At 44.1% G+C, this 70,555-nt stretch overlaps 4 protein-coding genes and 1 long non-coding RNA gene across 5 annotated transcripts; 2 read left to right on the forward strand and 3 right to left on the reverse strand.

Moving 5' to 3' along the window:
• Positions 1 to 240: 240 nt before the first annotated feature.
• Positions 241 to 24,978, reverse strand: sptbn4a (spectrin, beta, non-erythrocytic 4a). Its single transcript, XM_034550556.1, has 20 exons — positions 24,856 to 24,978; positions 17,461 to 17,724; positions 16,561 to 16,794; positions 16,243 to 16,332; positions 15,880 to 16,158; positions 15,658 to 15,788; positions 15,298 to 15,502; positions 11,345 to 11,590; positions 11,076 to 11,210; positions 10,538 to 10,779; positions 7,144 to 7,282; positions 6,925 to 7,009; positions 6,492 to 6,703; positions 5,857 to 5,979; positions 4,679 to 5,112; positions 4,466 to 4,526; positions 4,105 to 4,373; positions 3,105 to 3,275; positions 2,855 to 2,897; positions 241 to 540 (listed from the first exon to the last, which is right to left on the reverse strand). Exons 1-20 carry the CDS (start codon positions 24,976 to 24,978, stop codon positions 241 to 243), a joined length of 3,786 nt encoding a protein of 1,261 aa, XP_034406447.1.
• Positions 24,979 to 33,369: 8,391 nt separating this feature from the next.
• tiprl (TIP41, TOR signaling pathway regulator-like (S. cerevisiae)) lies at positions 33,370 to 37,815 on the forward strand. The gene is made up of 8 exons (XM_034550994.1): positions 33,370 to 33,501; positions 34,480 to 34,607; positions 34,919 to 35,098; positions 35,631 to 35,730; positions 35,819 to 35,950; positions 36,125 to 36,220; positions 36,344 to 36,406; positions 37,114 to 37,815. The coding sequence occupies exons 2-8, from the start codon at positions 34,483 to 34,485 to the stop codon at positions 37,243 to 37,245; spliced, it is 828 nt and encodes a 275-aa protein (XP_034406885.1). The 5' UTR covers positions 33,370 to 33,501; positions 34,480 to 34,482; the 3' UTR covers positions 37,246 to 37,815.
• Positions 37,816 to 38,486: 671 nt separating this feature from the next.
• Positions 38,487 to 43,245, forward strand: ska2 (spindle and kinetochore associated complex subunit 2). Its single transcript, XM_034550575.1, has 7 exons — positions 38,487 to 38,594; positions 40,085 to 40,177; positions 41,016 to 41,192; positions 41,371 to 41,445; positions 42,172 to 42,214; positions 42,696 to 42,819; positions 42,949 to 43,245. The coding sequence occupies exons 1-7, from the start codon at positions 38,562 to 38,564 to the stop codon at positions 43,073 to 43,075; spliced, it is 672 nt and encodes a 223-aa protein (XP_034406466.1). The 5' UTR covers positions 38,487 to 38,561; the 3' UTR covers positions 43,076 to 43,245.
• Positions 43,246 to 46,381: 3,136 nt separating this feature from the next.
• LOC117742920 lies at positions 46,382 to 47,833 on the reverse strand. Its single transcript, XR_004611057.1, has 3 exons — positions 47,629 to 47,833; positions 47,405 to 47,501; positions 46,382 to 46,507 (listed from the first exon to the last, which is right to left on the reverse strand). It is a non-coding gene; the product is annotated as an uncharacterized LOC117742920 (long non-coding RNA).
• An 85-nt stretch (positions 47,834 to 47,918) lies between these two features.
• LOC117742907 (inactive serine/threonine-protein kinase TEX14-like) lies at positions 47,919 to 57,797 on the reverse strand. The gene is made up of 14 exons (XM_034550557.1): positions 57,671 to 57,797; positions 57,412 to 57,526; positions 52,760 to 52,925; positions 52,268 to 52,407; positions 52,013 to 52,079; positions 51,537 to 51,670; positions 50,972 to 51,067; positions 50,365 to 50,488; positions 49,552 to 49,730; positions 49,179 to 49,330; positions 48,797 to 48,987; positions 48,525 to 48,660; positions 47,962 to 48,350; positions 47,919 to 47,924 (listed from the first exon to the last, which is right to left on the reverse strand). The coding sequence occupies exons 1-14, from the start codon at positions 57,795 to 57,797 to the stop codon at positions 47,919 to 47,921; spliced, it is 2,022 nt and encodes a 673-aa protein (XP_034406448.1).
• Positions 57,798 to 70,555: the final 12,758 nt, after the last annotated feature.

Here is a 70,555-nt window from a genome sequence, read left to right on the forward strand (position 1 = left end):
TATCTACCAGCAGATGGCCCAATGCAAGCACTGATGTATTTGCCTGGATGAAGGAGAGGGGCTGAGAGATTAGTCTGTCACAGTAACAATAGTCAGTCCGAGGACCATGGCCTCAGTGTGTTCCGGCTCTGTGACTGAGGATCTGCAAACCTAGCTGCACATGCTCTTCATCCGTCCCTCCCCCCCACCGTCTCCTACGCCTTTAGTCAGTGAGTAATGTTAAAAACACAAAGGGGTTCCTCATTTGCTCTTCCCAGATGTGCTGGAGCCCCCCGCCCCGCCCTCCATTTTGTCAGCAATTTCTGACGTGTCTAACTTCTCGGAGCCGTCCCCTTTCTCTGACCTCTCCTTCTCAGACCGCTCCTCCCCTTCAGCCAGCTCAGACCTCTCTGACCTGGCGTCCGCGTCCCCCTCTGACTTCTCCTTTCTCTCCGAGTTGTCGGGATCCATGGACGAGGTGCCCGGCTTGTCCCACTTGCCCATGGACTCATGCTCAGCTATACAGGTGGTGATGTTTGAAGTCCAGGCCTTCAGGTCCTCCTATGAAGCAAATGACACGCCTTATGTAAGGAGTCCCTCTCTTATGTAATCTTACTCGGTTTGCATGTTTTTCTTATTGTGTTTGGGGGATGAATCATTTTATCATTTTAGATCAGAATTTTAACCTTCAACGGAGAGGAGAAAACATGTCAAATTGTGGCTCTACTCATAGACGAGAGGCTCATGCTTGTGACAGCACGAGATGTCAACATTAATGGCGTCCTCATGGCTGAGTGTTAAGTGCTTCCATTAAATTGGAAAGGAATTTGCAGGAGTCCATTTGCCTGATATCTCCAAAATGTTGATAGAAAATACACCAACCATAGAGAAGGAGAGACAAGTAAACTGACTTGTGCTGTAGCTTACATGTCATGAGCAAAATGTTGTTAGTGACATTGAAGAAACCAGACCACACCAGCATCTAATCGGCCCCAAGTGACATTTGCCGGTAAGTGTACATGCTGTTTAATGTGCTGCAACTGAGAAGCTAATTAGATACCTAACCTGCAAACTGACGTTAGCAGTGCACCTTTCCAGGTGAAGTTGATTAGCTTTCTAACCTGGGAACTGACATTAGCAGTGCACCTTTTCCAGGTGAAGTTAATTAGATTTCTAACCTAGGAACTGACATTAGCAGTGCACTTTTCCAGGTGAAGTTGATTAGCTTTCTAACCTAGGAACTGACATTAGCAGTGCACTTTTCCAGGTGAAGTTAAATAGCTTTCTAACCTGGGAACTGACATTAGCAGTGCACTTTTCCAGGTGAAGTTAAATAGCTTTCTAACCTGGGAACTGACATTAGCAGTGCACTTTTCCAGGTGAAGTTAATTAGCTTTCTAACCTGGTAGCTGACATTAGCAGTGCACCTTTCCAGGTGAAGTTAAATAGCTTTCTAACCTGGGAACTGACATTAGCAGTGCACCTTTCCAGGTGAAGTTAATTATCTTTCTAACCTGGGAACTGACATTAGCAGTGCACTTTTCCAGGTGAAGTTGATTAGCTTTCTAACCTAGGAACTGACATTAGCAGTGCACTTTTCCAGGTGAAGTTAAATAGCTTTCTAACCTGGGAACTGACATTAGCAGTGCACTTTTCCAGGTGAAATTAAATAGCTTTCTAACCTGGGAACTGACATTAGCAGTGCACTTTTCCAGGTGAAGTTAATTAGCTTTCTAACCTGGTAGCTGACATTAGCAGTGCACCTTTCCAGATGAAGTTAAATAGCTTTCTAACCTGGGAACTGACATTAGCAGTGCACTTTTCCAGGTGAAGTTAATTATCTTTCTAACCTGCAAACTGACATTAGCTGTGCACCTTTTCCAGGTGATGTTTATTAGCTACATACTCTGTGGTGTGTGGTGGCTCATTCAACAAGCTATGGTGCAGGACACTAGAACGTCTCCATCTTTGTAGTTGGAATACGGAGTAATGCAAAACTAAAACTTAATATAATATATAAATGTCTCCCATTTTCAGATTTTTTTTTCTCAAAGATCAGGACTAGTTATTGACAGACAGCTATGTAAGCTGCAGCAAAAAAGAAAAACGATTTAATGTCAGCTGGACAAGATGAATAAAAGTGTTTCATAAGTACAGTTTTTCATTCTTTTTACTTTAGTCCATTTTGCTGCACTTGGTTAGTTCTAAATCTATTAATATTTTTCTTATTTGTTTTTTTACTCTTCAAAAGATAAGGCTGATGATATTATATATATATATATATATATATATATATATATAGTGTATTTTCCACAAGTTACATGGAAAGACCAAAACCACAGAAAGAGTGCATACAGTTTTCTAACATGGAGGGCACCCTAGAGAGCACTGCATCACATTTTCTCCATTTTAGTGCTTAAAAAGTGCAACAATGAAGCTGGCTGGTCGCTGACTTGGTCAAGAGACTTGTCATTGGTATCTGCTGCTTTCAATCACCACACTGGCCAGCGAGCTAACCTCCAGGCTACAGCTACTATGCTAACCACCCAAGTAAGTTAGTTTGGCCTAATCTTCCAAACTATGTCAAGCTATGTGAAACCCATTTTTCGAAGAAAGATTATGATGTCCAACATTGACAGACTTTATTACAAATATGAATAACATTTAATGCTGATGCTGTTTGGACCTGCTATGGGTCTGTTTATCCTGGCCTAATGGAGTATTGTAGCTAGCTAGGATGACTACATATTCTATTCAGTGACATCTCTTATTTGGACATTTCATGGACCTCGTATATAAGGTATAAAGTAAGTAAAGTGGATTATGTCCTAATGTCTGCTTTTCTTAGACATGACTCAAATGTAAATGTTCTTACCTCATCCTTTGCATGGAATGCCAAGTTGATTCCATCATTCATCCTGTTGCAGAAGAAAACAGGGATTGTCAGTTTATAATGCACAGCAATGCCTTTTACGTCTCTAATGAATACCAATATTGCACTTTAATATTCTGTGATTTTGTGTTTTCCCCTTAAATTTGCTATCATTTCTTATTTTATTGTAAAGCAACATCTGTAAAATCACAATTTAAAATAACAATTTCTGCCACAATAGAAAAGCTCTTACTGAAGAATGAAGACATTTTTCTTCTTTTTGTATCCCATTGAAGGATCAAACGAGCAGTTACAAAGGTCAACAGGGGACTCCTCGTTGTATGTTGTGGTAAGGTGCCTAGCATCCTTGTAGAAGGTCAGCTGTCCCTCTTTCAGCACACAATATACGTTCATCCAGGACTTGCTGTAAAATTAAAATGACACATTAAGCCGCTTTAAACAGATTATGATTGATGATATACATGTCACATATCTTAAGTCACTTTATAAGTCAATGGGACGTAGGTTTCTTTTATACAAATGTCTATTAAAGTAAAAATGGCAACAACACACAATAATCATGATATTCTGTCCTGAAATAAACATGCAACACAGTCACGATAAAGATACGGCAACAAACTAAAGATACAAAATATTTTTAAAACAAATTTGATTTAATAGATTTTTTCCTAAACCCCACCCCCCTTAGTTATTGTTGCTATGACTGTCAAGGACTTACACTAAATCTGTAATTGGCAGATTAGCATAAACTAACTGTATGAGTTGGAAACATTGTCTGCCTTTGCTTGTATACTTTTGCACATTTTACAGTTTGTTTTACATTTATCTTTAGGAAAAAAGGCATTTAGTATTAGGAAACTTTCAAAAATTCAATAAAATTCGGGACAAAGTTGCTAGTGTTACACAAAACTCTGACAGCTTCCTAAATTAACTTCCACACATTGGAGAAATACAACACAGTGATTGTGACCAGGGTTGTGACACCAAACCCCACAAATGACTTGGTACGGTAGTCCATAATGCGCCCCTTGGCCTTGGAAGTAAAGGTTGTAAACTAGTGAGCTGCATCTCATGTTAGAGCAGATAAACAGTGTTTTATTCATTCCTTACATTTGACAACAACAGGCCTTCTGTTGCAGTTGCTAAGCTATGATTGGACAATTGCTTGTAGACTATAAGTAAATGATAAATTGTACGCTATTTTGTATGCTTTTTATCAGTAGTGGTTGTACCTGTTTGGGCTTCTCTGCTGAGCTTCAAGGTCAGAAGTGGTGGCCTTTTTGCGGTAGAGGAAGCCTTCGTTTTGGGCAGTGTGTGAAGGCGGTTGAGGTGTCGTTGGTGCACCAGTAGCTGGAGCTGAGCGAGAACGTCTTGTGTCCTCAGGTTCTTTTGGACGGGGCCTCCTTCTCGGTTTGGGGCGGTCTCGTGCACGAGGGCGTCCGTCAAAACGAGTCACGGGTGCTGAGAGGCTGCTTGTTGGTCGATAAGGCTCTCCTCGTGCCTAAGAAAGTAGAAACACAAGAATGTGACACCAAGACACAACAAAAATTTAACATACACAGCACCGTTGTGATATACTGTAAGCTAACTCACCTGTGCTGCCTCTCTCTCCTGGACCTGTTCTACAATCTCTGCCATGGTAGATCTGATGTCCCTACAGTGATGACAGACAGTGAACACAATCAATATGAACTCATTGAATATCATTAGGATCACAAACGACAGTGTTGACGAGGAAAACAATAATACCAAAGTTTGTAAAGATCATTAAAATGTCACTGTCACTAGCACGACTCATTCACATACCCTGAGCGTTTGTCAGAGCCTTCCTTAACCGAGCCCTCAAGGTCACTCGAGTCCTGTCTCTGTAGCCTCTGCTTGCTGCTCCCCTCCTGTTCGCTGGACGACTGCCTCTCCAGGCGCCTCCGGTAGCGCTCCTGACGCACAATCAGTGGCAACTCGTTCAGCCTGGCCTGGATCTCCTGTTCGCTGGAGGTCTGTCTACCCAGCTTGCACTCCCTCTCTCGCCTCAGATGGTCCATCTGAGGATCAGAGCGGCTGCCACGGGGATCCCTCTGGAGACGGCCGTGGAGGAGCTCCAGCCCTGACTCTGGCCCCACCATGTCTGCCATTGGGATGTCCCCAAACTGTTCCCGCTGCACTCTGCTGGCCTCAAGGAGTGGGTTTACAGCCTTGTGGATGTGGTTGATTCTGGGCTGCATGAAGTCAGCTTTCAGGTGCTGCCATGCATAAGCCATTTTAGGGTCCATTATGCCACCACTCTGCGCTAGGTAACCAGAACTGCCCAGACTTCCACTGCTGTAATGATTTTGTGCCAGAAAGCCTGAGCTACCCAATCCCCCACTGCTCTGATAATTCTGTGCTAGGTATCCAGAACTCACCATATTAGGCTGTTGTGCCAAATATCCAGAACTTCCTGTATTAGGCTGTTGTGCCAAATATCCAGAACTCCCCGTATTAGGCTGCTGTGCCAAATATCCCGAACTCCCCGTTTTAGGCTGTTGTGCCAAATACCCAGAACTCCCTGTATTAGGCTGCTGAGCCAAATACCCAGAGCTCCCCATATTAGGCTGTTGTGCCAAATATCCTGTACTCCCTAAATTAGGCTGATGTCCCAAGTATCCAGAACTGCCCATATTTTGATGTTGAGCCAAATACCCAGAACTGCCCATATTCTGTTGAGGCAGGAAGCCAGGGCTTCCCATACCTCCACTGCTTGGCTGCTGAGCTAGGTTACCTGAACTTCCTAACCTGCCACTGCCTTGATGGTTTTGCATACTACCCACGCTCCCAGTTGTCAGTCCAAAGTACCCAGAGCTCTCTGCACTGCCAGCAGTTTGATGGTTTTTCCCAAGGTAAGTAGAAGTGTCTGCTCCACCACTCTGGGAGGTCAGCGCAGAGAAACCAGATTCACTTCCACCCCCAACCGTCTGTTGGTTCATTCCAAGGTACGGGGAGCTCACCAACTTCCCACTGCTCTGCTGTTCCATTCCGTGGTAGCCTGATCCATTTATAACTGGCTTGTAGCTGGCTAGGGTTGAGGACAATCTCTGGCTTGCAGGGGTGGCACCAAGATCCAGACTGGCCTGTAAGGGTTTGTGTTCTATATGCGCATGTACAGTCTGCCTCAAGAAAGATGAGGTAGCACTGGTTGAGGGAACGCTGGGAGTCAGACATGATAATGGGAACATCCTTCGGCTGGAGAGTGGGGTTGTCTTTTTCTCCTCCTCTTTTTTCTTCTCAGCCTAAAGAGAGAGTTAACTAAATAACTAATAGCTCTACATACTCAATTAAAACCAGAAAATAAAGAATGTGGGTACAACAAGTTATCAGGAGTGGTATGCTTATTTCAAAACAGTCTGTTTTATTGGCTACTAAGCAGTGTCGCATGAAAGGCAGATGGGGGCAGTGAATGAGGGTACACCACATGCAGTAAACGTCATGAAACAGATTCAGGCCCATTAACGATGCAAACTCATGGCGCCATGCCTGCTAAGCAAGTACACATCCCAAGGTCACTTTATTTTTCTTCCTGTAGCAGCATTAAATTGTGACTCCACCAAAAACTGATTAAACATTTATCTACAGTCAAGCTTACTGCGGAAAGCTGGCGGAGAGAGCTGAAGCGTTCTTTCCAGGTTACAGCAGCCTTGCGGAAGGCCTCGTGGCGAAGGATGAGTTGCTCAACCTCGTCTGTTTGGGCCCGAGCCCCTCCTCCCTCTGGCTCTCTGGAGGTGATCAGCGGCTCCTTGGCCTTCAGCCAGGCTTCCGCCCTTACCGTCTCCTGGGCAAACTGGAACTTTTCCTGCTCTGGTGTGACAGCAGACCAACAGCATGGTTACCATCACACCAACGCACACCCCAATAGAAATAGTGAGTGTGTAACGTTAGCGCACAAAAGAACTATAAGATTCATACATGATTCATGATAAAAGGATAAAAGTGTAAAAAAAAAAACGTGTAGTTTGAGCCCCTTTGATGTTTAACATAGCGGTGTGTTAAAAGCTGTGGTCGTCTGGGGAGTTACTCACTGCGCTGTAACTTCTCCTGGTGTTTGTCCCATTTCTCAACAAGGTCCCTCTGCTTAGCCAGAAGACTGTCCAGCTTCTCTTGTATCTGTGGTGAAAGACACATTACAGTCATGACCACAACAACAAATTGCTACATCATAATCAAGTAATTGTATGGGTATTCTTTTGTGGCATGTGTGACAGTCATTTAAATGTGTTGCACTGTTTAGTGAGCCCGACCTCCTCTGATGCAGGGTTGCCGGCAGCTATAAGGATCTTGCCCAGATCTGCACACTGCTGTATGGTCTTGCTGCGGCCGTCTACTTTGACTTTCAGATCCTGATGTTGTTTCATCATCACCCCGAGAGCCGTCAAATCCCTGAGGAGGGATAGTTCAGATTGTTCAGATTAAATGAAGCAACAAATACTATTAGGGAATACTTATTCCTGCAGAGTGTAAGATGTCAGCGGTATACGTGGTGTTTTCTTCCAGTGAAGTGCAGGATCAGTAAATTAATAATTGTAATTTTGTACAATAACATTTTGCCTGATTAGGCACAATGGCCTTTGTTTCTATTGTGGCCGCTCCGTTCATTTTTACTCCCCATGCCCTTATAAATGCAGAATCTTTAAGCTTGTTTTGTATACGAATTACAAAACTAATATGTAATGTCATTCAGGATGTCTTATTATAATTAATAATACAATTCTAATGACAGGTATGACAACATTTGAATTATAATTGACAGGGACTTATGGTCCAAATGACAAACAACCAGATACAGTGCATCCGGAAAGTATTCACAGCGCTTCACTTTTTCCACATTTTGTTATGTTACAGCCTTATTCCAAAATGGATTAAATTCATTATTTTCCTCAACATTCTACACACAACAACCCATAATGACAAAGTGAAAACTGTTTTTTGCAAATCTATTAAAAATAAAGAATGAAAACATGTACATAAGTATTCACAGCCTTTGCTCAATACTTTGTTGACGCACCTTTGGCAGCAATTACAACCTCAAGTCTTCTTGGGTATGATTCCACAAGCTTGGCACACCTATTTCTGGGCAGTTTCTCCCATTCTTCTTTGCAGAACCTCTCAAGTTCCATCAGGTTGGATGGGGAGCGTCGGTGGACAGCCATTTTCAGATCTCTCCAGAGATGTTCAATCGGGTTCAAGTCAGGGCTCTGGCTGGGCCACTCAAGGACATTCACAGATTTGTCCCGAAGCCACTCCTTTGTTATCTTGGCTGTGTGCTTCAGGTCGTTGTCCTGTTGGAAGATGAACCGTCGCCCCAGTCTGAGGTCCAGAGCGCTCTGGAGCATGTTTTCATCGAGGATGTCTCTGTACATTAGTGCATTCATCTTTCCCTCAATCCTGACTAGTCTCCCAGTTCCTCCTGCTGAAAAACATCTCCACAGCATGATGCTGCCACCACCATGCTTCACTGTAGGGATGGTATTGGCCAGGTGATGAGCAGTGCCTGGTTTCCTCCAGACATGACGCTTGGCATTCAGGCCAAAGAGTTCAATCTTTGTTTCATCAGACCAGAGAATTTTTTTTCTCATGGTCTGAGAGTCCTTCAGGTGCCTTTTGCAAACTCCAGGCGAGCTGTCATGTGCTTTTTACTGAGGAGTGGCTTCCGTCTGGCCACTCTACCAAACAGGCCTGATTTGTGGAGTGCTGCAGAGATGGTTGTCCTTCTGGAAGGTTCTCCTCTCTTCATAGAACAACACTGGAGCTCTGTCAGAGTGACCATCGGGTTCCTGGTCACCTCCCTGACTAAGGCCCTTCTCCCCCGATCGCTCAGTCTGGCTGGGCGTCCAACTCTAGGAAGAGTCCTGGTGGTTTCAAACTTCTTCCATTTCCAGATGATGGAGGCCACTGTGCTCATTGGGACTTTCAATGCTGCAGAAATTTTTCTGTACCCTTCGCCAGATCTGTGCCTCAATACAATTCTGTCTCGGAGGTCTACAGATAATTCCTTGGACTTCATGGCTTGGTTTATGCTCTGATATGCACTGTCAACTGTGGTACCTTATATATACAGGTGTGTGCCTTTCTAAATCATGTCCAATCAACTGAATTTAGCACAAGTGGACTCCAATCAAGTTGTAGAAACATCTCAAGAAAGATCAGTGGAAACAGGATGCACCTGAGCTAAATTTTGAGTGTCATGGCAAAGGCTGTGAATAGTTATGTACATGTTATGTTTTCGTTCTTTGTTTTTAATAGATTTGCAAAAAACAGTTTTCACTTTGTCATTATGGGTTGTTGTGTGTAGAATGTTGAGGAAAATAATGAATTTAATCCATTTTGGAATAAGGCTGTAACATAACAAAATGTGGAAAAAGTGAAGCGCTGTGAATACTTTCCAGATGCACTGTAGGTTGCCAAAGGTGTTGCTGACCCCATGGCACATTATTATATTTAGGATCAACAAACATTTCTTAACAATGAGCTTTCCAGCCTCACAGAGTGGCTCGTGTGACTACATACTTTTTGTCCTGCTTTTTTAAAGATGTCATGCTATAAAAAATGGATTTGAACCACATTATGCTTATATGGTATGCACCATAGATGCGGCAGTGTGCTGGCGTACAATCATTTGGATATTCAATTAATCATAGACCCATTTATTAAGCAAAAATGCTAAACATTTACAATAAGTAATAAGTCATGTCAGTTTAATTTATATAGCCTAGAATCAGAAATTTGCCTCAAGGGTTGTACAATCGCCACAGTATACAACACCTTATATCCTCAGACCATTTGCTATTCTCTGTTTTGTATTATAAATTTAACATCTTTGTGGTTTGGACTGTTAATTGGACAAAACAAGTAATTGGAAAGCGCCACCTTGCTTGGACTGTTAATTTTTCACTTTTTCTTAAATTGTATTAAAAAAAATATTTATGGAATTAAAACTAAACCAAAGACCAACCAGTAACGGAATTAGATTATGTTATTTCAGTTATTTATTAATCTGTTTAATATTGTATCAATGACTCTATGGCACAACTAATGTAAATGTGTATCACATTTGCCTGAAGCCCAAACAAATCAGGATAAAAAAACAAAGATATTCAATTTATAATCACATGAGAATAAAGCAGAACAAATCCACAACTGAGAAAAACTGGAGAGAGAATGGCATTTTTGCTTTAAATTGAATTTATCAAAATATTAGCTATTACTGTTCACCAACTAATCAATGAAGCGACTTATTATACAGAACATGGAAATATGTTTCCCCATCTTCATCAGTCCCACGGTGCACATGTCCATGCATATGTTGATACATCGTCAGCTGCTAAACGATTTTAAAGCCAAGTGGACGTGCTCTGAGCTTATTCCACTGTGGCATTGATTAGGTAGAATGACAAATACTGGCAGTGATCACGGTGTAGCCTGCAGTTCATGGTATGGAAAATTGAATAACAGATGTCATGTGGAATTAGGTCAAGGTTGAACAGCAGCCTAATGCGACACTACACACTGTAATGAAATTGTGTCTACAGGGACTGCACAAGACCACAGAGACTTTTAAACACTGAAACACAAAATGCAGGTACTAAACCTGGACCATAGACTGGTGTACAATCGTTTTAACTGCAGAAGTCTTACCTGGGCTCATCCCATCCAATCTGGCCCATGATGCCTTCCATCCACATCAGGTTTTCACGCACCACTGAGAAGAACTGCACCTTGTCCGTCACCGAAGTGACCTGGACGCGACTGGCCTCGCAAGAGCCCAGCAGCTCCTTCCAGGCTTCCATCACCTCCATCTCTTTGAGCATGATGGCCTCGGCCTTCTCACCAGCATAGATGGTCCTCAACTGGGCCGCGTTCTCCTGCAGCTGCCTCACCTGCACCAAGATGTGATAAAGGCAGTTAGCGGCTTCATCCCAGTAGAATATAGTCAGCTCGACGAATGGTTGCGTTTGTAGAAAATACATTGACCTGGTATATATCGGGTTTCTGACTGTCAAGCACATATTTGAATGTGCTTCTCCAGTCTAAGGGCTGGGTTAGTCCTTGGATGTGGAGTTGTGTCTCAAAGATATGTTTTGGGAAATCTATATGCCCGCACCTTGTGCCCATGAGCAGGAAGTCGGCCTACACTGAGTGCCTGATGGGTTCAGAAAGAAATTACATCACTTGCCTGTGCGACGAGCAATTGAAGGGCATGCTCGAAGGAGTGCATGAGTCTCTGCAGGGTGGCCGGATTGGTGATGTTGGCTTGGCACGCCCTCACCTCTGGCAGCTGCTTCATCTTCCCCGCGATCTGAGCCAAGACCTACAACACAGGACAGCGTCGTTGTCACAAGCAGCTTTAAAAATAGAAGCCGCGTGTCACGGCCAGACTGTCTACCTTTTCAAATAGATCCGCGGTACACCTGGATCACAGGCGGATGTTTGTTTCGGCTGTACCTCTTTGCAGTCAGTGAAGAACTTGTGCAGCTGGTGCGACGCCACCAGCATCTGCCTGCGGGTCTCCATCAGCTCCAGGAGGTCGGCCCATGACTCGTTCAGACCATCCTTCCACTCGGCAATGGTGGCCGCGTCCGAATGGCCGCAGTCAATCATCTCGTTCACCATTTTGTTCACCTGCTCCATGCGCTGCTGGCCAACGCTGTTGGTTTCCGAGGCAAACTTGGTGAACCTCTCCTGAAGCACCTGGAACACAGGTGAAGCACACAAAACTGCAGAGACTGCACACAGTAACATGAGCTAAGTGAGACTGATGCAGTACATACTAACTTTGTGAGGCTCATAATATTATTCAGTGTGGCTATGTGAAGCAGCCAGGCTGCTGCAAGCCACACTGAATGTTCTCCTGCGGGCTTCTTTTTATTGTTCTTCCGCCAAAACTTTGGACCACTAAGGATCCCAAAGCGTACTTCGCAAAAGCGTCAAAATAGATCAAAATGTACGGCTTGATCGGGAATCGTGTGGAATGACTTTTCTAAAAGATCGGACCGGCGCTTAGCCCCCAAAACCTGCAAAGAGAAAACACTAATCAACGCTAATCTTTGTGCCCACAGTGACTCGCCATACATTAAGGTAGAGAAATGATTTAAAGTTTAAAATGTTCACAAAAGGATGGTGCTTATTTGCACAATTTGACATTTCTTCATAGCTAGCACAGTTTAGATGGAATCTTTGTTCGAGTTTCGGGAGATTTCTGGGCTGTTTCAGAGTTTATAATGGGAGTGGATGGCACGCAATGTTCAGATCTAGAGTGAGAGAGCCAACTGCAAGAGTGAGAGGGTGCAACCGAAAATCCTACAAAAATAAAACCTATTTTGCCACAAGTCTAACAATTTTCACTCTTTTTACACCATTTATGGATCAAAACGTAGGGAATCTTGTGCTCGTCCTCACATGTGTCCATGGAATCCACAATGTTTCCCACATTTGTCAAGAGAAGCCTTAAAGAGGGAGCAAGTCCACCTCTCTGCCCCATCAGACTCCATTCTAAAACCGAGCCACATTTTCTTTTTTGAAAGAAGTGAGAGCACTTTGTAAACTGTGATTAAGCCGTCATATCTAAACCCAAAAACACATTTAAGGACACGTAAATGTTCACAAAAGCCTTGAGCCTCTCCTAATGCCGACACTTTTGCGATCAAATCTATCGTTTTCTGTGACATTCCACATTTTGACAGGTTCTTTTTCATGAAATACCCAGCTTAGTCAGGGACACACAGCTGCTTCAAATTAGCTAATCAGGGCAGCTTTACCAACAGATGCCCTCTCACCATGGCAACCAGTGATACACATAGAGGGAGTGTGTGGCTGTCGCCTGCCCCCCTGCACAGAAAACTTAACGAAGGAAGCCAGGCAAGGAAGGAAAGGAAACAAGGAAAGGAATGAAGAAAACCAGTAAAGGAGGCAATGAAGGAAGGAAGGAAAGAAGGAAAGAAAGAAAGGAATGAAGGAAAGAAAGGCAGGAAGCCAATCAAGGAGGCAAGGAAGGAAGGAAGGCAAGGAGGCAAGGGAGGAAGGAGAGGAAACAAGGAAAGGAAGGAAGCCAATCAAGGTGGCAATGAAGGAAGGAAGGAAGAAAGGAAAGGAAGCCAGTCAAGGAGGCAAGGAAGGAAGGAAAGGAAACAAGGAAAGGAAGGAAGGAAGTCAGCCAAGGAGGCTATGAAGGAAGGAAATGAAAGAAGGAAATGAAGGAAGCCAGGAAAGGAAGCAATGAACGAAGGAAGGAACTGAAATAAGGAAGCCAGGAAAGTAGGCAATGAAGGAAGGAAGGAAGGAAGGCAGGACCCCTGCATTCTGCTGGACCCTTCAGCCTAATACAGTATGTCTGCTGTTCACTTATGACTGTATGCTCATGGACCTCTCGGGGTTTGCAGTGATTCACACCGTTTGAAAACGTGTTGTTTTCGACTGCAGACGCCTCACTACTTAGAACTCTCCGTTAGGGGGCGCACGTGATCAACAACTGTTTCAATTTGGAATTATGTTTCTGCTACGAAGTACAAATTGTTCCTCTTGATTTGCGTGTATGTGTTGAGAGAGTAATAATTTGTTGCAGCCATAATGTATACATAACATAAAAATGACGGGATGTGTGTGAGATAGAAGTCATGAATGAAACGTAACCAAAACCCTTTTCTTTTCTTCCTTGTGTCTTAGTTTTCTCCTGTTTTTCTCCTGGTTCAACGATATACAGCTATACAGACACACAGTCGGAGTCATCATTCAGTTCTAGAATATCAACCTACGCCTTCAGCCTCTAACAAAGAAATGCTATATTATATTTTTAGTATTCATAGCTGCTCTCTAATGTCTGTTCTGTTCTTTTAGTTTACAAAAAGGTTTTGTTTATTGGTTTTTATTTAGATCAGTCACATTCTGTGAAGCACACAATAGATCTATGGTTGGTTTAATTGGAGTAGCAAATCCGGTGTTTTAAACTGTTATAATATACTATCATTATGTAATTTCCCCACATTTATGAAACACAAGCCATGTGATCCTTTTAAAACATGGAGGTTATTCATCACATATTTGTTTGTTTTAAACAGTTGCAGTTCTTGCCAATGTTCTTTCTTCTTTAGCTTTGGTAGCTGAAGGAGTGAGAGCCTCCGATAAGCTGCTGCTCCACACACAGGCAGCCGCCATGGCAGAGAGATGGGGTTAAACAGGGTGGAGAGCCGGCATATTGTCACATCTTACTCTGTGAATTCAGGATTAAGTTTCGACCAAACCAGAGTTGCTGATTGTTGGAACTGTGGAAAGACTGTTTGGTTAGTTTTATTTTTTGTATGTCCAGTTTGAATGAAGCATGTTTTACAATGAGTTAACGAGGCAATTAAAATTCTTAGTTCAGTCTAAAAGAGAAACATGAATTCAGAAGGTGTACGTTGTATTTTTTTGTTTCGCTGTAAGAATATTTACCTTATTGACATTTTGTTAGTTAATGTTGTTGCATGCTTGTATATGTCGGCCCAGCTGGCACGAGTCCGCAACGGAAGAGATACGCTTTCTCATTCAATATAGCACACACTGGGGAATCTATTTCCATATATATATATATATATATATATATATATATATATATATATATATATATATACCATCAGCACTGATTAGACATCTACATAAAAGGTGGTTCATTTTCCCTTCAACATAGTATCCTATTTTCTTTACACTATAAAGTCTTAATGTCATGCTCAACTCAAGCCAAGTATAAAATAAAGCATACAAAAGTCAAATTCGTTGTGTACAGGGGCCAATGGCAGTCAATGTTGCTGATTAATTAAAGGGCCCATACAATACATGCTGTGATCATGAAATTATTCACGACCTAAAGATAACAAATGGTGGTCATAATGGAAATATCAAGTACTTACTTTATCCCATTGCATTTCTGCTTGGCTCATGGAAACATAATGTTTGGTTTCATTAAAATCAAATTATAATCTCAAAATGAAATCAGATCAGAAGATAACAGGGCTTTAAACTTAATGTAATATTTAATGTTGCTTTCTTTTCTTTTCAACTTTTTAAATCCTTTAAATAGAGGAAACTCACAATATAGTCAGCGCTATATTTAAAACAGATTTCTTAGGAGATTTAAGCTAAATTGTAGATTGTATTAGTCTTTTACCTTATCACAATAAATACATAAGCTAAATCACGGTCTTTCAATAAGACTCCTGACGTGATAAGACTATTTTCACTGTGTTTTCTTTCACACTTGGGCTTGAATTGAGTGTGAAAGTAATACACTGTTTTGTGAAAATTAATATTAAACTTTATTTAAAATTGGTTAACTTGTTAAATATTAAAAAACAATGGCATTTAACTGTTCTGATGTGAAATATGTCATGTAGTTTAAGCAACCCAAACCGCGCTGATGAACTGACCGTGACGTCCTCGAGGTCGTGGCCCAGCTCAGTGGAACTGGCCACCGTCTCCCGGTCAGTGATCCACTTCTCTAACTCCTCCACGTCCTTGTTGAGCTGATAGAGCCAGTATTGCTGCTCCAGCTTGGTCTTCCTGTGCTCCACCATGTCCTTCAGAGACACATACAGCCGGTCTATGTGCGACTGCTGCTTGGTGAGCTGCACGCTGTTGAAAAAAACAACAACTAAACATTACAGCTGCCAGCAAGCCGAGCATTAGCAATGTCGCCCCTGTGTTATTGTACGCGGCACATGGAACATGCAACGGTTATTTACTCTGTCCTTGGAGCTATATGCTTTGTGAGTGCACGTGAGCCACACCTTTCTGGGTGTCCGAGTTCCATTAGACGCTGGCACTGCTGGGATAGCATGCCTACTGTCTCTGCGTATGTTTCCACTGTTTGCTCCAGAGCCAGGTGGGCCTTCAGCAGCTGCAGGGTGCTTGCCTCGTCCTGAAAACAATGATCAGAACGACGTCAGGATTCACTTTCACAATCGCGGCAAGAAAGAAAAGACCCATGTGAGCAACAGCACTGCCCGTACCGTGCCTCTCTCTTCGTTGACCAGATGGAGCTTCTGACCAGACAGCCAGGACTCCACTTTAGCCGCCTCGCTGTAGTACTGCTGAGCCTGCAGTGTGGCGTCCAGCATCACGCAGCGCCGCTCCGTCTCCAGCTGCAAAACCTCCCACAGCTGGCGCACGTGCCCGGCCCCTTCGCGCACAAACTCCACCTCGGGAGTCCTCAGTGAAGCGATGATCCCCGCACGGTCCAGAACCTCCTCGACACGAGCCCGCCGTCCTGTCAGCTCCCTCTGAAGTGTCTGAAGGACCAATCAGAGGTGAGTTCCCAATCTGACGTGCTTGGGTCACATTTCAGCCCACCAAACGTTGTCTCTGACACTTACCTGGTTCTTTTTTACATGCTGCTGTACACTCTGGAGGTTAGTCCCATAATCCTTACAGGAGGCCAAGGGAAGCCTCTCCTGAATCCACAGCTATCAAGTAACCACAGGCAGGTCATTAGATTTCTCAGAATCAAATATGGAAGCTACGGCACTGATGCATTGCCACATGCATTCGTTCTTTTACAGTCTGATTCCTTAACATGCACTATAATACCGTATACTGACAGATGTTCCAAAGGGAATTAAAAACAGTGTATACGGAAGGGGAAGTATGTGCAAGGACAGGATGGGGAACAGGGTAAAGAAGTGTGCACTCACTATCTCGTCCTCCAGGTCCTGGGCGACCTGATGCATCTCTTTGGAAGCCAGCAGGATGCGGCGTCTCTCCTTCAGCGGCTCAATGAGGCGGACGATTCGGGTCTCCACCACGCCCGACTGCTCGCCGCCTTCCCTGTCACCTGCCATCAGCCCTCGCTGGGGAAGGCAGACCCCCTGCAAGCTACCCAGCTCTCCCACATCCTTGTAAAAGTCCCCAATCTGAGACTCCATAGCCTACACCGGAGGAGAAGGGGGGAGGTCATGTTACAGCCACATGAGGGACAGACAAACACCGTGCATCAGCTGTTTTCCTATTGGAACATTTCAGGGTTATGTAACGGACTGCCTCACTTTAAGGGGGGGCGGCGTGTGTTAAAGAACACACCACAACAGTGGCATGGGCGGACACATGTCGGAGACGGCAACATTATAAAACAACGAGCTGAAGTACGCAGTCTGTCAAAAGCCAATTAGTTTCCCATGGCCAAAGGTGCTGTGGAGTTAAGTCACATGACATTTAAGAACAAAGGCCTGTTTTTTAAAATCGAGTAGAATGTAACTAAATACTTTTACTCAACTTACTTTTACCTAGGTTTGATGAGGTACTTGAGTATTCCCATGTCATTACAAAACCGAGTTTTAAGATTCCAGATATAAAGGTCAGATTCTCATGCTATGTGTGCAGTGAAATAGATGTGTAGACATTTGAGTGCAAATATGGAAATGTGCGGGGAAGTACATAAGCTGAGGATGACCAATTGATGGTGGTATCCGCCAACATAAATCCTTCGTGGCTGAAGAGCCGCTCCGGTTTACACGTGAAAGTGTTTCACATGTGAAAGAATTATTTGGGTTTCGGGCGACACTGAGTGTATTACAGCGGGAGCTCTTGAGACTTGCCTGGAATTTCTGTAGCTGCTCGTTGAATGTGGGCAGATGGTGCACCTGCTCCAACTGGGGGGGCTGCTGCTCCAGGTGGGAGAGCTGGTTGTCCAGGTCTGAGTAGCTCTTCACCGCCGGCTCGGGCTTGTTGTTTTCGAAGAGTTGGCGGGCCTTGGCCTTGGTCGTGCTCTCCAGGTCGGACCAGCACTCTCTGATCTCCTCCAGCTTCTGCTGAACAACTGGACGGAGCTCCGGCTTCTCCTGAATCAGCTCCTGACCCTCCTGGACACAGGAAGTGATGACTAATTGTTAAACACTGACCAAAACCATCAGTTTAAGTCATGTGTTTTCCCAGGTGTTAAACCTATCTGAATAAAAACAGATGACATTGTGTGTTGGACTGTCGTTTCAGTGGATTGACTCGTACGCTGCTTTAATGTCAACGTTCGCTTCCAGGGACGCTTCCTGAGATTATTATTTCACGTGCTACCGCAAATCTGTGAACTGCACATATCTGTCCACCATTTTAGATTTCAAGTTCAAAGAAAATATATTTCTGAAATCGGACTGTGTTCATTCTAAATCCATCTTTTTTTCAAACGACCAACAACTTTAGGTAATTGATATCCTTCGTCTCTACCAAAGGGAATTGGCGTTCAAAGAAAATATGACTATATCAGTAGCCCTCAACAAATCTACACAAAGTACAACATGCTATTCTAAGCCTGTGGTCTTAGATTACATTATTGCAGAAGGGCTCTGTGAGAGTAACATCTCATGGCGCTGAAAGAGTGGCTAAATTCAGTTTTGTCCCCAAAAATAGCTCGGGACAACACAGCTCCATGCCAAGTATGGAGACCCCGTCCCTCCTTCTGCAGGCAGAGAGGCAGGTGTGTTGGGCAAAGTTTGGCCTCGGGCTGACCTAAATAATAATGCGTGGTAAGTCTAATAAACACCTGCTCTGTCCTCCGCCCATGCTCATCTCCCCTCCCCTAAATCTTGGGCTTTGTTCATGACGTGATGTGGATGAGGAGATGCGGGGAGATCAAAGCTTGTGGCACATTCCCCTTTGTGTCAATGAAGCTCTACCCTGATACAGATTATCACCGGTCTCCTTGAAAGTGTTGGAGGTGCTTCAACAAGATTTTGGGATATGTTTTCTTGCATTTACGCCATCGTGATTCATATTTCTGGTCCACATTCCTCTGTTGCATACGATCATCATTTACCCAGCCCGTGTTCTAATACCAACTCGATTTTCTAAATTCTGCTTCCCCTCCTTTATCTTTTTTTCGCGGGGAGATGGACCTATATCCTATGGCTTTCATAATGCAGTGCTGCATTCCTCCTCTTGGCACCGGCTCTCTGCTTAACTGCTGCTAGCGCTCCTTCGCTCACCACCCATCTCTCTCTCTCTCTCTCTCTCTCTCTCTCTTATCTTCCCCCAGCTTCGCTCTCCCTCTCCTAATGCAGAGCCAGCAGAAAGCAGGTCTCTCTCTCTCTCTCTCTCTCTCTCTCTCTCCCTCCCTTGGCTTTACTGACATACACAGTGAGGGAGAAGAAATCAGAGAGGGGGTGGAGAGAGAGGAGAGCAGAAAGGCAGAGTAAAAAGGAAGAAGGGAGGCAAAAGGAGAGGGAATCAAAGGTTTTTGGGGCAGGAATGGGACTGCGGGTGTGTGCTACAGCCCGGATCCAAAGGGCATCTGCGAAAGTGAACGTTCGAGGCTGACACAGTGCGATATTTGAATGGCTACCACGTAGGAATCGTGCAATTACGATAGCGGAGTTGTGTTGCCGAATTCTGCAGGCTTTTCTTGTGATGCTGATGCAGCATAGTGAAGTAGTGGGCGGGATTGGGAGGCTTGTTTTATACTACTAGAAAAACAACAATGTGTTCACACCCACTAGATGCATTACAGCAACACTATACAACGTATGGCGTTACCTGCAAAACATTGATAAGAGTTAGTGCTGCAAATATCACTTCTTGTAGACGGCAGCTTCCTCTTTTGATGCCATGTCTCCCCTTCCGTCCAAACCCACAATGCAACACTGACACGTATGTATTACTACGGCAACATCCAACCAGCAAACCTCGAGTGGATGTGTCCCGCTATTTACATTTCTGGATTATTCCCATTTGATTAAATAGTATTTTAAAGCGTCTTCGATTAGTAAATTCCAAATGCTAAAGAGGGTGAATGCATGAGTGGCATGTAATGCCAGCTGCATGCTCTTTATGAAAGCTAAATAAGCTAAAATATTGTATTCACATTTATTATATTATATGAAGAAGAGCAACATCTGTAGCGCAACAGAAAACAGCAGGGGGAATATGTCTATACTGCATTAAAGACATTACAAACAAAGAAAATGTACTACATTTAATTAATGAAGAGAGTTTGTGCGTGGTTCAGTGGTGTCAATTCAATTCAGTTTATTTGATATAGCCCGATATCACCAATTTGCCTCAGAGGGCTTTACAATCTGTACACATACGTGTCAGGGGTCGTCCTTCAATCGCAAGATCGGTTATTCGATCCCCGGCTCCACTAGCCCATGTTGATGTGTCTTGGGCAAGACACTTAACCCAAAATTGCTCCCGTAGTTGTATGTGAATGTGTATGAATGCTAGTTAATCCTGATGGGCAGGTGCACCTTAGCCCCTCCCATTAGTGTATGAATGGGTGTGAATGGGTGAATGATGTCATGGATTGTTAAAGAGCTTTGAGTGGATTTATTTGTCATGTAACTTCCATGGTTCCACATTAATCTTTACCTAAATCTAACTAGGTTTGTTGCCTAACCCTAATTGAGTTGTTTCCTGTGCAGACGGAAGTTTATTTTGAAGAGAAGGAATGCATGTAATGAGCGTAAAATCACACGTGTTGCTGGCTTTCGTAGGAAAACGCATATAAAACTTAACACATTTTCACAAGATATCACAGGAACTGTTGTATGAGGATACGCTGATGTATTAAATTAAAGTCTGGGTCAGACACGGCCCTCTCCCCCAGACGACTGGTATTCAGGTCCCGTGTAAAACCAAAAGCAACATACTTAAATTGAACCTAAAACATGATCTTTTGCTAACCCTAACCAAGTAGTCGTGTTCCCTAAACCTGAACATAATTAAGACTGCAGCTTCAAAAGCGCCACAAGAGGTAAAGACACTATAATGTTGATAAATGCATATGTGGAAATGTCTATATGAACTCGCTGGTTTGCAGAAACGTACAATGCCGGCGTTTAATTCTGGCACCTGGGTTGCAAATGTCCTCAGTGATAGAGAGGTGCATTCTTAGTTTGGGCACTCTGGGATTCATTATTTGATCATACAAATAAGAATATAGAATAGTTCAAGCATACATTGAAATATATGCTAAATGCACGTCTTAAGGTGAAGCCATCATCCCTTGTTTGTCTTCAGTCACATATAAAGAAGAAGAGTAAGAAAGTGATTTTATAATTTTTTCAAAAGGGCAGCAACTAAATATGAAGACACCCCTAATATGTATCCGGCATGTGTAAATATGTAAGAGGTGGAGTGTTTATCAGTGAGTCACTGATCCATGGGCTCCAGGCGGACAGGCCCATGGTTTGTCTGTGTGTTGACCCCTGAGCCCACGCTGAGGCTCGGCACAAGGTCGGCCATGAGTCCTCTCACTGTAACGGAGAAGCACCCACAGATCCCCCCCCCACACACACACACACACACACACACACACACACACACACACACACACACACACACACACACACACACACAAGTCGGCCCGGAGCTGTGCGTGCCTGGCTTCATGTGCTGAGTAAGTGAGAGAACAGAGGTGAGGGGCGGAGGCGGGAACCCTTCCAAAAAAGGACGCGGAGTCATCTTTTCTCTCCTTCTCTCAGATAACGACAGACAGAGAGACGTGGAGGTAGATTATGGAATGCTAGCAGGGTCGCGGAGACATGAGTGTACCTGGTACCGTCTGTACATGGCTACATACAGAGGAAATTGTGTCGGTCAGCACGGGAGAGACAACCTCTGTAGAGCGGCCATCTTTCTGTCAATCCTTCCAGTTGGTTGGATCTGGTATTTGGCAATAAAGGTTATTCAAACACGCTGATGGTGAAGTAAAGCAGTATCCTGTTCAGTCCATTTTCATCTCAAGCTGAGATGTAGTTCTAGTTAGAGGAGCTCTCTGTGTCTCTCTGATCAGAGTCTCATGCTAACTTTGTATGAAAAAATATAAAATTATTGTCCACATATATTAAAGGCAACTGGTTATTGGTTAGAAGGTGTCATGGTGCCGTAGTGTTTTAAGATGCATACCATATGACGATAGACTGTGAGAAGTGGCAGTAGTGGTCGTGGAGTAACCCATTGGTTTGTGTATTGCCTTTTTGAAGCCTGGAGTTATGCCGTCGCCATCTTGGATTACGGCCGCTGCCATCTTAACTTTTCGTAACCAGTAAACGTAAGTGACCATATTTGGACTGCGGAGGAGTGGCGTAGAGACTTTACAGCTTGGTAGGGCAGCAACCTGCCAATCACATTGTTGCCCCGCCCTAAAGCATCCCATGCTTTATGGTCTATTTGTCTCTAAATGGACCATAATTTATGAAATGAACATCATGCTGTATTGAAGAATAATTGAAACTACTTGAAACATGCTTACAATGTTTATTGAGGGAATAAATCAAGTGAGAAGTAGAGTTGTTTTCTATAGACTTCCATACAACCAGAGAATGTTTCAAACTCAGTCACATCTACTATATAGTGTATATTTCAGATATCTGCATAAAATCACGTGTGCTGAGCAGACACCGACTCAAGGGTCCTCAACTCGAGTCCAGCTTCTGTTGAATGAATCATTTCATTCTATTTCACCAGTGATGAAGCTATTAACATACGATGAGGATGTTGACAGCGGTCCCACCAAGTCGGCTTTCTATATATTTATATATGTATATATATGAAAATGTAATTGTTCCATTGGGGCTGCAACGAACACAGTGTATTATTGATTCATCTGCTGGTTAGTTCTCTTGATTGTTTTTGATAAATTGCTAGGTCTATAAAATGTCAGAAATCAGGAATAAAAGGCTGTCACCATTCCGTAAAGCCCGAATCCTACAGCTTCAAATGATTTTTTTCCCCTTAAACCCAAAGCTGTTCATTTTACAATGCTATAAAACGGAGAGAAGCAGCAAATCCCTGCATTCGGAAAGACGCTGGATCCAGAGAATGGTCCGAGTTTTGTGCGGAAAACGCGATTAATCGGTGATCAAAACAGTTGCCGCTTCATTTTCTATCAATTGACTAATCCTTAAATTGACTAATCGTTTCAGCGCCTCATTATACAAAAAAAAAACGAAACAGAAAATGTAAGTGTACAAATAGATCTGGCAAACCACGTTAGGCTCAGGTAACAAGTTCCATCCACAGCCTGTATTTTTAAATTCCCAGTGTATGCTCAAATTGGCGTTATTATGACATAAACTAGTTGCACTCATGGTGGCCTCCATACCTGGATCTGTTTGACAACATTACATCTTTTATAGTTTCATTTGAATAAAAACGACTGTAATGTCGTAATGTCATAAAGGGAATATCCTGAACTCCGAAGCCACAGGATGCAACACTTTTGAGAACACGTCTGGACTGGAGCTGGGAACAGGCTGGAGCCAAGACAACATAAAGACTCCTCGCCTCGCAGCACAAAGCCTCTGCACACATTGAGCTATAGGCACAATTCGTCTTTTCTCTCTTGCGCATCGTGACTGAGGGAAGAGGAGGTGTCTGCCGGCTCACTGGGAGGGTCTGGACTGTGGTGAACCCAGTGACAGTAGCAATGAGGGCTTCCTCATTAGGTCATATGCAGCGGTGGGCCCCGTTTTCATGGGGTCGTGGTTATAATTAGTTACGCCGCTACCGTATGAATATTTAACAAGACCGTATATACTACGAAAACATGAATGTGTAAAAATCTATACAGTCTAATGATTTGTTTAATGTATTCAATAAATAATTAATAATTAAAACGGTTGGAAATGTCAACAAAACCTCTCAGGATGTTATCAGAGATGTAAATAAATTTTAGCAAGGACACAGCCTGATAAACCTCACTAGCACTGCCATCACATTATTCAGCATTTTGCTCTTAAACGTGTGTCCGGGTGCCACTTGCCATGTCTCTCAGTCCCACCGTGCCACTGGTGCAGCTCGTTTGCTTCTAGATTAGCAAATTGATTATCTAATATTACAAAAAAACTCACACACTTTACACCATAAATCATAGAGCACAGATTGATTTTGCCCATGTGCAGCTTTTTGGTCCACTGAAATGCATGAAAGGACATAAATAATGTGCTTGTTAACCTGCAGAAATGAGAAAATAATGAGTATTTATAGAAATGGGTAAATTATAGGATTCCAGTTGCAAAAGGGCTTTCTGTCTGGCTTCTCATCTTTTGCATGATGCTCGAGGGCTGAAGCACTTCCTGGTTTAACCAAATCCCAAAGATCTCATCAATCTGAATCAATCATAAGTGCATCTCTGAAGTCAGCGATTCTGTTTAAATTGGGGGGTCAAAGGGGGTCACACCGTGATATAGGATGCACAATTCTACATGATATGATAGTATGGCTTCTCCAAACCTTTCCACTAAGAGCTAAGCCCTCTTGGATCTCGTGTTCTCCACATGTCCGCCTCATCAGCAGCAGCTTCACGTGTGACCGAGCCGATCATCACAGCCTTCTGACAGCAGCGACATGTTTGACTGGCTGACATCAGCAGAGATGGAGGCAGTCTCATCGGCTAATAAAGAGCCCACCTGAGCTTCACCGAGGCAGATGGCATGGAGAACATTCTGTGTGGATGGGACAGTTGCTCTGAATGCATGATGGGAATATGGGGCCAAAAAGATGTGAGCTGACTATGTATATTTCTTCCTAACAGACACCATTTGTATATGCATGGGCAGGAAAGGAACCGGCATCCTCTGTGTGTTTGGCCTCCACTGCTGCGGAGGTTTAAGTGTCCTCTGTGTGATTCACTGTAACCTCCATAACGGAGCCGTGAAATCCAGGTGGTCTCACCTCTGGGCAGATACAGCAGAGAACCACGGGCGGTGTGTGTGTGTGTGTGTGTGTGTGGGGGGGGGGGGGGGATCGTACCACCTGTGAACCGGAACAACACTGCCACCATGGCAACGTAACCTTGAGAACGTAATTCAGGATGTCCCCGAGCAAAGTGATGAAATGAAAAGCTGAGTGACTCACACTCTCTCTCACCTTACCACAATTTCACTGCCACCACACCCACTGTCACTCATTGCTCTCACCTGCTCCGGCCCGTCCGACCACCCCCCATCCACGCCTCCCCTCCCTCCTTTCATCATCATGCCCATGTCACCTCCACTCACCTGCTCGATCTTGGCAAGCCATTCCTTATTGCGGGCCAGTTCCGCCATAAAGGCCTGGTGCTTCAGCCACTTCCTGTGTAGCTTTTGAGCCTCGTCCCGCGCCGTGTCTCGGGCCATAAGCATCTTCTCTTCCACCCCCTGTCCCAATCACTCAGCTAGGGGAGACAAAAATAGCCACCATCAGGAGCCCAACGCTCAAGCCGGCCCTTCTTCTCCCCCCTCTTTCACACAGGACGTCCTGCCTGCCTCCTCTACACAAGAGCCACCCGCTCTGCTATGCAGGGGCCTGGGTACCTGTGCTGTCACCACTTACCCCAACCCCCACCAGACACCCTTTTCTGGAGAGAAAAAAAAAAATGCAAGATAAGGACCTCAGCAGCAGTGGTAGCAATGGAAGCACTCAAGCCCTTCCTTTGGGTCGCCCCTGGGTCCTCATGCCCTATAGCTTCATGGGTCTTGCGGTCCTGATGCTGCAGTGCCTGCTAGCCAGTCTCAGAGAAGGCAAAAAAAAACAAGCACTGAAATAGAGCAAATGCGCCAAATGACAACGCCGGTAAAAGAAATTACACAACACATCCGAGTCTCCTTTGGGCTTGTCGGGTCGTCTTCCAGCTCCAGATGTCGATTACAATCCAGCCGTCAGCGGAGGTGTAGATGTAGCTTAGCCACAGAGGTGTCTTGCAGCCGGGGCAAACCTGACCATTCGCCGCTCGACCAGTCCCGGTCAATCTGTAGTCCGGTGTAATGATGCTGTAGACAGGAGGAGGAGGAAGACTTGGAGTGGGAGGAGCAGGGTGAACGGGATGCAGAGGCAGTGCAGGGGGGAAGGCCGGATAACATAAGCTATCTGTTCTTGAAATGCATCGCTCCCGGCCCGCTGCAAAGATGCCCACGTAGGCTGCTGTGAGATAGCACACTATTTCCTCTCCTCAGTTCCCCCTTCCTCGTGTCCCCGAACAGCTCAGCCGCGGTTGGTGCATGCTGCTGCAGTCCTTGCCTCTCAGCTACGCTCCTGTGTGTGTGTGTGTGTGTGTGTGTGTGTATATGTGTGTGTGTGTGTGTGTGTGTGTGTGCTTGCGCGAGTGTATGTGTGTGTGTGTGCAATCACAATCAGCACTGCAGTGCCAGAGTAGAGAGAGAGAGAGCGAGAAGGAAAGAAGGGAGAGAGGAGAAGGAGAAGGAGGGGGATGAGGAGGGGAGAGACAGCACGAGGAGTGGGGGAGAGGGAGAGGAAATGGAGAAAGGGCCAGATCCCCCAAAAAAAGAAGAAGAAGGGGAGAGCAAGTGAAAAGGGGGAAAAGATGGTGTTGGTGGGAAGGGGGGCGGGGGGTGCAGTGGAACAGAGAAAGGAAGAGAGAGCCTGCGTCATCCCTCAGTGTCACCAGGGACATTTCTCTGCACTAGAAATGACTGCACTCAGAGCGGGAGCAGGATTGGGGAAGGGGGAAGAGGGATGTGGGGGAGGGGGGGGGAGGGGGGGGACAGCTGAATGGGAGGGATGGGAGGATGCATGCACACATGATCCACGCTGCAGCCAACTGATTCGGATCACCGTTCACTCGCTCTTTGAGGGCACCGCATGCCATCCATTCCTCCTGCCGCAAATCCTGTGTCCTTCGGGTGCAGAGGGTGCACATGCTTTACTGTGTGCTTACCGCCGCTCCCCCTGATCTGAATTATAGATAAGAGAGGCGATTTTTACGTTATCAAACAAAAGAAACGTGTTCTGTTCACTTCTAATGGTTAGTCCGCGCCCGTGCTGCAGCATCAAAAACATATATTAGTTTGTTTTTCATTTTTATACTGTCCTTTAAAAATAAAAATGTTGATCAAGATTGAATCGTCACAGCATCCAGAGGTGATTCAAGTTTCATGAGAGTGAAGTGGAGAGCTACCCAAAACCACCAAGTTTTTGAACCACATCTTTGGTTTAGTTTACAGACATTACTGTTAACATTTACATTTACAGCATTATGAAACTGTCTCTGTGTGTATGTAAGGGCTGTCAATCCTTTTGAAAGTGATTGCAGGTTTAAAATGTATTAGATTACACCGTTCATTGGTAACACACGTGTGAGCGAGAGAGCGAGAAAAGGTGTTGTGACCTTACACAACATACAGCCGTAAAGGGCATGATGAAAAACACATCTTCAAATGCAAAGGATTCTGCTGTTCGGCATCACATCTCAGAGAGACGTTCAAATACCAGGTGGTCGACAAACATGAAGACAATCGAGTACACGAGCCGATCTCAATGGGCGCTTAGCTGAGCCATTGCAGGAGATTTCTTACAGCTCATCACATCGGATGAACCCAAAAAACATGTATGACAGTTGGTGGTATTGGGAGGGGCACAGGGCTGTTTACACATGGGAGAAGTTTGCCTTTCTACCAGAAATCTCTTCAGGTTTAGGCAACACGCCTACTTGGTCAGGTTTAGGAAAAATATCATGGTTTGGGTAAAAGAAAAAAAACGTTCTGGTTGTCACTGGTTCTGAGTGCTTGGTTTTGTCTTGTATGGGAAAGGCGTCTTTGGAAAGGTCGGTGGCTGTGGAGATAATGAAGACGCACAGAACAAGGTAGAACAAAAGGGCCAAAGGCTTCATTTGTATGACGCTTCAAATGTACATAAACCCTTCGCCTTGAATCTCTCATCTCATACTGTACGTTCTTCAGGTGGAGATCCTTCAGCAACTGAGAGCCTTCGAATCCGGATGGATTAAGCTTTGTCATATTCAATGCAAGGAGGGATTGTAAATATCAGTAAACTGTCTGTGGAGATGACGGCTAGCAACGCACTTGGCCAAGTTAGCTAAATTCAATTCAATTCAATTCAGTTTATTTTGTATAGCCCAATATCACAAATTACAAATTTGCCTCAGAGGGCTTTACAATCTGTACTAAAGGAGACACACGTGACTACGTCTGGTTTTCAAAATAAGGTTTTCACAAAGGATATAAAAGGCATGTATGTTCATGAAATTAATTTAGTTTAGGTCGAAATGTGGAACTTTCACTTTGTAATATCTCCAAGTTGATCAAGTAAAAATGTTTGATTTTGTGTCTGTATGTAGTAAGAGATGTCCTCAACTCAATCTCCAACTCCAACCACAGTGGCTTGACGGCTTGCCCGCAATCATCTGTGCAGACTGGCATTGGAGTCCTGATCTAAAGAGGGAACAATGTTTCATTTTCTCATGATGAAAAGTTTATTGTCTCGAGATAACAATTTTTCAATTCAATTCAGTTTATTTTGTATAGCCCAATATCACAAATTAACCTCAGAGGGCTTTACAATCTGTACACATATGACATCCCTGTCCCAGGACCTCAAAATTAAATAGCCATCTCAAGTTAACAGCATAGTCTACTGGGTGGACTTAAGGACTCACTATTGTACTAGACTGTATTCCACTACATTAGGGAGTTTCTAGTTCTGTAAATAAGTAATTTGCCCTGAAAGGACACCAAGCTCAGATCTTACAGGGTTCACTCACACTCAAATGTTTTGACAACAAAGCAAAGAAAACATCACCTGATCTGGTGTGGACTACAGGGATCTTGCATAATTCATTAATGACTTTCAGATGGCCACATGGTATAAGGGATGAGAAGTGGCATCACCGTGATTGGCGATTAGCTTAGATTAGCATAAACAAGGAAAGCAGTGAGAAACGGCTAGCCTGGCTCTCTCTTATAGAAACTTTTTTTTTTAAAGCTTAGTTAATGCTTGACACGTGACTCAAACAGAAATGTTGCTCGCTATTTACTCATGCATTCACTCTTTATGCAAATCTAAAATGATCTCCTCTTGACTCCATAGCTAATGCACAGACATCAGACATAATTAAATATGATTATTGGCAAGAAAGCAAATAACTGCATTTCCCAAAATGTCCCAAAAATTTTTTGTAACAGCATAGCATATTTTATTCTTTGATACTTGTTGGAGAACTGAAAATAAATCTTAATATTGTAATGTGCCAAGTGGAACTGACTTTGTTACTTTGTGTTGTACCAACAGCTACAACATTTGATGCAGACTCAGGGTCAGCTGCCGCACCAACTTCTAAAAAATAGCATCCAAACCCGGTGTTTTTTCCACAGAGAGACAGCCGAGGACGTCCTGGAGAGTAAAAGTACCAACACTCAGTGGCTTTTACCTAGAATGCCTTCCTTTACGTGTGTGTCTTTTTAGCCAATGACACTTATTGAGTTTGTAATCAACTATTATTTACAAATTGCTGGGAGCTATGGATGATTTGAAGAAGGTAGGAAGTCCTCATCTGTTCACAAGGAAAAGACCTTGTGAACAGATGGATTTCATCCAGTCGCACGGCGCAGGTAGGCTCAATTATAGCAGCACAGTAACAGGTCATAAATACATTTGAACTTACACACAGCTGGTGCAACAGCCTGCAAGTTCATTTTGAAACCACTTCAGTGTATTTAAGTCTGATCTGAAATAAAGGAGTAATGTTTTACAATAAATAATCATGCTGGGAAAGCGGGAGGGTGAAATCTATTATCTACTTAGGGGAAATTAAATCAGTATTCTTTTTGGTGAACATGAACCATTGCTTTCCTTAACTTTGCGAGCATTAAACCATGATAATCAGAGTTACCTCAAACACCGAAAGAGGCTCCAGCTGCGAGACTGGGGGTTCATCCAGCAAAGCCTCAGAGGAAAACAACGTGGGCCACTTTTGTCGCCTGACACATGGCTTAAGGTAGGTGTTATGTAGCTCGTCTGCACTGATACTTTATTATTTAATTTGAGAGATTCAGACACATTTCGTCTCTGTAGAACTCTATGCAGCAGCTCGCCTGAGAAGAAAAAGATAAAGATGAGCCGACTTCATGACCCAAAAGAGGCTCCAGTCAAAGCCCTGTCCAGTGAGGATGAGATTAAACCACGAAGGGAAAGATCGTGGGCCACTTTTGTAGCCTTGCACAGTGGGTTACAGTTGGTGTTATTTACCTTATCTGTACTGATAATATTAGAGATGCACAGACATAGGTCATGATATTGGTCCAATACAGACTCAAATAGCTGGATCTGGTATCAGATGCCATTCTTTTATTAAATAGCAATTCAGTGCATTTGCATTTGTGTATGCATTACTTACATTTCTTTTTTTGGGGATAAGTTAGGAATGCAATGTTTAAATCAAGCCCGATGTCGCATTACACATAAAACAAGGATGCCAGTCACTTCCATAAAGCTTATTAATCAAACAATACAGGACTGAAAAAGTTAAAATTAAAATTCAAGAGATTCAAACACATTACATTTTTTGCTAAACTCTACGCAGCAGCTCACTAGAGAGGAAGAAGATGAAGAAGAGCATGCTTCAATGGTCCAATTGAACCTCCGTCTAGTGAGGTTTAGACGCATTTCATCCACGCAGAAAGAAGATGAAGATGAGCTTGGATAAGGTGGAGACACACACAAGTGAGCTAAGCTTTGAATTCTATCCAATGGGTCTCAGTACAACCATGTACTGTATACAACGTTTTGGAATTTTCTTTTTTACCCCACAGAGAACCCACACCAGGCTCCATCCATCGAGGCCAAGAGTCCAGGTAGGTGTTATGTCACTTCCCTGTTTTGATGACATTATGCTGTTCCTGTTGGATTCAAGACATTTGAACAGCATTTGTTCTGTGCAAAAAAAAAAAAAAAAAACTGTGCGGAGAGGAAGACCAGAAAAAAGAAAATATATTCTAATGAGGCACCAGTGACGGTGGCCCGAACCAAATCTCAGAAGAAAAGAAAAGTGTCTAATTAGGTAGGTGTTGCATCACTTTGCTTTGGACGATCTGTCCCATTAGACTTTAACATTCAAGAGATTTAATTTTTGATGTGTGCAGAAACCCAGACAGCAGCTTCCCCACAGAGGAAGAGGATGAAGAGGAGCCTGGATGAGGGTGGAAAGCATATACAGGTACAGGTAGGCTCATCTATGACAACTCATAGGATCATCTCTGTTAATTCAAGCGTCTTTTTGTCTGATATGGAACAAAGTTTTAAAATGTTAACGGATAGCTTGTGTTACAAATGTGAAGTTTGAAAGAAGTCAAAATTGAGGCATGGAGGGTCTAACTGAGGACCAATATAGGTTGCATTATGGAAATTACTGAGTCTGTATTTGAAGTTCCCCCGCTACCAATCCAAACAAAGACCTGTACCATGGAGCAGGTTTTAGCTTAATGTTAACTCTTAACTCTTGCATTTGGTTTTCTATGGTTGCACCAGAGTGACATAGGATGACAGAACCAAGAATGATGAAGGACGACTGACCAGTGCGACATAGGAAGACAGAACCGAGAGTGATTTAGCACGACGAAGGTGAGAGGGACGAAGGATGACAGAACAGGAAGTGACATTGGACGGCAGAACCCAGGGTGACATACTCAAGGACAACAGAACCTTAATTGATGTAGGATAACAGAGCCAGTGTGGAGTAGGACTACACGACCAAGAGGGACATAGGACAAAAGAACCGAGTGACGTAGGACCACAGAACGACGTAGGACCACAGAACCAAGAACGACATAGGACGACAGAACGGAGAGTGACTCAACACGACAAAAGTGAGAGTGATGTAATAGGGCGGAACAGAGAGTGACATAGGACGACAGAGGCGACAGTGACTTAGGGCGACATAGCCAGAGTGACATCAGATGACAGAACCAGGAGGGACATAAGACAACTCAAACAGAGTGACAGAACGATACAACTGAGAGTGACATAGGTGGACAGAGCCTGTGTGACATTGAACAAAAATAAATAAATGTTTTAATTGTATGTTATAATGTATGTATTAATATTGTGATACTGATTGTGGCATATTGCAGGATCTAAGGTTGTTTGCTCTGCTGTGGAAAGAGTGCTCAAAAGTGCTCACCTTAGCTGAATTTCTCAGTTTTTGGTTGAAAATCATAGAAACACGTGTCTTATTGTCAAGGATGATGGCACCACGAGTGATGTATTATTTAATTAAAAACAATTAAAGTTAATGATTACTGCAGATTTAAAGTGTGCTGAATAAATTGTTGAGTCACAGTCACAGAAGAAACAGTTTTTGAAAACTCAGTGGCACTCACATATCTCTGTCTGGCTTTAAGAAACAAATACCAGATCCAATTTACCACTAAGCAATATTACCAAGTTCAAAGTTTGGATACATTTTGGCCTCTTTGAAGCATTGGCGGTAAATTCAGACATGAAGAAAACTGCTCTCATTATGAAATAACTAATTACAGGTTCCTCCTTTGCCTGATGACACACTGTTTATTTTGGCTTTATTTTGAGTTGCTAATTTGAGAAGAAGCCATTAAATGATCTCTGGATGGTCGTCAGTGAAGGAGAGAAGCCTATGTGGCCTTTTTGAGGAACTTGCGTGAGCACACTGAGGAATAACATGTGCCGTTTGTGTAAGACTGTATGTATTTAGCAGGTGTTTTGAAAAGACAGAACTGGGAGGTTTGGTAAATGGACCAAATATGTCATTTATATCATAACAAAGGTGAATGAATTCATAACAAATGTAAGAGAGGGAGGAATGGATGTTGATAAGACTAGCTGCTATATGTTCCTCCGCCACGGATTTGCTGCTGCAAACATTACAGGTGGACATGAATGAAGTGCTTCACGTGCCATTTCTTAACTCACCTGCAGGTGACGAGTCCCTAGAATAGTCTCTCATATCTTTGGAATAAGAAAGTGAACGCAGCTTACTCACACCACCTACCGGAGAGAGGTAGCACTTTCTCAACACCATGTTGGCCACACACACCACAGGGATCGCTCAACCTTACTGGCCTGTTAATCCGTTTTACTTTCTCATAAACCACCAGGTAGTTGCATTGTATTTTCAATTTATATTGAAAATATATCTCACCCGACTTATGTTCCTGTCTCACGCCTCTCGAACAACCCCGGGCAAATTAGTTTTATTTTCTTAAACACTATAAATGATGTCCGGTAAATAATTGTTGTATGTAAAAAGGATAATCTCAGATACAAAAGACACAGAGAAAGTGCATTTTCATGCTTAATTCCCCACGCTCTTCCCCCCAGTGCCTCCATTAAGCCGGTGTTATATATATCCTTTTTTGTTTTTTTTCAGTTATTCTCCTTTCCATACTCTCAATTCATTCCCCGTGTACTTTGATACAAATTATAAGATGAAAATTATAATAAACTAATAAATAAATAACAATTGAATAAGAGACAAACATCATTCTTTTGCATACCTTTATTTATATCTCAGCCGAGACTGAAACGCAACACGAATGTCTCATATCGATATGATCGTGCTCTACAATTTTTCCCACGCCAATTAATATGCGCGTGCGTGTGACCAGGGCCACTGCTAAAAATAAATAAAAATACGTTAAAGCCTGGTGAAATTATAAATTACTAAATAAAATGGGCAATACAAATCACATCAAGCCCGACATGGATCTACCCAGAATGCAGCACCATCAGGCGGGCGGGGGGAGGACGGACGGTAACACCAGGAAACGGACACCACGGAGAAATAACGGAAGCGTGAGCGTAGCAAAACCAACCGGACAGTTTATAGCGGCGCACTCGAGTAGCCTCCATGACAGCTAACAGTCGACTACAACACCAAGGTAAACTGATTTTTCTCTCTGTTAACGCGCGCGCTCACGCACAGTCGTGGCGACTTGGAGTGTTTCTGGTCGGCGACGGCTGGTCTCAATGTCCAGCCGGCTTTTGGGAGTTGTGTTTGCCAGAAGTAGTTTAACGTTCTCCAAGCAGCGAAGCAGAGGCTCCAGTCAGACACTATTCTTATATTTGAACAATTGGCACCATGAGCAGATCACTAGCAGCCTCGTCTTTCAAAAGTTTGATTAGTGTTTTCTGTAATACATGCCTGATTTAACGGAAAACCGTGTGTGTGTGTGTGTGTGTGTGTGTGTGTGTGTGTGTGTGTGTGTGTGTGTGTGTGTGTGTGTGTGTGTGTGTGTGTGTGTGTGTGTGTGTGTGTGTGTGTGTGTGTGTGTGTGTGTGTGTGTGTGTGTGTGTGTGTGTGTGTGTGTGTGTGTGTGTGTGTGTGTGTGTGTGTGTGTGTGTGTGTGTGTGTGTGTGTGTGTGTGTGTGTGTGTGTGTGTGTGTGTGTGTGTGTGTGTGTGTGTGTGTGTGTGTGTGTGTGTGTGTGTGTGTGTGTGTGTGTGTGTGTGTGTGTGTGTGTGTGTGTGTGTGTGTGTGTGTGTGTGTGTGTGTGTGTGTGTGTGTGTGTGTGTGTGTGTGTGTCCTCTCCGAGAGATCGTGTGAGAAAAGAAAATGTCTGAACCGAGGAGACAAACTAAATGTTTAGTTTTAAAGATGTGTGGGTAAATGGCCATTCTTTTTTTAATTAATTGGATTGTGTATCAGTGCAAATTAAGAAAGTACACACACAAGTGTGTTAAACAAGATGCAGCAGAGGAGAAGTCACCACCTGTGCATTCACCAGCACCAGACTCATTCTGTGTCAGCGTGTTGACTTGAGTTCCAAAAAGAGTTGTCCTGGCACAATTTGAGGCGTGTTGGGAAGGTGCCACCAGTGTTGACAAAGAGCAAATGTCTTTTTTTCTTTTCTTCCATAGTTGATGTTGGCCTCTCTGTCCACGATGATGTCGCATGGCTTTAAGAGTAGCAAGCAGGACTTCAACTTCGGACCTTGGAGGGTGACTGCTGCCAGAAACCACATCATGAAATCCAAAGACATTGAACGGTGAGATGGCTCCCCGCACAGTAGGAAGCGGAGATGGGTTTGTCTTTTGCCCTTTCCCTCTAACAGTCTCTGCCGGGGGGGAGAGGTGTGTTCGACACTGCACATCATCTTTTCATTATTGAAGTGTGTGTATACAATTATGCACTGATGTGCAGCCAGGAGAACATGGCACTATAGGCCTCCCCGTGCACCTGCAGAGCTCAGTACTGGTCTAGTTTCCTCCTCCTTCAAACTCATTGTAAGCATCATTACTTACAGTTATGTCAACTAATTGAATAGACTGTGTCAACAATTCCTCTTTGCCTCTCCAGGTTAGCGGAGGAGATTAACATGCCCTCCCTTCCGGAGATGTTGTTTGGAGACAACGTGCTGCGCATCCAGCATACGGATGGCTACGGCATTGAGTTCAACGCCATCGATGCCCTGAGGAGAGTCAACAACATGGAGGATGCTGTCAAGGTGGCCTGTGCGCAGGAGTGGCAGGAGAGCAGGCAAGAGAGCGCCCCAAGGGGATTGTTTGGTTAACGTGCGACATGTCATTACAAAAAATAAAATAATGTTTGGTTATTTTTTCAGAACCGAAGTTGTCCTCAGGTAGAATAAATTACAGTCTATTCACAGTTGTGGGTTGTATCACACAATACAGCAGAGGTCGTTGCAGACACACACTGAGAGCTGCACTCTACTGACTGCACCTTTCTAGTTAATGAAAGAGGTCGGCTCTCCTCCTGGAGCAGTGGTTTACATGTGTAATGTTCAAAACCACGTTCCTTCTAAAGGAAATAATGAAAGACAACAGGATGAGCGCAAAGTAGCCATGTGCGTGTAACGGTAAAGAATGTGAGACAACAGGACATCTCATATATCACACGCAGGGATGCCGTAGGAACAGCTTCGAGGAGGAAAACTCCTCTTTTTCGAGTGTTGTGTTGAAAAGTGATTATATATAATATTAAAAAGCCCCTCATTACCAGAGATGCAAAGAATGCCACCTGAACAAGAACCTCTGTGATCTCCTACCAGAGCTGATTCAGAACACTCTAAAGAGGTGGTGAGACCGTACGACTGGACATACACCACCGACTACAGAGGCACCCTCATAGGAGAAAGCATCCAGATGAAGGTGGGTGTTTTTTCTTTTCTTTTTTCATCCATACCTTCTTGTTCCACGTTCCCTGTGTTCATCCCTTCTACTTGTCGTTCATGCAAAGGCGACCAAGACGACGGAAAGGATCGACATGGAGAAGCTGAAGGCCCGGGAACAGATCATGTTCTTCGACGAGGTGCTGTTGTTCGAGGACGAGCTGCACGACCACGGCGTCTCGATGATCAGCGTCAAAATTGTAAGTGCGGCTGTGCCGTTGCCGAGCAGGCCGATACTAATGATCAAAACCAGCAGCAGGTTCATTCCCATTTGAGAGGACAGTCTGTGTAACCGGAGCCCGATCGGGCCGAGGCATCAGCTGCAACGGTCAATGCAACAAGGTTTAAGTAACATGTCGCTGTGTGTGCTGCAGAGGGTGATGCCCACCAGTTTCTTCTTGTTGCTGCGCTTCTTCCTACGAGTGGACGGAGTTCTGATTCGAATAAATGACACACGACTGTATCACGAGGCAAGTTGGTTGCCTCCAGGCATGACCAAATAGTGTGGTTTTTACAATGGGTCATACAAAGTCATATGATGTGAAATGGCTGAAGCTGTCCGCGCTGACTGGCGATGCTGTTTGTGATTCCAGGCTGGAAAGGACTTCATGCTGCGAGAGTTCAGCACGAGGGAAAGCAAAGTAGCAGAGTTGAAGGTGAGCGGCAACGCGTCACGCAACCGACAACAATCTTTTTCAGCTACAAATACAGTCTTGACCTTTTTTTAAAGGGACAGTACACCCCAAATTAAAAGATATGTATTTTCCCTCTTACCTGTGGTTCTGCATATCAATTTTTATAAAGATTATATTTATTACATTCGATCTTACAGGTGTACCTAATAAGGCCACTCGGACACACCCTGTGGATTTAGTCTCTGCTTAGTCTGTGTTGTCATCTCTCTCATGGAAAAATAAGTTAACGAATGCATTTTTATCACAGTGGTCGACTCCCCATCACCAATATTTGTTTAAAACATTTGTGTATTCCCAATGTTTTGCTTTAAAGAAACATACCCAACTTACACAAATGCACTAAATCCAGTGAAATGTACATAAGAATAGAAATGCTACATGGCATTTCTATATCACCATGTAGGTGAATGTAGTATTTTTGTTCAACGTTGATAATTAAGCGTGCATAAGTCCATAGAAGTTAATAGAACGTGCATTAAAACCCCTGTGATGTGATGTACGTGGGCGACTGTGGGTCAGTGGTTAGCAGGTCCGTCTTTCAATCAGGGGGGTTCGCGGTTCAATCCCTGCCCTAGTCGATGTGTCCTAATGTAACATGATTGTAAGTCGCTTTAGATAAAAGCGTCAGCTAAATGACATGTCAATGTACTGCATGTATTTATCCTCAGAATGTTCCCGCCGCACTGTACACGGATCCTAACGAGATCGCCCAGCACTTAACCCTGAAGCTTACTGAGAGCGAGAGGCTGGAGCTTCCTGCCATGCAGCCTCAGACAGCTGTCAACGACGTCTACCAGTGACCGCCGTGCCCCCATCCACGTGTTGCATGATGAGAAAAAAAAAGGGAATAGTACTATTAAACCACAGCAACATAACAAACATTGATTTTCCCCCTTCAAAATATCTGTACAGGATTAGTTTTTATATGTGACCACTAAAATGATGTGTTCTTAAAACTCCCACGACAGTGTCCGTGTGTTCCCGGTGCAGCTTGACGCACCGTACTATCAGAGAAATGTTAACCCCAGTTAAATACTTCGGCATAGCTTCTTGCTCTGTTCATTTGAACTGATTTTGTTTTATGAGGCTTTTGTTTATTTTGTTTTTTTCAACGTGAAAGGCTCAGTAGTGTAGCTCTGTCCATGCTTGTAATATTAGTGTATTGATAATGTGTTTGTAAAAAAAAAAAAAAATAAGAAAAAACATCTACATTGAACAGCACTGTATTTTCTGAAGTCAAGTCATCAAAACATGTCTGTAAATATGTCTGGTTTATTTTCTACGGTGACTTATGGAAGGTAAAAGAGCTCCTCCAGAATCTGTGTGACTGTCCTCAATATGGCCAAATAAATTCTGTTTGTGCAAATGTAGCACACTGGTGCTGCTGTTCGTGACGGCGTACTTGTCATTATAGATAATTATCCTTAAAATGATTCCACTGTAGTTTAGTTTCACAACATCTGCAGTGACCAAGTTGATCTGATGTTGAAATAGGAATTGGGACTTAAACAAAATGGTAGTATGATTGGAGGGGGGAATTATTCATAAACAATACCAGTCACACTGTTGCTAGATGACATGTTGCAACATTCACGCTCACTCACACACACGAAATAATCAGTTTTATTGGTCAAGTATGTGTGCACAACCAAGGATTCCCCTTTTCTTTGGTTATCCATTAGAAAGGGAGTGCAGTAACAAATTGCACCCAGAGGACATTGATGGACCATGCAAGATCCAAGACTGGAACCACAGCATTGTAAATAAAGTAGAGAATGGTGATTTAAAACTGTCATGTCAGTTAGCCTATATTATATAGTCTAAACAAAATGTTAACTTGAGATAAGCTGAATTTAAAAGTCAATGTCAGACTTATAATTTAGTTTAATGCTATTGATAATGTAATGGAAGACATTTCACATATAAACTGTAAAGTGCTGTAGTGAAGGAAGACACAAAAAATGCAGCCATTCCACAAAAAGAGACGGGCAGCAATCCAATATGGCGCACACACTCACACACAGGGGATACGGCCTCTCACGGCGGTCCAATGGGCTTTCTCCTTTACTGACAGCTGGCCAATCACAGCGTCCGCGTCGGGCTGAAAATATTCAACATGGAGACAACAGTTGAAAAGCTCGAGGCAATGGTAAGCCCAGTGTAAAACAATATTTTCTGCCATATTTATCCTCAGATAATACGTTTTTAATTTTGTTCTACCTTTGTTGAAGGATTCTACAGACATTAGCAGCTAAATAATTATGGACGGGTTATTTATCCTCACAGGAAGAGCAGCCAGGTCATGGTTTTCTCTTTGCTCTGATAAAACAATTTAAACTCCTTTGCGCCATTCAGCAGGCCTCTCTACGTAACGTTAGCGTACATATTACGACCTGGTGTATATCCCTTGAGCTAACTGTAACGAATACTACTAGAACAGCGATCACTAACGCTACATACGGCTTGTTCAGACGTTTCCTTCCGCTTCCTTCCGAATGTAGTTACATGGCCCCCGTTAAAACCAACATGTTTCCGTCTTGTTTTACCCTCAAAAGACAAGCCTATAATAATGACCGCAGGCTACTTCTCTACATATATTTAATGGGAAGCAGTCGTATTTATCTGTAGTGAGCAGCTCACATGATTTAAGCCACTATGAAACAGCCGTGCAATGTTTTGACCAAATAAATCAACTCAAGGGTCCTCTAACGAGCTTTGGGTTCTGAGCAGGTTTTTCATTATGAGCTAATTTTCCCACTAGGAAAGTTCCAAAACAAAGTTTAGTAGTAGTTAGTGTCCAGCAGCTGTTCCACTCAAAAGCACAAAGGTGCACCTTATTGGTGGCCCTGAAAGAACATGGATTCGATCCATGTAGAAGGTCAGAATGCACACGGTTCATCCCATGGGGACAACAAAGGCCTGTGCCTAACGTTCCGCTTGACACTGTGAGATACCGCCTCACGTTTTACGTGTTTACTCACCCGTCCAGATTTCGGCTAAGCCGTCCACTGTCTGCCCAGTGGGCCCTTTAATGTTGTACTTCTCTGGGGCCCCAGGGGAAAAAATGGCAGCGGGAAGCGCTTCCCACCCTCTGAGGCTGTTGGCAGGTGCTCTGACTTCATTGCACTACTGTATCAAGACAGCTAGCAGTGCAATAGTATTGTCAAAGCATCTGAAAACTGCACCGACCACTTTCACACGTCTCCACTGTAAGTGACATATGATATTTGATCAATAATGATCGTTAATGTGGACTTAATGAACAGCTATACCAGTCTGGTAAATTCTGAACATGTCATCACTTTACTGTAATGCAGCCTTTAAGACCAGGAGAAGAACACACTTATGCCAGATTACCATAACCAAAATCAAAGACAATATTGAGCCTTATGTCACAACATTGATATAATATCAAAATGTTGCCCAGCCTCTACTTTTTAGAAAATTAGCCTTGTGTAGTAAGTCTCCCTAACAGCTTATCTCATAAGAATTGAACCAGTGCCATCAGTCGTGTGACCACAATCGCTGCTTCCAAACTCTTTTTAATCCACACTGGTTGTGTTGTTGTTCCATTTAGAAGTTGATGGAGGCCGGGTCAGTTTTTGTACAGCGGTGTACTAACGCAGAGTGTCTTTGCAGTTCCTGAAATCCGAGGCGGACCTGGAATACATCGAGAGGCGGCTGAAGCTGGACTTCATCAAAAGCGCAGCAGAGACGGGATGTCCCGCCGAGGTGAAGACTGAGATACCGTCTGTTGTTCTACTTTTACACAACTCGAGGCAAAGCAAATATATATATATTATATGTATATATATAATATATATATATACATATAGGGTCCCGCGACCCTAATGAGGATAAGCGGTATTGAAAATGGATGGATGGATGGATGGTATATATATATATGTATATGTGTGTGTATGTATGTATGTATGTATATATATATATATATATATATATATATATATATATATATATATATATATAAATAATTGTACATGTTTTTTATGGTTCAGGAGACATAATGCAACACAAGACAAAAAAAACATGATAAAAAACACGATAGTCAATTAACGGGTAACGGAACCAAACAAACCAGGGCAGAGAGAAGCTAATATCAGTCAAACAAGATGTATAGAGCAATAAATGGAGGAGAAGAAGAAAGGAACACAACATCCAAATAAATATACAACATATATATGGCACAGCACATTTTCATAATAGAATAATAATTAGGAATATTTTGTTCCTGTTATGCGTCTCTTTTTATATCTGTTAAAAAGGTATCAGACAAAACTGCATATACCCTCCTTGGTAATAATAAGTTCATGAGATCAGAGATTCTAAAGGCCATTAATTTGAGCTTTGTCTGACTATTCCAGTGCTGGAGAACAATCATTGAAGCTCCTAATGAAACACAACTGGGGAGAGCTTGGCTGTACTACAGTCGCTCTCCAATATTCAGCCGTATCCAAAAAAGGAGGAAAAAATAGAGCATAATTCCCACATTGAGTGAGAAATACTCATTCACTGAGTCCGAACTGGGCCAACTGACCGACACTGTCCACAGGAGAACCCGGCGGTGATGCTGGAGAACCTGAGGGCCATCAAGGCCAAGCACGCGGCGCTGTGCTCACAGGTGAAGGAGATCGCGGCGGCGCAGAAGGAATCCATGGACTCCATTCGGAACAACCTCGGCGGCGCTATGGAGCTCGTGCAGCGCTTCCAGCAGAACACTGACGTGGAGGTGCCCACTATCAAAAACTTTTCATGTTCTAAAGACTGTGGAAAGTATCTGCTATTGAAGCAACGTTACAAATTCTGTCTCTGAAAAACATTACATAACGATCGTAAAATTCAAGAAGTTTACATGTAAATATACTGCATCTCTGTGTATAAACTGTGTCCTTGTCAACGTGCTGCAGGTTCAGCCACTGACGGCGTCAGAGCGGCAGTCAGCAGAGCTCCTGGTTTTAGCTGTCAGTGAGACCACAACAGAGGTGAGTCAGCTCCCAGAAGTCCATTTGTTTGTTGCTAACCTTTGTGACAAAGTCACTACACACACACACATACACAGGAATTATCGGCCGCAGCATCCTAGATGTAGGGCTTCCATCTTTATTCAGTAAAGCTGAACTGTTTTTAGGATGATTCACTCAGGATGATTTGTCGGCCACCTGTTCATCTTAAGAGGTGACTTGTATAACAAAGTAGGTATTGCAGTGGACTTTGTTTACCTCAAAGTTTTTAAACTCTTGCAGCCTTGAGAGCCATCTTGCTGCTTTTTCTCAGGTAGTCGGGAAGTTTCCCCTTTATGGGCTGAAGGATTACAAATACGTCTTTCTTGAAGCCCTATATGATTTTGTGACTGCCGAAACGCCACCAATTTGTAGACTACTGTAAAGCCTTCAAAGGCATTCATCTTCCCTTTTTTTTGTCCAACATCTGTCCGAAGATGGTCATGCCTCTGGCTATTATTATTATTATTATTATTATTATGACTCAGCCATGGGTTTGAATACCAGCTTTTATTTTGACACATACATATTTTTCATGTTGGATTTGACTCATAAAGTCTGTATAACATAACGTAAGAGCACATGTGCTAACCATGCATGTCATGTGGGTTTGCTCCACAATCAGCAGCCTCAAGCTACAATCTGGACAAGAGTGAATATCGCATCGAGGACACGTGATGATTTCGGCTGCTGTTGGTTTTCTTTCAGGTTCCTCCTCCTGGAGCAGCTTCAGGACACCAGCAGCCACTGAGTGAGTCTGTCACTTCCAGGTCTTGTACCCTGCTCTGAACACTGTCCGTCCATCCACCAGCGTAGTCCAGACTCTATATATTGGACTCTATATAGACCATAATTTACTAAATGAACATCATGCTGTATTGAACTCATGTTTACTCAGGGAATAAATCAAGAGAGAAGCAGAGTCATTTTCTCATAGACTTCTTTACAATTAGGAGCCGCCCCCTGATGGACATTAGAGAGAATGCTGGTTTAAGACACTTGCTGCCTGATTTAGAGGTTTTTATTTCAGAGGACTTTTAAAATTCATCTCCAGACATATCTCAAAACGTTTGACAAATAAATCCAAAGCCGTCATCTTTGTAGTTCAGGTGAACGGACCCATTTTAGTGTCAGTTCAGACCAGTTGGAATGTCCCTCTGTAGCTTCCACACTCCTCCATCAGGTGACTGCGGTCGTCTTTGAAACTGACGCCTCTGTCCGTGCGTCCACAGGCTGCGGGTACGAGGTCAGCGACGCCATGCTGGAGGCAGTTCCTCTCGGCGTGCGCTCCAGCATCAAGCTGGCTGACCTCAACGAGCTCTACCAGCAGCTGCAGCAGCACTTTGGCAAAGACGGGTAGGACTGTATTCTTTATTTCCATGCACGACATGTTGATATTTCTGCCGAATTGCACACAAGTGATGTGGTGATTGTGGTCGTCACGCTGCGTCACTCGACCGACGGGTGTCCTCTCGTCCTCTGCAGTGGCTCCCTCAGCGTGCAGAAGATGAAGCAGTTGAAGATGAGGGTGAGCGATGCCAAGCTGAAGGTCCTGCAGCACCTCTCGTTGGTGGAGTTGGACAAGGAGGGCCTCGTTCGTCTCGCCGTGTGACGGGGAATCCACAATCAGAGTGACTCCACCGTCCCACCTGGAGTGTGGAGGGGGAGCTCACCAAAAAGGATTGTTTTATTGAGTGACGTGGTCTCTCTCTTACAGCTCACACAAATAACTCTCAAATCTAAGTCATATAATTTGAGTTGTGATAAATGCATGGACATCTAGTGGTGTCAGTTCTTGTTATGTCTTCATGCGTCTGCATATGAGGGATATTGATGTTCCTGTACAATACTGCAGCATGATTGTATCAATCAGTCCAGGTGACTAAGACAGAACCCAAAGGATTGGTATTTAATAGCTAGCCGTTTACAGTTTCCTTCACACTTTGGACCTTTCTGTGTTTAGGTGCGTGGACTGTTTTATTTTGATGTGAGGAGAAAAACGTTGAAGATTAAACCATCTTTAACTCTGTGGGGAGGACAGAGATGGGAGGAAGCCCTTTGGGCTGTCGAAGGTTGGATTGCTTTCAAACCAGACGGTGTCTTTGTTTATGATTTTTATTTCCTAAAACGACAAAATGTTAAATATATAATGTCTGAAACTCGATGGGGACTTCTTTTCCCATTTCCGAACAAATCTTTAAATAATACAAATTATGACAGCTCTGACTGAAGCTTCAGCAGCTGTTAATGTAACGGTCTGAAAACATTCCAAAAGAACAAACCCTGCAGCAAACCAGTAACCGTGCGCTACGAACCAAACCTCCCTGTAAAGTCCACAACAGGAAACATAACAAACGCACATGAAAGAACATTTCTGGCTCACGAGGAGCACCATATGGTCCTGCTGTGGAAACGCTCGGGTCATGAACTCCCATGTTTGACATTGAGCTTGTCACTAGAACCGTGACCGCCGTCTCATGTGCAGAGCCCAGGTGTTTCATGAGCACGTGCGTCCGCCAGTGGAGGCTGAGTCATCACTGGTGTGCGTTGTCTCCCGCCGGGTGTCCTTCATCGCTGCCACGCTGCCCTTCAAACAGCTGACACCTAGACACGGGAGGCACTCCATCACTATATTGTTTTTTTATGTTTTCCTGACAGAGAAACCGATTAACTGCATGATTCTCTTTACTGTCGCTTAGTATCTGCATTGAAATTGCGTTTAGCATCACTGGATACTCACAGTGCACGGACCCCTTTACTTGTTGGGGGGCTCCTTCCAGTGCCCTCCATTCCAAAGCCCAGCAGCACGTTGTCTAGTGTCGAGTGAGCTCTGAAAAAGAGAGCACATGCAGGCGATAGTTACGCCACCATGACTCGGCAACAGACGTGTCTGCAACTGTAAATCTGGGAATGGTCATCCTGGTGTGTGTGAGGCATTGCGACAGACACAGCTGCTGTCCCCCACCTGTTAGTGTCCTCCAATAAACTGGGACTTTGCTGTGACCCGGGAGACGCCCTGAGCTCCTCCTTCTGATCTACCGCCACTGTGTCGGCACCGAGCTCCCCTGAGTGGACAAACCGATCCAATAAATTAAGTATTTTTGAAAGATTGTGAGCTATCGTACTGCGATGCTGTTCCCGATCAAACTAGAGGCCGAGTCGAGGACGGTTTGTCCCATCATCATATCTGTTGATTACTGATCCTAACCAAGGCGCTGTCTGCCTTTCTTCACCGCTGCCAAACACTCCCCTTATTTCCTCCCTCCCGTCATCAATACCATCCTCTTCAACCTCCACCTCTGACCCCACATCTTTACAACAAAGTAAAATGCATACAAAGCCTCTCCAATGGTGATGAGGGTGTATGGATTATTTTTAAGTATGTTTTCTATTGTTTGCTGTTAAATGTATAGAATATATTTGAGAAATTAAAAAGAATCTAATAACAATGTGTCGGCTATTTTTTAAATTACATTAAATTGTTGATTTGAGCCATAAATATACTTTGGAAGGTATTCATGTTTTTGATGGTCTGTTGGTTCTCACCGCTACGCTGGGAGCCATGCTGCTCCTCTTCCTCACTGCCTTCCTCAACATGCTCGCCTCCTTTCTCCTCCTCCATCTCCATGTTTTCTCCTCCAGTCTTGCCCTCCAGCTGTAATCCTCTCTGCATTTCCTTGAGCTCCTCCTCCTCTTCGTGCACCCTCGGTGGACTTCGACTGCCTCCATCCTGCCTCTCTTCACTCTGTTCGGGTCCTTCCTCTTCCTCAGTGCTGCAGCCTCTGTGGGCTGTGAAGCTGGGAGATCCGTGGTCTACCAGCTCTTCCTCCTGGCTGGCTGTGATGAAGCCCTCTGGACTGCTAGCAGATTCTGCCTTGAAAGAGGGGGGCTGAAAGAATGAACAGCCCGTATGGGTGAGTTGTCAATCTTCTTGAACGTATAGGCAGTTTTACAGCCAATACAAAAAAACTCTTTAAAATTAAAAATGTATATACTCAGGGAATTGGATTCATACGATATAAGCAAGAACATTTTAGTGTATTAACTTGTAATGTGTGTATGTGGTATGGCCACTTGATCATTATTAAAAGGAGATCCAGAATGGTTTGGGTCGAGCCAGAGTCCTCTGAAGAAGAGCCCGCCCTTGTGAATGAGATGAGTCACCTTTACTGAGGGTGTGGTGAAACTCTCAGCCATGCAGATGGGGAAGTATGGGAGACCGGCCTCTCTCATGCCCATCATCACACGCCTGTGTACCCCTGTCAAAACGGCACACATATGTCCTTTGTCTTCGTCCATCAGTTTTTTAATGAAGAACACAACGATTTAATTATTTTCTAAATGCTAATGGGGATTTTTAATTTTTCATAGTCTGGGATATGTCAACAATTAGCAAATACACATATTTGATGCATTGCATCAAACACACAATACAGCAGAGACACCCCGAGTGGAAACCAGGTCAATCTCATGTTTTTGCCCCGTCGTCTGGTAGAAAATACTAATAAACACAATATAGAAGCCAGGGCTCCAGATTGAAGACCTGACCTGATTACGGAGTGCATGATTTGATGCTGGATAAATTGTGGTTTCAATGGGGACATTTATAAAGTGACTGTATTTTGGCTAAACAGTTTATTACAAACTAACACCCTTGCCAAAATGTAAAAAAAATGAAATGTCACCAGTGATGTGGGCTAAATGTCATGTGAACAATAAGCATTGATAACTACACTACAGCATGGTGAAATATGATGACCAGGCCAAAGCCCTGCATGACTTATGCATATTAAAACCTTCTAGAGATCTGATCAGTAGATCAAAACATTTATGCTGACTTTACCCAATTGAAATGTTGTGAAAAACAGTGAAACATCTTTCATTGAAGTTCACATTGTGTGCTGCTTTACCCGGGCTGCGTGGGGTACTGTAACAGTGCGGGGCTCTCTCGTTACCACAGATACCGTGGAGTTTCTTCTGAGGCTGAGCTGGAGAGTCTGTGATGCTGGAGAGTTCAGCCAGCAGAGCTGTGTCTAACTGGACCCTGAAAAACAGACACACACACACACACACACTGCTCAATGTACTTTATGAGTCCACAGGAGAAGTTATAGTGGACAAACACCACATAAATACATATGTTTTCAATTATAGTCTGTTCAGAATCCTTTATGAAATGTGTATAGATAGTATGTGTATAGTATAGTATGTGATACATATGGGGACATAAAGGAGATAGACACATGGATGTCAACCCTCTAGGTGTCTCGTACACAAAGGGACAGTTTGGGACATATTGCTAACCAGCGCCATTGAGCCTTGCTAACAGAGTTATAGTTTACAACTCGCGCTGTCGCGAGCACGAGTAATGGCGTGTCCATGATGAGATAGTTCAGTGGAATTTAAAGAAAATAGTTCACGGTCTGTGGATCATCTTAACCTGGGTCATTATTTCTGGAAAGAGAATTCTATTAAGTGTCCCTTTTAAATTCTGAACGTATTGTCCCCCTGGGTAAACTTGTCTTTTTGGCCTCATGGTGCTGTAGATGAGCCCTAGTTATAAATCCCTGTATCTCACACACACACACACACACACACACACACACACACACACACACACACACACACACACACACACACACACACACACACACACACACACACACACACACACACACACACACACACACACACACACACACACACACACACACACACACACACACACACACACACACACACACACACTACTACTACTACTACTACTACTACTCTGCGTTAGTGTCCTTACATGTTAGAGTTAGCTGTAGACTGAGCCTGTGTTCCACTGACATCAGGATCACTGTCTGGGAAGCTCTCATATTCTGGGGGGGGGGGGAAACAGAAACTGAGTTCCACCTGTTTGCAAACACTTCAATGTGAGGAAGTCTCAATAACTTACTGGTGGTGTTGTGAGTATCTAACAGTAGACTCCCACTAGCTGCTGGCCGACACACCTCCATTGTTACATCTGCGTTTTCTGATGAACTGGAGGATATCTGGAGGACACACATAACACTCGTCAACAAAAGATGATTGTGAATAATTACAGCATAGAGAAATGTGTCAAACCAATCATTAAAAAAAAAAAGACTGTAAACCGTCTTGCTGGCTAAACCCATGTACCTGCTGCTTCTCAGAGAGGGTGTGGAGAAGGCTGCTGTCCAGAGCTGATCTGTACAGGCTCGACGACTCCTCGCCGCAATCAGCTCCCACTGGCCGGCTCCCTGTCCCGAGGCAGCCCCCCTCGCACTGCTGCTGCTCGGCTGGATAATGGCTCAGCGATAGAGCCAGCTCCTCCTGGCTCAGCAGTTCCCAGTCCCTGCTCAGAAGCTGGGCCTCCAAGTTCTTTGCCCAACCCTCTCCCCTGTGTGGAAAGAGGCTGTACTGCTTCGAGGGTGGTCCAACAGCGGCGCTCACTCCTGAGCGGTTCGCGGAGGACGCAGAGAAGGACGAGACGAAGGAGGTGCTGTGGTCCACCTGAGGGTGCTTTTCCACTGTGTCCAGGCTCCTGCTGGCCTGCCGCAGCAGCTCCCGGGACACTTTGAGGTTCACTGCGATGGTGCTGATCTGCTGATCCGTTGCTATTTTCAGGCCAACCAGCTGCTCCACTAACTCCCTGTCTATGTCCGCCTCTGGTTCTTCCTCAGAACTGACAGAGTCAAACTCACCGAGCAGAGGAAGCATGCCTGCATAAGGGTACACCTGGTGGAACATGGGTTCTCCCTCAGTACGTTTTCTCCTCGGCTGTGGCTTTGCTCCTCTGTACAGCTGTTTGTCCAGGTGGACGTGTCTTTCTGCCATGGTGTCTGCCTGCCTTGTGACTAGTCTGACAGCCCTATGGACAACTGAAGTGGACAGAGGAATTTCATAATTAATTTTGTGAAACAGAACCAGGACTGCATATGTCAGTCTGTCAGATCCTGCTACAGTAAAATTAGATGTTTTCAAGGGACCAGAAATTTCCTGGCAGTAGCTTAAATCCTTTTTCAACTCTTTCTCAGTTCATATGGGGACCCTACATGTTTGCATATTGTGTTCTGTAGCGCTCTGTACTGGTTCCCCCACAATGGGCCTATGCTGTGCTGTGGCCTGGACTTCGGACCCCAGATCTTGTTCACACAGCCCACCAGTCATCTGCTCCTCCAGGGAGAACCTCTGCAGCGCACACACACAAACAGGTGTATCATGTCAACACTCATCTCCAGGCCCAGAATGAGGATGCATGTGCATTCTGGAAATAATAATTCAAGACGGTATGAACATAAATATGATCGTGAAAAGGGAGGCCCACCTTGATATCCTGCTGTAGGGTGTAGCACAGGCCTTGCAGACTGCATGTGCGGTCCTGTGGGTGGTGCTGCAGACCTCTCAGGACCACATCATAATAAGGCTGTGGAATGCTGCCGTCTACTACCAGGGCCTCGCCTGCATCCATCGCCCGTTTGATCCCGTGCAGGTCCACTGTGCCCCATGGTTCAGAGTCTGAAACAATGTGTGACATTATTCCATTTGACCAAACTGCATGTCCTCAAACGACATGAAGTCCTTCCCTGCCCTCCATTTGTTGTATGTTTATACAGCAAAGAAAGGATTCACATTATATTGCATTTCTGCCAATAGATCCTGCTCTAAATGCCACATACTGTTCCTTTAAAGGTGGATGCGAGCGCTACCTGTGTAGACTTCCTGGATCAGAGCACACAGACTGTAGATGTCCGCCTGTGTCGTGCACGGTCGCCGTTTAATGACCTCTGGAGCGGCCCATCTGTGGAGGCTGGGGGGCAGGTCTATGTGCGGGAGGAGTTTGACACTTGTACTTTGACTGCTGGATACACACACACAGAACATGATTATAACCAGGAGTGTAGTGACATACAGTATATTTAGCAGCATTGAAGAGCCTCTCCATACTCGACTGTTGGGGAATAATAATCATGTTGACAATGCCTTCCAATGATCTCCATAGTTCATGGTTTTGTGAGAGCCCAAAACTGCCTCATCATGCATGAAGCTTAATCCGTGCTTGGACTTGTTAGACTGCATTACCTGGGGACCATGAAGCCAAAACCAGTCAGTTTGGCTACTGCAAACTTAGTAAGGACCACACTGTGGGAGGACAGGGCCCTCATCACCAGGCCACCTCTGTGGATGTACTGCAGACCCTCGGACACCTGCAACATCACTGACAGCAGCCACCTGTCCTGCAGCACTGGAAAGTCTGCACGCTGCGCAGACAGACAGACACACAGACACACACACACAGTCAACATGACTGGTGCTTTTGGTTTGTGCTTTACATGCAAAGTGGCTTCATGATGGTTTTCCGTGTTTGGTTCTGTCACTTCTTTAAGTGAAGCAGGAAAAGGAATGCTACAGTTTTCCTTCCATTTGCAAATGACACAAACTGCAACTCCAGGCCAGATGTGCCCGTTTCAAACATCATTGATTGTTTCTGGGACAGAAAGTGTCACATCTGAGCTCGGAGAATGATCTTTTCCAACCCTTTTGGCTTGTAACCCTTTAAATCAAGATAAGTCATTACTTCAGACAAGGAGGGACGTTTACTTCTCAGGTTGTTTGTCCTTGAAAAGGTTTAACTTTTACGTTTTTCACAGTAAAAAAAAAGCAAGGCCCGGGAAAAGTCAGAAATAAACATTTTACTTGTGCCAAAGAAATATCTATATATACTTTTTTAATACATTTTCTAATTGTGAAACACAGAATTCAGAAAGATTCAAATGAGGGGAATTTGGGGAAAAACTATCATGTACTCCAATACAAAATAAAAAAAAGTGAATTGAATACACTGGATGTGTCTGGAAGTAGTGTAAAGTATTCCTCCAGGTGTGTCTTCGTTACCCTGGTGTGCAGCAGGCTGTGCAGCGTGCCCACGTTGACCGGTTCAAACACCAAACTGGTCCTCTGGAGGTCATCGGACAGACTCACCGCCATCAGCTGCAGCAGCTGTGGGTGGAACAGCTGGCTGACACACACACACACACACACACATTTCATTTTAGTCAAGTTAGTCGTGAAATTAATGTTAGTTCGCCACGGCTGATATGCTCCCCAGTGTTGGCTGAGTAATAAAACAATCCGCAATACAACATAATTTGTGTTACTGAGATTTCTGCTCACATATAATACAGGTTACTGGCCTGTTAATGCCAGCTCCAGCTCTTTGAATAGGGAGCCACAAAGTGAGGGTTAGCTTTTACCTTAGGTTAGAATTGTTACCTCTAATACAGATGGATATGATAACAGGATATTAATAAAACACATGATGTATTCCAGCTTGGAATACAGAAATATTTCCATATTTCTCAGAGCAATGAGTTGATCTGGACTTGGTGTCGGTATTGGTGTTGATCTCCAAATATAAATACAAGTGTAAACTTACTTTAGAAATTCCACAAGTCAACAACCAAAACAAGATCTGGCGGGCACATCCCCTGCTCTCTCTCACCTGCAGTAGTCTTGTTCCACGAGGAGCAGGTCCATACTGGCTGTCTGACTGTCCCTGGCTGTTTTTACTGTCACCCTGGAGCCTCTCCAGCTGTGACTGAAACACACCATTTGGTCTTCAATGTGGTAAAAGGCTTGAAGAACAGGTGAATACTTTCATATGATCATAGCTCTGCCCAATTCCTGGTCGTATTATTTCTTACCCGATTCAATTTCTCCCATGATGATGTTATTTTAGTGTGCAGATAAACAATGTAAATAATTTACCCCACAGCGTTGACTTTCTGCGGTGTATTACAAATCAGGAAAAATTGTGTTAAGTACTTGAGATGGACTGATTCTCCAATTAGGATTTGTTAAAAACTCTATGATTTAAAAAGTATGACGCTATGTATGTTTTCCCTCTAACCAGAGGTGGAAGCTGCTCTTCCCTCACTACTGGTTCTCGGCTCTGTGGGGGAGAGCGCCGAGAGTCAGATTCCTGGGATGTGTCGATACACTTTTCGATTATGTGAGTCTGGTGTGGCTCTCGCCATGGCTCTGTTGTGACTTGGTAGTGGTCCTACTTAGTCATGCAGGTCAAAGAGCCACAGGAGAAGGAGAGCAGAAGTTCATCGTCAGCCCGAGTCAGATCACTGTCTCTGATCAGTGGGATAGATGCTGGCACAGCCAGCGCCTGGCCCGGCTTGGTAATGCACACCTGGACAGAGACTCATGAGGAGAACACTCAGCACAGACCGTCACAGAGGCCGTCGGTCTGTGTGTCCCACCCGCTGCACACTTGGGATTCACACACTTCTTTCTTTTCTTTTGTTAGTTGGGAGAAGTGAAGCAACTCTGGGTTCAGTTCCTGGCACTTGAACATGGCGACAGGAGGAGCCAAACCATTTGCCCACTAACCCATTAACAGTTATAACGCTGCAATGAATAATGACAATAAATACATTGAATCTAAATAAAATAAAATGTCTTGTAATTGTGTCACTCCCAGCTCCAAGCTTAACCAATCAGCGTCTCCTGAATACTGTATGAAGTGACATACCTTTCCAAAGCCTAAACAGTAGGCCACTGTACCAGACATCTTGTGGTTTGTCCACTTATTGAGTGGCCTGTCAATTCCAGGGAAAGGAGCAGAAACACACACAAGACATATCAGTTGATTAGACATTACACAACTGACGGCGGTGGCTGTGGGAATGCCTTCTATTTCCTGATGTTATTATTTCACACAGGTTTGTTAAGGACAATATAGTGTGGGTATGGGCCTATGATCAACGTGATGCTTCGTGCGCCGCACCGTGCTTTCATGCGCTCCATCAGAGACACAGGCTGTGACGAGATGGAGGTAGACGCATGGGACGGGCTGCGGGTTGTCGCGGCCGGGCCCAGACACAGCTGCTGCATGGAGGACATGCGGCTCTCCAGGAAGTCTTGCATCTGATGAGACAGGGTGTCATTTGAACCTGGTGGAGTTGCCAAGTCCTCTTCACGTAACCGGACAATGTTACAGGCTGGACCTAAAAATGTTTGCGTATCACTTTTGACACCACAAGTCTGAACTGATTTTTCTTTCAATAGTTCTGAATATAAGGTTTGGTGGCCTGTGACCTTAAATTCCTCCTGGATATATCTCTTGTCCGTCCCTCAACTTCATGGAGGTGCAATGCTAAATCACTGGATGTTTTTTTAAGTTACGTATGCTCAAGCAACTAAGCCTGTCACACTTCACCAGCACCCGGGGAGCGAGAGCGCTCACCCGCTGCAAGCTTAAAATGACTGACCGGCTTACCCTGGCACTGCCTTCCTGCTCCACAGCCCTAAGCCAGTCAAAGGGCGTCCTGCCCTCGCTATCGTGGAGTCTCAGATCTCCCCCAGCATCCAGCAAGCCGTTTACCACTGAAGGGCTACGGGAGAGCACGCCCGCGTGAACCGGGGTGCTCCAGTCCTCACAGCGACTAGAAGAAAAGCGGTTATGAATTCAATATGCTTCGTTGTAAAGTGGAGAATGTAAACCACTTCGCTGTATATATAACTTGTAAATACATTTTTATACATTACATTACATTTAGCTGACGCTTTTATCCAAAGCGACTTACAATAAGTGCATTAAACCATGAGTCCAAACTCAGAACAACAAGAATCAAGCAAGTACAATTTCTTCAATAACGTTAAACTACAAAGTGCTATCCGTAAGAGCCATTTAAGTGCTACTAAAGTGTTAAACTACAGAGTGCTATCAGTAAGAGACATTTAAGTGCTACTAAAGTGCTACTACGGCTCTACCTTCCCTATTCAAGGTATAGTCGAAAAAGATGTGTTTTTAGTTTGCGATGGAAGATGTAGAGACTTTCTGCTGTCCTGATGTCAATGGGGAGCTCGTTCCACCAATGAGGAGCCAGCACAGCAAACAGTCGTGACTTTGTTGAGTGTTTAGCTCGAAGTGAAGGAGCTACAAGCCGATTGGCAGAAGCCGAGAGAAGTGAACGAGCTGGGGTGTACGGTTTGACCATGTCCTGGATGTAGACCGGACCCGATCTGTTTGCAGCACGGTACGCAAGTACCAATGTTTTGAAGCGGATGCGGGCGGCCACCGGTAACCAGTGAAGGTCGCGGAGGAGCGGAGTAGTGTGGGTAAATTTCGGGAGGTTGAAGACCAGTCGAGCAGCTGCATTCTGGATGAGCTGTAGAGGTCGAATGACATTAGCAGGTAGACCTGCCAGGAGAGAGTTGTAATAGTCTAGCCGTGAGATGACCAGAGCCTGGACCAGAGCCTGTGCCGCCTTCTGAGTGAGAAGAGGTCGTATTATCCTGATGTTGTACAGCATGTACCTACAGGAGCGTGTCGTTGTGGTAATGTTGGCAGTCAGGGAGAGTTGACTGTCGAGTGTCACACCGAGGTTCCTGGCAGTCGGAGTCGGAGCCAGCACTGAGTTGTTGAAGTTAATAGTCAGGTCGTGGGTGGGAGAGCCTTTTCCTGGAAGGAGGAGAAGTTCAGTATTGTCCGGGTTAATTTTCAGGTGGTGTGCGGGCATCCACTGAGAGATGTCAGTCAGAGAGGCAGAGATTTGTGCTGCTACCTGTGTTTCAGATTGGGGAAACGAGAGGATCAGTTGGGTGTCGTCAGCATAGCTGTGGTAGGTGAAGCCATGCGAGCGAATGACAGAGCCGAGAGAGTTGGTGTACAGAGAGAAGAGAAGAGGACCAAGGACTGAGCCCTGAGGGACCCCAGTAGTCAGAGGACAAGGCTCAGACACAGATCCTCTCCAGGTTACCCGGTAAGTGCGGTCGGTGAGGTAGGATGAGAAGAGTTCCAGTCGAGGGAGGCTGCTCAGGTAACGTTACCGACGTTAATAAGCACAGCTTAGCTAGGTTAACTGGTGCTATAAGAAACTGAACACATCTGTTACCGCTTTGTAAGTCTTTCTCTACTCTAGTTGTAACGTCACTACTTACACTAAACACTATATATACACATATATATGAGAAGAGTGCGATGCCTGAGATACCCAGTTCCTGGAGGGAGGAAATAAGGATCTGGTGGTTCACTGTGTCAAAGGCAGCGGAAAGGTCTAGAAGGATAAGGACAGAGGAGAGAGAGGCTGCTCTAGCAGTGTGAAGCTGCTCAGAGACAGCAAGGAGGGCAGTCTCTGTTGAGTGGCCTGCCTTGAATCCAGACTGGTGGGGGTCTAGAAGGTTGTTGCTGTGGAGATAGGAGGAGACTTGGTTAGAGATAGCTCGCTCTAGAGTTTTGGAAAGGAAGGGGAGGAGTGAGACAGGTCTGTAGTTTTTGACTTCAGATGGGTCGAGAGTGGGTTTCTTCAGGAGAGGGTTGACTCTTGCCTCCTTCAGAGAGTTAGGGAAACAGCCGGTTGAGAGGGAGGTGTTAATAAGATGGGTGAGAAAGGGAAGAAGGTCAGGAGCAATAGACTGGAGAATGTGAGACGGGATGGGGTCAAGGGGGCAGGTGGTTGGCCGCCAGAGGTTACCAAGGTAAGAACTTGATTGGGAGACAGGGGGATAAAAGAGGAAAACGAGGGGGAAGAAGATGAAGTTACTGGAGGTGTAGTTATAGAAGATGGATTAGTAAATGAGGAGCGTATGTCGTCTATCTTTTTTGTAAAGTAGTCAACAAAGTGGCTTGGTAGAAGGGTGGAGGGGGGAGGGGGACCACGGGGGTCAAGGAGGTTGGAAAAAATAGAGAAGAGCTGTTTGGGGTTAGACAAAGAGGATTTGATTCTGGATTGGTAGAACAGACTTTTGGCTGCAGAGATAGACGCAGAGAAGGAGGAGAGAAGAGATTGATAGGCGAGCAGGTCGCTGGCGTGTTTGGATTTTCGCCATTTCCTTTCCGATGCTCGCATAGTGGCTCTCTTGGTGCGCACTGGTTCGGACAGCCACGGAGCCGGAGAGGACTTGCGGACCTTTCGAGTCATAAGAGGACAGAGAGAATCAAAAGAGGAAAACAGCGTAGAGAGGAGAGTGTCAGTGGCAAAGTTAGGCTGCATGAGTGAGAAGGAGTCAGTTGAAGGGAGGGCTGACAGAACAGACGAGGCGGATGTTGCGACGGACAGGTGCAGAGTCCGTTGTGGGAGGGTTGTCAGTTCCAAAGAGTGGGAGAGAGTAAGAGATGAAGAAGTGGTCAGAGACATGAAGTGGAGGTACAGTGAGGTTAGATGTAGAGCAGTTTCTGGTGAAAATATAGTCAAGGTGGTTGCCAGCTTTGTGAGTAGGAGGGGATGGGCTGAGCGAGAGAGCAAAGGAAGACAGTAAGAGTAGCCGGTCCGATGACTTCTGTCTGGATGTTGACGTCACCCAGAAGGATGAGCGGGGGGCCGTTTTCTGGGAAGTTTGATAGGAGGACGTCTAGTTCTTCCAAGAAGTCTCCCAAGGAGCCAGATGGACGGTAGAGAACAACAATGGTTAGTTGAACCGGATGAGTAACCGTCACTGCATGCAATTCAAAAGACAGTGGGGTAAATGGAAGCGGGTAGAGAGCAAAACTCCATTTGGGTGAGATAAGTAGACCTGTGCCCCCACCCCGACCACCCCTTCAGGATGTGTGGCTGAAGGAGAAGGCCGAGGAGAGAGCAGCAGGGGTTGATGTGTTGTCTGGTGTGATCCAAGTCTCAGTGAGAGCCAGGAAGTCCAGCGATTGCTTGATAGCGAAGCCAGAGATGAAGTCCGCCTTGCGGTTAGCTGGCAGTTCCAGAGGCCCCCTGTGACGAGGTGCTGGGTCTGTGTGGAGCGGGTGGGATAAATAAGAGAGGAAGGATTTTGATGCATGTGTGACCGAGTCCGCAGTCTATAGTAACTATGAGTAGATGTGCACGCAGGTATGGAAAGATAACACATTATCACAGGGAAATGTTTATACTCAGCCGCCCTCAGCCACCACCGAAGACTCCCACGAAAGACTCCTAGGTCTTTATCCTCCGAGTCTTCATACGAGGAGTCTTCCCTGACGCTACAAGCCCCAACCTGGTTATACACCCGAGTTGGCGATAATTAGTTACAGCTGTGTCGAGCCCGCCCACAGGTCGTTGAAGGAATTGCCCACTTATCGATCGATACTGGTAAGAGTCGGCACTCAGGCAGGGGATTCCTTGCTACCAGTGAAGTTGTTTGCTAGAATGTGAAATTCTTGCCAAACTGATTAAGGACAAAGATCTGTTTACCTCAAGGTAAAAAGTAGAATATAGTTTAGTCCCTAGTAGATTTGGATTACAGAGCAAATTCTTAAATCCTAGCTGGTTTCGTTGACTTTTCAGTCACTTGTGTAAAAAAGCAAGACATCGCAGCTCCAAATGTTCAAATTAGAAAGACAGTACAGACTAGCATTCTAGTATACCTAAATACAGCAGATACAGTAGTAATATAGCAGAGAAACCTCTTTAAATAATATACTCAGCAAGACACAGGAAGTATTGCATTCCTGGGTCTAAGGTTGAGGTTGGATCTTTTTCTAAAAACACACCGCCCACTCAGCATATTAGAGGGATGTTAAATAGCGATGCTACTTTAACCTCACAACAGATCGGCACAAGGACACCAGCTGGTAAAGAGTACGTGGAACAAGATAACAGAAAAACATTTCATTCTGGGCTACTTGCTGGTGTGTTTTATGTGACACTGTGAAGATGTGCCCTGCCAAACATCTGTCCTGTCTGCTTGTACAAAGGGCTGCTGTTGGATGTATTCATTGCCAGAAATATGAGGAGTTAATATGCGGTACATTTTTATATGACATTGCCTTGAATCTTTGGGTTTGTTGTAAGAATTAAGTTGTTCCGGGTCAAACGGCTAAAGTCTGAGTCAAGACACAAGTCTATGGTGTTAAAGTCTAAATAATTCCATCATCGTTACCAGGACTTTAAAGGCAAGCTTCATGAGAATGCGTAAGCCGTAAGTATCCTGAAGAGGGAGCGCCAGGCCCGGACTTACTGGTTAGGGTCGGCCCCGTGACGCAGGAGCAGCTCCGTCACCTTCGCTTGTCCCGACAGAGCGCCACAGAACAGTGGTGTCTGACCCAAGTGATTCACACAGTTCACGTCAACACCTGGAAAACAACAGGAAACACGGAGACCAGGCGCCCCCCTTTGTGTCAAGCACTGTGTGTCTGACTTATCTGCATGATGCCAACATGGATGTATTACTGGTACAATTACAATACTGGCGCTGTTACAGTGAGTGAGTGACGCACCCTTATTCAGCAGTTTCTCCAACTTAGTGAGATTTCTCTCCCAAGTGTACTTGTGGAGTTGAGCGTGTGCTCCTCCAGTGGGCACAACACCCACATGCACAGGACAGGGGAATGGCAGCGCTGCCATCCTGTTACTGGTCGTCCCAGCTGTCAGTGAGGTCAGACTTTTTTTACACCTAACATGTCAAACACCAGTAATCGATATGTTTATGCAAGATACTTTGGTAACCATTAGAGCACATATGGATTTTTCCTAGACCCGACATCAGAAAGTAGGAGTTTAAACAGAGAGGTGTGGCGATTACATTGGACTCTGTATGTTTGCCAAATTCCTCAAATTAAAGTGAGTGAAACGTCGACACTTTTTTTAAATGATCATGTCACTGTTTTTACACATACGGACTGGTTAACTAGTTATAGTATACAAAATGCTGCTTATAGGTTAATTCAATGTAATACTAATCATATCGTAAAATCTAATAATAAGGAACATATAACACTTGCAACTAGTATTAAGAATTTGTTATTTTACCTAATACTCCTGTATTCCTTCATTCTATAATTTATTTCTAATGTGAACGTTACTTTTTTTTCAGATCGTTAGTATGACTAGCTTTCCTTCATACAATATATATATTAGCAAAACTGCTACTAAGGTACTAGCTAGCTAACATCAACTATTTCTTTCGCTTCTGAAAAAAACACACTCGTAAAATAAATTTCTTGACAACACTATGTGTTGTATGTGTATATATAGTGTTTAGTGTAAGTAGTGACGTTACAACTAGAGTAGAGAAAGACTTACAAAGCGGTAACAGATGTGTTCAGTTTCTTATAGCACCGGTTAACCTAGCTAAGCTGTGCTTATTAACGTCGGTAACGTTACCTGAGCAGCCTCCCTCGACTTGTCACGTGACACTCAGGACTCTCAGCCAAAAAGTCACCTTGACTGGAAGCGGATCCAGGAGGCCAACAATCTTGTCGTGCGGGGTTGCGGTAGAATAGTCACAAAAAAAAATCCGTTAAAAAAATCCGTAAAATTAGTTTGCAACGCTTCCGGTGCGCTTCTTTTGTTCCTTTGCTTACCTGTGGCGATAAACCCGACTGCTCGTCTGAGTATTGGTTTGTGGGAAAGGACAGCACTTTTGGGATAGACCCGCCGGGTAAGTTATATTATGTTGGCATGGTATTGAGTTTGTAGTGCTTTCTTACCGGGTTGTTGTGGAGAAAGGAGATTATTTATGTTTATGCTGCAGCTGGCCCAGATGACACTTGCAAGTTGCTCGGTGTGTAAATCAATCAAAATGGTGCAGAGTTTTCGCTATAGACTGTGGTGACGGTGCTCTTTGGGTTCGTTGAGCTGGTTTGGTGTCGTGCTGTGGTGAACGTGGTTGAAGCTTGTTTGGGAGCGTGTCGGTGCGTGGTTTCAGGAGCGTTGCTGGCTCGCTAGTCGCTCTAAACCAGAGGTCTAAAGTGCGTACATTCCCACCAAGCAGCTGCATGAAGAAAGACCAGGGATGAGCTTAGTTAGCGTTGCTTTTTAGACAGCGGGGTTATGTCTTGGTTTGGTATTCCGTGGTTTTCGCTGACAACAACCCACATTCCATCATGCTCACGCATTCACATTTACATTACTGATGTTACTGACTGACACACAGTTGTAGTTTTTTCTTTACTTGATTATAACAAACACCTTTAATTCACCATCATCCACTGTGTCTTTCTCATATTGGTCATAGCCGGGTTGTGACACTGCACTAATGAATGAATGATCTAAATACCAAACAGCAAGGCAAGGGCCTATTTGCACATGACGTGTACAGTCTGGTGAAGGTTGCAGTTTCTTTCAATCCCGATGCAGGGTAACATTCCCACCCATCTGCAAACCCTGAAAGAAGCCCCACTATCAGCTGATCACCTACACAGGTTAGGGGCACTGCATTGGGAGTTTTCAAGGTCATTTCAAGACTTCCAAACAGTGGCAAGTGATTTCATCTCCCTTCAAACTTTCCACATGTAGCTAACATAGTTGAAAAGGTTCAAGTTAAATCCCGCTAAATGGGGAATCTACGCCACCTGTTGTTGTGAATATGTACTTGCGCTAAATAACAGACGCAATGGACTCCGGTGTAATCCTCAGAGCAACGGAGGATTCACACATAGGTAACGTGTCTATGAATGTCTGTGGACAATATAGTGTTAACTAATTGGGAAAGTACATCAAAGTTGAGCTGGCTTTATTCGTTTGTATAGTAATTGTCTTGTATTATATTCGCCATGTTTTCATTAAGTTAACTACTAGTTCTGTACGTGTTTTATTGTCAGTGAAGAATGTCTCCAGTACAGCTAGCTAACACTGACGTGATGCCGTCTTTCTAGACTGAGAATGCGCTGTTGCCCACACGAGATGACGGAACTGTGTGGTCATTTGTGATGAATGCAGGTATGTTAAAGTATGTTGTTCTGTTGAGTGTATTAATGTTTTAAACATGCAGATGGAGTATTTTATGTATCTACATTACATTCCATTACATGTCATTTAGCTGACGCTTTTATCCAAAGCGACTTACAATAAGTGCATTAAACCATGAGTCCAAACTCAGAACAACAAGAATCAAGCGAGTACAATTTCTTCAATAAAGTTAAACTACAAAGTGCTATCGGTAAGAGCCATTTAAGTGCTACCAAAGTGCTACTGCGCTACCTTCCCTATTCAAGGTATAGTCGAAAAAGATGTGTTTTTAGTTTGCGATGGAAGGTGTAGAGACTTTCTGCTGTCCTGATGTCAATGGGGAGCTCGTTCCACCAATGAGGAGCCAGCACAGCAAACAGTCGTGACTTCATAGAGTGTGTAGCTCGAAGTGAAGGAGCTACAAGCCGATTGGCAGAAGCCGAGCGAAGTGAACGAGGTGGGGTGTACGGTTTTACCATGTCCTGGATGTAGACCGGACCCGATCTGTTTGCAGCACGGTACGCAAGTACCAATGTTTTGAAGTGGATGCGGGCGGCCACCGGTAACCAGTGAAGGTCGCGGAGGAGCGAAGTAGTGTGGGTAAATTTCGGGAGGTTGAAGACCAGTCGAGCAGCTGCATTCTGGACGAGCTGCAGCGGTCGAATGGCATTAGCAGGTAGACCTGCCAGGAGGGAGTTACAGTAATCTATCCGTGAGATTCACACATAGACTGAGCATGCGCTGTTGCCCACACAACATGACGGAACTGTGTGGTCCTTTTGTGATGAATGCAGGTATGTTAAAGAGATGCTGAATAAACTGCGGTTACCACAAGCCTGCTCAGCTCCATGAGTTTCATTTGGCCAGGAGACATTTGATAGAGGTGAAACACACATGAGGAAAGTTCAGAAGACGTTGCTTCGCTTTGGATCTACCTGTGAACAAACATTCTCCGTGATGAAGTTGAACAAATACAGATCCTCCCTCAGATGATAACATGTCAGCTGTCCTTTGCATATACCCTATACCCTGCCATACCCTGCATATATATACCCTGCCAAATTGTTTGGTGTTGCCCAATCCAAATCTCCACCCTTATGGACTCACAGACTTTGAGTTTGTGCTCCCGCTAACTCCGTAAGTGTTTAGTTCTCTCCCACTGTCACATCGTCGAGTGTTCGAGAGCTCTCTTGCAGATATTTTGAGCCCTTTATGAACCCTTTCCGTAAGTCAGCATTAGATGCCGACTTTGCCTAAAGAAATTACCCACAATTCATTGGTAAACATGCAGTTACCAATGGAAGAATGGAGACGTGAAAAGAAAAGGGTAAACAAAGAGGACGGCACAATAAGGATTAAAGATGGCACATAAAAACACATGAAATCAGAGTAATGCAAGCAGAAATTACATATATATATATTATTATTAATATTACCTTTTTAAACAGATTCATTCATCAAACCTTTCGTTTTGTTATTGAAGCGGCTTTGACAAAAACAAGGAAATAGATTATTTGAAATGACTTCTCGTGAGGAAAGAGCCTGGAAGACATTCAAAATACCCACAGTTGTACACAATATTTTTTTATGTAGTCATAGTCATGTGATATGTTTCAGCAAAAGTGCTGTCCCATTCATATTTACACCATTTCAAGCCCTTACATTCCTCTCACACTCAACCTTTTAGCAGGTGACGTCAGTAAGTCCCTGAGGGTTCAGGGTTTGAGGGTTTAGCGGGGACATTGGGATTGGGCCTTAGGGTTCGGGTTAACCCTCTGCAAGACACCTCTCGTTCCAGTGTCATGTTCTTCTTTGCGTAGTATGTAGTATACATTATTCTGACATCCACCTTCTCACTGCTTGCTTTGAATATAACTACAAATTCTATAAAAGTGTGTTATTGTGCTGCATGTTCTTCTTTTATTTGTTACACACTGGTAGATATGTGGCCTTGATGGATGACATGTTGGAAGGAGAGGAAGTTACAGACAACACGTCGGATATGCTTCTGATTACCGGCTATGTTGTTGTTGAATAATTGAAAACATAAAACATTTTGAATTCAGTAGCCTTTTTAGCTCCTTCATGAACTTCTTGAAAATGTATTTATAGTATATGGTGTTTTATAGATATAGACATTCAGTCACCATACAGTGTGATTTACACAGTATATCAACGTCTCTGATGTCCAGAAGCTCTGAATACCTGAAGCTGATTTTGCAGTCCATTTAAGGATCTGATTTGTCTTTTTTGTTTGGGCCTTTGTGCACTTGTAACTATTAAATTAACTAATAATAGAAGTTTTAGTAGTCGTTGGAGTTGCTGCAGTTGTTGTAGTACTAGTAGCAGTAGTGGTAGTAGTAGTAGTAGTAGTTTAATAGCTGTTGAAGTAACATTTGTAGTAATAGTTGTTGTAGTTTTGAAAAAAAGAATGAAAACAGTATTTTATTTTATTTTATTATTATTATTTTTTAAATTTGTTTATTTGATAAGGGATAGTGCACATTAATATAAACATTTCTGTAAATGTGCCAGAGTTAGCCAAGAGGCTATTTTTCATCTGTAGTCCCAAGAGGCAGATGTTATGGAATACACCCAAAAACATAAGATTACATATACAATGTACAAACAAGCAAAATAAAATAAGGGAGAACTAAGTTAAAATGGACCGAATAAAAACATCCATGTCAGAGACCCAAAACATAAAAGCATACAGAGTAAATTAAATATATAAACACAGACAGGTAAACAACAACAAAAGACATACATGCAGGTGTAGTGAATGGTCGACCAGCAAAGTCAAGACATACAGAGACCTAAAAACAAACAGTCAACAACTGACAGACAAACTGATTGACTGACAGATTGAGGACGGGTAGGAGCAGTTACAGTCTAGTGCTGACAAAGCTGGGTACTAATTAACCATTTCTTTGTCTAAGCTTTAAAATAATTGAATGATTGTAGATCTCTGATTGATCCTGTAATGGAGTTCCAGTGTACTGCTTTTCCTGAGAGGGACAATACAATCCCCTCTTGCTGGTTTTTGTGGTGACAAATTGTTTGAGAGGAGGAGAGGTCAAGCCATGTATAATTTTGTACATGAGACATATTTTTTTAGTATAGGACAGTGATCAGAGAGAACGTTTTTTTTTTATCAAGAGTTTTGAGTGTACGCTTATATAATGACTGAAATGGTTTAAGAGTAGTGGCACTAGCATGTGACCAGGTTGTTAAACAGTAGGTGGTGTGGGAAATAACCATTGAATGCATGAATGTTTTAGCTGCCTCTGTTGACATGTAGTTGCGTGAGAACCGGAAGTTAGATAGATTGAATTTGACTTGATTACAAACTTTTTTCACCTGGGATTTGAAAGACAAATTGGAATCAAAAAGTACTCCTAGATACTTGTATTCAGATACAACCTTTAGCCTTTCCCCAGATACAAAAACATCTGGTTCTACACTACCAGAGGTTCTTTTGGGTAAAAACATACATACTGTTTTGGATCATTTTCATTCAAATGGCATAAATATATATTTATTTTTTGTGTAAAAAATGTAATTGTATAGTATGCTATAAAGTGACACACATGTAATGTAGTGTCATATAATAATAATAATAATAATAATAATAATAATAATAATACATCGAATTTATATAGCGCTGTTCAAAACACATAAAGACGCTTTACATAAGGCATAGACATACAAAACAAAATAGAGCAAACAAACAAACAAATAGAACATTTCAGGTAAAAAAAAAAGAAGAAAGCTTGAGAAGCTCTGAGGAATGAGTCATATAGTGGAGGGTAGAGTGCAGGGGTTAGCAGGTGAAGGTGAGTTTGAAGAGATGGGTTTTGAGGGCTAGTTTGAATGATGATAGGGTGGGAGCATGACGGATGTGAATGGGGAGGGTTTTCCAGCAGCAGCTGAGAAGGCCCTGTCACCCCATCCATCTACAACTCAAATGGACGAGCCATGCAAGGCGCCACAAAGACAGGATAAACACAGGACAGCGTTAATATTTTCAAAAGCTTGCTGACATGAATCTGACCAGATGTACTTTGCTCTAGCTTTCAGCAGATCCGTCAGTGAAGCTACTACAGTAGAGAAGTTACGACAGAAACTGCGGTAGTAACCCACCAACCCCAGGAATCACATTAGCTCTTTCTTCGTGGTGGGCACTGGATATTGCTTAATTGCAGCCACTTTTGCCTGTACCAGCCGCACCTGCCCTTGGCCGACTACCTTCCCGAGATAGGTGATGGTAGCCTTTGCGAACTAACACTTAGCCAAGTTGATAGTCAGGTTTGCGTCTTGCAGACGATTAAACAGCTTCCTGATGCGGGAGACATGTTCCTCCCAGGTATTGCTGTAGATCACTACATCATCAAGGTACACTGCACAGCCGTCCAGTCCGGGGACAACCATATTCATTAGATGCTGAAAAGTCACCGGTACTTTCCGCAGCCCAAAACTCATCACTTTAATAAGAGAACAGCCCAAAAGGAGTTATAAAAGCCGACACTTCCCGAGCTTGTTTAGACAGAGACACTTGCCAATATCATTTGAGTAAATCCAATTTACTGACAAAGTGAGCTGAGCCCACCTGATCCACACAATCCTTGTACACAAATAGTTGTTAATCAGAGCAGTCAACTCTGTGAAATGCTCCTTTGCCAAGTGCCCAATCAATCCAGCGTTTCTGAATTCTTTAACCGGCCCTGCAATAGACTCATCAGGGCAAACCACCCCATCATCCTCATGTACCGTCAAATTAACCAGCGACTGTCTTCCCACAGTACCTGCCCAGGTCTGACAGCCTGCTGTTGCCCACTTCCCCTCGATGCTTAAGGCTCTGACCTACGAGTGTAATAGGATTTCAAGAGATTTACATGGCACATTTGCGTTTTCCTTCTCCACCTTGGTGTCGACAAATAGTTCTGCTCAGAAACCTGACGCAAAACTGTGAACGGACCATGACATTTTGCCTGAAATGGTGAACCCACAAGCGGCAACAAAGCAAGAACCTGATCTCTCCGGTCATACAGACGCTTAATTTTTTTTTAGCTGCTTCAAGACTTGAGAAAACAAATGGGAGGAAAATTGGAACCCTGATCACTTTGAACAACCTTTGGAATTCCAAAGATGGAAAATAACTAAGTCAGTGCTTTAACCACAGATCTAGCCGTAATGGTGCGCAACGGATCGGTAGCTGGATACCTTGTACTTTGACACATAACTGTAAGCAAATAGTTACTTCCAAACTTTGAACGTGGCAAGGGGCCAAAACAATCAATGATTAGATGCTCAAATGGCTGAGCAACTGCGGGAATTGGAGCCGGTGTGGTATTATGCTGCCCTCAGTATATGTGCCGTGATACACCTTGGCAGTTAGACAAACTCTTTCCTGACATCACGACTCTGAAGACAGTTGTCCGTTGTCCACAGGTTTATTGACGTAAGAAAGAGTAAAACTAAAACACACAAAGGGCATAATGAATACAAACAAAATGCTTTCTTGTTAACCTTACACATACACACAATGTAAATATACTGATTCTTCAATGAAATAACTTGCTTTATTTTTAACCGCTACTTTTATGTATTTACTACTGATTTACACATATGTTCCTATAAACCACTGTATTTTAACATAACTCTTTATTCATATTTATTCTGTCATATGAACAACATTCATAGCGGAGTAGTCATTAACTATGACTCGATGGACTTTGTGCATAAAACTTCCCAAACTAAACATTGTCACAAAAATAATCATCTGCAATCATAAGTAACAATAAAACAAATCAATACATACCAACGATGCCATCAAAAGGCATAGGATGCAAGCAGACTCAACTGGATTGTAAATTGAGCCATGCTCTTCCTTCACTTCCTGATTACAAGTCCCCTAACAAGTTACAAGATATTTCCTGTTTCAAAATAAAACGTCCTGTTTCAAAATAAACATATAACTTACTGATTTGACAATTGTAACAAAACCCTCCCCGCCTGGCGTGAATACACGCCACTCAATAAATCCTAGACAGTTCACTTCACTGGGCCTCTGGGGGGAGAAGAAGCACTATCTCAGAAACAGGCCTAAGAAAGATTTTAGTCACTCCTGTTCGTGTGACCTTGATCTCGACCTTTCGCACCTTCCCGTCTTCGCTGGGGAAGGTCTGTGTTACCAGTCCAAGAGGCCATTCATTTCTTGGTACTTGGCTATCCTTGAGGAGAACAACACTTCCTGGGTTGATGTTTGGATGAGTGGACTGCCACTTCTTGCGTGCCTGTAGTGTTGGGAGGAATTGCTTTCGCCATCTGTCCCAGAAGGTGTTGGACAGGTGCTGGACCTGCCGCCACTGGCGCTTGTAGAGATCTGAAACTCCAAACTCTCCAGTAGGAGCAGAAAGGACATTCACCTTTTGAGTGAGAAGAGCAGCTGGAGTGAGTATAAATGAGTCATCAGAGTCAGTTGTCACGGGACCAAGAGGCCTGCCATTTATAATGGCTGTCACTTCTGCCATGAAAGTCACCAGCACCTCATGGGTAAGTTTGTCCTTCAGCTGAAGGAACATGGAGTCCAAGATTCTCCTTGCAAGACCAATCATTTTTTCCCATGTACCGCCAAAATGGGAGGCGTGCGGAGGGTTAAAGGTCCAAGAGCAACCTTGGTCTGACAGGTAAGTCTTCACAGTTGTGTTGTCAATGTTTGAGGGTATCTTCAACTCCTTGCAGGCGCCAACAAAGTTGGTGCCACGGTCTGAGCGGATGTGATTGACAGGACCGCGCACAGCAAGAAAGTTCCTTAGCGCGTTGATGAAGCTGGATGTGTCAAGGGATTCTATGACTTCAATATGAACCGCTCATACATGTGAAGATTACAGCCCAGCGTTTACTGTGTGAATAACCTCCTCTTGTTCTTCGTGAAGAGACACTCCAAGGGCCGAACACATCAAGGCCGACATTCGTAAAGGGAGGCTCTGTCGAGAGACGATCCGCTGGAAGACTGGCCATCTTTTGAATTGTAAGTGGGGCTCTAAGCCTTCTGCATGTTATACACTGGTGGATGATGCTGCTCACTTTTCTTTTGCCACCAACAAGCCAAAAGCCAGCTGTACGGACAGCCCCTTCTGTAAACAGACGGCCTTGGTGATAGATTTGTTCGTGGTGATGCTTGATGAGTAAGGTTGCAACTTGATGTTTGCCAGGAATAATCACTGGGGTCTTTTCACTCTGATCAAGGTTTGCATTGTGGAGGCGGCCCCCGACTCTCAAAAGGCAGTGTGCATCAATGAAAGGATCCAGATTTTTGAGAGGGCTACATTTAGGGATCTGCTCATGTTTTTGGATACATCTGATCTCTTGACTGTAGACTTCTTCCTGTACTGCTTGAATGATGATGTGCAACGCTTGATCAGACTCCTCAACAGTGTATCCTGTTTTGCAGTGATGCCAGCCCTTACAAGGGCTGTTCTTCAAGGTCATGTTGAAAAGACGGGCTATGTGTATGAGGTGAAGAATGGCCCGTGTTAGAGACTTCCAAGATGAGAACTTTGAGAATCGTTGAGAACCAAGCTGCTTGGATGTTGTTGTTGTACTCAAAGTGGACACCAGAGGGCGAATGTCTGGGTCTGAACCCGGGTCTACAAGCTCGTAGGTGCTCTCTGAGGCACTTGTCTCCGGTGTGTACAGAGATTTGGGTCCACTCAGCCAGTTTGTGTCGTTCAAACGGCCTGCAGCGACAGAACGTGTAGCGTGGTCCGCAGGGTTCTGTTCTGTTGACACGTAGCGCCATTGATCTGGGTGAGAGGACCTTCGGATACGTAATACCCGGTTACTTACATATACATAAAAGCGCCTGCTTTCATTAGAAATGTAGCCAAGGACTACCTTGCTGTCTGAGTGGAAGGTTGTAGCATCGAGCTGAAGGTCTAGTTCTGCCGAGATTAAGTCTGCTAACTCCACTCCAAACACTGCTGCGCAAAGTTCCAGTCTCGGAATTGTTTGTTCAGGACGGGGGGTCAGCTTGGCCTTGCCTATTACAAATCCCACATGGTTATTTCCAGCAGAGTCAGTTACTTTTAGATATGCCACAGCGGCGATAGCTTTCGTGGATGCGTCAGAAAAGACGCACAATTCCCTTCTGACAGCTGCTGGGGGTGAAGTTGTAGTGTAGGCTCTGGGAATAGAAAGCTGGGACAGTTCTTTCAAAGATGCTCTCCAAGATGTCCATGCGTCTTCCATTTCTTGGGGCAAAGGCGAGTCCCAGTCACCTTTCTCAGTTGTGAGTTATCTCAGAATAGCCTTGCCTTGTATTATGACTGGCGCTACAAACCCTAGAGGATCGTAGAGGCTGTTGATTGTAGACAAGACACCCCTTCGAGTGTAGGATTTTATCTCGTCGGAGACGCTGAAGTGGAAGCAGTCGGTCTGGAGGTCCCAATTGATTCCAAGACTACGCTGCATTGGTAGCGTATCTGCACTGAGGTCCAGGTCTTTAAGGTCTTTTGCACGATCTTCGGCCGGAAAGGCCTCCATGACCTCCTTGTTGTTTGCTGCGATCTTGTGCAGCCTTAGGTTTGATTTGGAGAGAACATCTTGCGTCTTTTTCAGCAGGTTGACCGCAGCTTGGACTGTGGGCAAGGACTTCAACCCATCGTCTACATAGAAGTCACGCATCACAAAACTTTGGACGTCAGGGTCAATGCGAAGCTCACTGACCTGAACAGACTGGTGCAGTCCATGAATCGCTACTGCGGGTGAAGGACTATTTCCAAAGACGTGGACCGTCATCCGATACTCCACAATGTCTTTGGAGGGGTCGTTATCTTGGAACCATAGAAAACGTAGGAAGTTCCTATCGTCTTCCCTTACTGAAAAACAATAGAACATCTGTTCTATGTCCGTTGTAAAGGCGATTGCTTCCTTTCTAAAGCGCATTAATACACCAAGCAGCGTGTTGTTCAGATCAGGCCCAGTCAACAGCACGTCGTTGAGCGACACACCGTTGTACTGGGCGCTGGAATTGAAGACCACTCGTATTTGTTTTGGTTTTCTTGGATGGTACACACCAAATATTGGCAAGTACCACTGTTCTTCATCCTCACTGGGAGGAGGGGCTAACTCAGCATGACCATTCTTGAACATCTTGTCCATGAAACTGAGAAAATGGTCTCTCATTTCAGGCTTCCTTTCAAAGTTGCATCTGAGCGACTTGAGACGGTTCAATGCCTGTGGCCTGTTATTGGGGAGCCGTTGACGTGAGCATTTAAAGGGTAATGGAGCTACCCAACTGTTGTTTGCATCTTTTGTTAGTCCTTCTTTCATTATTTTCATGAAGGAGATGTCCTGGATAGACGGAGCCATGTTGTTGTCGTCCTTGGTCTGCTTGAATATGTTATGTCCTAGGCTGTCAACATCACAGTTTGATATCTCTTCAGGATGTGTTTGGAGGTGGTTTGTGGCTTGGGTGTCACTGTATTTTTCCTTTACACGGAACATGTTAGGACACGGGTCAAAGAGAGTAGGGCGTCCCCGTTCCGTGGTGTTCGTGTAGAAGGCGTTGACTGTCGATGGTTTGTGAACGCGGCCTAAACATACATTACCCACGATGATCCATCCCAGATCCAACTTCTGAGCATAAGGTAGGTTGTGTGGGCCATTGACCTGTTTGCGGACCTTATAGACTCTGATAATATCCCGACCTAAGAGAAGCATAATTGGGGCTTGTGGGTCGATATCTGGGATGAGGTGTGCGACTGACTTTAGGTGTGCGTGATGAAAAGCTGCATTGGGAGTTGGAATCTCACTTCTGTTATTTGGGATGTCATCACATTCTATGAGGCAGGGTAGTGGGATGCTGACGGTCCTATCCAAAGATTCCACGATGTAGCCACTGGCCCTTCTTCCTGTCGCTTTCTTTACTCCAGCACATGTTTTCAGTGAGTAAGGAGCACTTGGACTTTGGTCATTGAAGACTTCGAAGAACTGTGAACGAACTAGTGATCTGTTGCTCTGTTCATCCAGAATCACGTACATCTTCACTGCTTTGTGAGCGTGGCCGGCTGGATACACATTCACAAGGGATATTTTAGAGCAGGATCGGTCCGTTACGTCTCCGCCACAGACATCTGTACATTTGGTGGTGACATGGGGTTGTGGAGAGCTATCCTCCTCCCCGCCATGCTCTGGAGCAGAGTCTTTGCCTTCAACCCAGGGAGCAGGTCCAGGATGAAGCGCTGTGTGGTGTTTTTCACTTTTACATTCATAACAACGAACATTAAATGTGCAGTACCTTGCAATGTGTGATGATGAAGCACAGCATCTGAAACAAACGTTATTCTCTTTTAAGAATGTCTTACGGTCTTCGATGGGCATTTCTCTGATTGCACGGCATTTGCGTATAGGGTGAGGTTTTTTATGGA

Source organism: Cyclopterus lumpus, chromosome 14 (genome assembly GCF_009769545.1).
Source record: "Cyclopterus lumpus isolate fCycLum1 chromosome 14, fCycLum1.pri, whole genome shotgun sequence".
NCBI classification, from domain to species: domain Eukaryota; kingdom Metazoa; phylum Chordata; class Actinopteri; order Perciformes; family Cyclopteridae; genus Cyclopterus; species Cyclopterus lumpus.

What these genes read in the sequence shown, in the direction of transcription:
- sptbn4a (XM_034550556.1), bottom strand. Translation starts at nt 24,978, where the DNA reads ATGCTTATGGCCCGAGACACGGCGCGGGACGAGGCTCAAAAGCTACAC. An exon ending in TTCAATTGCTCGTCGCACAG is followed by an intron (nt 10,780 to 11,075) that starts GCAAGTGATGTA and finishes ATCTTGGTGCAG; the next exon opens with GTGAGGCAGCTGCAGGAGAA. An exon ending in GGCTCTGACAAACGCTCAGG is followed by an intron (nt 4,527 to 4,678) that starts GTATGTGAATGA and finishes TCATCACTGTAG; the next exon opens with GGACATCAGATCTACCATGG.
- tiprl (XM_034550994.1), top strand. Translation starts at nt 34,483, where the DNA reads ATGTTGGCCTCTCTGTCCACGATGATGTCGCATGGCTTTAAGAGTAGC. An exon ending in CGATGATCAGCGTCAAAATT is followed by an intron (nt 35,951 to 36,124) that starts GTAAGTGCGGCT and finishes TGTGTGCTGCAG; the next exon opens with AGGGTGATGCCCACCAGTTT. An exon ending in ACACACGACTGTATCACGAG is followed by an intron (nt 36,221 to 36,343) that starts GCAAGTTGGTTG and finishes TTGTGATTCCAG; the next exon opens with GCTGGAAAGGACTTCATGCT.
- ska2 (XM_034550575.1), top strand. Translation starts at nt 38,562, where the DNA reads ATGGAGACAACAGTTGAAAAGCTCGAGGCAATG. An exon ending in TTGAAAAGCTCGAGGCAATG is followed by an intron (nt 38,595 to 40,084) that starts GTAAGCCCAGTG and finishes GTGTCTTTGCAG; the next exon opens with TTCCTGAAATCCGAGGCGGA. An exon ending in AGCAGAACACTGACGTGGAG is followed by an intron (nt 41,193 to 41,370) that starts GTGCCCACTATC and finishes AACGTGCTGCAG; the next exon opens with GTTCAGCCACTGACGGCGTC.
- LOC117742907 (XM_034550557.1), bottom strand. Translation starts at nt 57,797, where the DNA reads ATGGCAGCGCTGCCATTCCCCTGTCCTGTGCATGTGGGTGTTGTGCCC. An exon ending in TCTTTGACCTGCATGACTAA is followed by an intron (nt 51,068 to 51,536) that starts GTAGGACCACTA and finishes GGTGTGTTTCAG; the next exon opens with TCACAGCTGGAGAGGCTCCA. An exon ending in ACAGCCTGCTGCACACCAGG is followed by an intron (nt 49,731 to 50,364) that starts GTAACGAAGACA and finishes CTGTCTGCGCAG; the next exon opens with CGTGCAGACTTTCCAGTGCT.